Source organism: Cricetulus griseus, chromosome 4 (assembly GCF_003668045.3).
Source record: "Cricetulus griseus strain 17A/GY chromosome 4, alternate assembly CriGri-PICRH-1.0, whole genome shotgun sequence".
NCBI classification, from domain to species: Eukaryota; Metazoa; Chordata; class Mammalia; order Rodentia; family Cricetidae; genus Cricetulus; species Cricetulus griseus.
The window spans coordinates 214,780,220-214,850,954 of NC_048597.1; the positions used below are offsets into that span (position 1 = coordinate 214,780,220).

Genomic DNA, 70,735 nt, shown 5'->3' on the forward strand with positions numbered 1-70,735 from the left:
ACAATTTTTCACTGACCTTGAAAGAACATTTCTCAACTTTATATGGAGAAACAAAAGACCCAGGATACCCAAAACAACCCTGTACAATAGAAGAACTTCTGGAGGCATCACCATCCCTAACTTTAAGCTCTATTACAGAGCTATAGTCCTGAAAACAGCTTGGTATTGGCACAAAAATAGACAGGTAGACCAATGGGATAGAGTTGAAAATCCTGAAATTAACCCACACACCTATGAACACCTGATTTTTGACAAACAATCCAAATATATACGCTGGAACAAAGAGAACATCTTCAACAAATGGTGCTGGCATAACTGGATGCAAACATGTAGAAGACTACAGATAGACCCAAGCCTTTCACCCTGCACAAAACTTAAGTCAAAATGGATCAAAGACCTCAACATAAACCCAGCCACACTGAACCTACTAGAAGATAAAGTGGGAAATACCCTTGAATTAATCAGTACAGGAGACTGATTCCTGAACATAACACCAGTAGCACAGACACTGAGATCAACAATAATAAATGGGACTTCCTGAAATTGAGAAGCTTCTGTAAGGCAAAGGACACAGTCAGCAAGACAAAATGGCAGCCCACAAACTGGGAAAAGATATTCACCAACCCCACATCTGACAGAGGGCTGATCTCCAAAATATACAAAGAACTCAAGAAGCTATTCTCCAAAACACCAAACAATCCAATTTAAAAATGGGGTACAGAACTAAATAGATAATTCTCAATAGAGGAATCTAAAATGGCTGAAAGACACATAAGCAAGTGTTCAACATCCTTAGCCATCAGGGAAATGCAGATCAAAACAACTCTAAGATACCATCTTATTCCTGTCAGAATGGCTAAAATCAAAAATACCAATGACAGTTTATGCTGGAGAGGATGTGGAGAAAGAGGAACACTCCTCCACTGCTGGTGGGAGTGCCAACTTGTACAGCCACTTTGGAAATCAGTATGGTGACTCCTCAAAATGGGAATGAGTCTACCACAAGATCCAGCAATTCCACTCCTAGGCATATACCCAAAAGAAGCACATTCATGTAACAAGGACATCTGTTCAACGATGTTCATAGCAGCATTATTTGTAATAGCCAGAAACTGGAAGCAGCCTAGATGCCCCTCAACCGAAGAATGGATGGAGAAAATTTGGTACATTTACACAATGGAGTATTACTCAGCAGAAAAAAAACAATGGAATCTTGAAATTTGCAGGAAAATGGGTGAAACTTGAAGAAACCATTCTGAGTGAGGTAACCCAATCACAAAAAGACAAACATGGCATGTACTCACTCATATGTGGATTTTAGACATACAGTAAGGGATTGCCATCCTACAATCCACACTGCCAGAGAAACTAGTAAACAAGGAGGACCCTAAAAGAGACAAACTTTGTCCCCTGGAGAAGGGGAAAGGGTCACCACCCCCTGAGCAAATTGAGAACATGGGAAGAGGGGGGAGCGAGCTACGAGAGTGAGAAGGGAAGAAAAGGAAGGATGCAGAGTCGTGAGGAAGCAGAAAGGTTGAGTCAGGTGTAGATTAGAAGAAAGGACATATGATAGGTAGGATTTTAGTTGGGGGGGTGGTAGAGGAGGAAGGGAGAAGGGAACTGGGATTGTCATGTAATTCAATCTTGTTTGTAATTCAAACATATAAAAAATAAAAAACTAAAAAAAAATCTGCAAAAACAAAAAAAACCCCAAAAAACCCCAATAGATCAAAAGTGGAAACAGTCATTCTGCCTACCAGTATAGATGACTAGACAGGGAATTAGCTTAGTCTGTTACAATCCCCAAATAAGCCCCAGAAGTCACAATGGGCACACAGATACACTATAATATAGAACAGTCTCCAACTCTGCTAAAGGAAGATTACAAGTGTAAAAGATTATCTGCCCAGTGATTCCATTTGTATGAAATGACAACTCTAATCCACAGGCAAGAGAAATCAGACGAGCATTTACAGCTAAACTAAAGGATAAAAGGGCAGTGCCTGGAAATAGTACAAAGAAGAAATACCTTAGTGTATGGTTGTTAGAAAGGAGTTTGGCAACGAATCAGACCAAGGGCTTTGTGAAGCTGCAAAAAGAGCTTGTCTCTGTACTGCCCTGGGAGAGCACAGAGGAAACAAGTCAAATTTGAAGGACGGTGTGGTCCCTACTGTGTTTTTATTCATGAGTTACAAAATCTCTATAAGAGAGGAGACTAGGAATACACACACACACACACACACACACACACCAGTGGAGAACGGGGTAAGAAGCAGGCACATCTTTCACTGTGCGTCCCGGACTATCTATGGGGCTCCAGTATTATCAGCTTCCTCAGAAAGCAAGACATTTGCAAGCCTGGAAACCATTAGGCCCTACCTAAGGCACAAACACCTTTGGCTATTCTGTCTTTCTCTACCCTTGCAGGAGGCAGGTCAAGGGGAGAAGCAGAACCCCATCTCTGTCTGTTCCTGGCTCTGGAAACACCACCGGAAGATCAATTTGAGCAGAAAGACCTGTGAGTAAGACATCAGGCCCTGGTTCCCCTCAGAGAAGCTATCCAGGGGTAAACTGAGGGATGCACTTGGAGTTGGTATAGGATTATGGGGAATTGTGGGGAATGGCAGAGACCATTTCAGGGTGGGCCAATTGGCGTGAAGTTAAGGGGTTGAGTAGTTTTTAAGGAGGAGGACAGGAAAATTGGTGGGGAGAAGCACAGGGGACCTGGAATGTGCAAGAAGCATTTGTAGGGTCATAACAGGGTTGGACAACCTCAAATGGCAGATTGGAATCTGTATTTTCTTTCTTACTTTGGATCACAACCCAGAAATTTAAAAATAATTGCTGGGGTGATTGTTGTAATTTTTAAAACGTGGCATGAGAAAGACACCACGTAACAGGGTTCAAGCAGAGGTGGTTTCTATTAGGGGAAAAGGACCATGGAAAGGGGAGCGGGAGACGGGTCTCAGGGACAGGAGCAGCAGGAGAGAGGAAAGAGGAGGTGGGGGGGGAGGCGGGCAGGTCCCTTTGAAAAGGGAACATAATGAATAGGCACAGGTGGTGGACAGGGTATGCAGCTGAGGGCATATCCTGTTAGAACACCAAAGACAGGCCAGTACAAAGCCTAAAGATTAACAATGACAGTTCAGTTGGTGAAGTGTTTGCACTACAAGTTTTAGGACCCTATATCCGTCCCCACTACCTATGTGAAAAAAGCCAGGTGTGGGGCACTGTCTTGTAGTCCCCACACTGGGAAGGTGGAGACAGCAGATCCCTTTGGCCAGCCTAACCTACTTGGAGAGTTCCAGACAGTGAGAGACCCTGACTCAAACAAACAAGGCTGAAGAATTCCCAAGGATACCTGAAGTTCACCTCCAGCCTCCAAACATATGCACCCCGCCCCCACGAGCACTCTCGCATACTCGGGCTCGAACACACACACACACAGTGCACACACACACACACACACACACACATACACACACACACACAGTGCGCGCGCGCACACACATACACACACACACCACACACACACATACACCACACACACACAGTGCACACACACACACACAGTGCACACACACACACACAGTGCACACACACACAGTGCACACACACACACACAGTGCACACACACACAGTGCACACACACACACACACAGTGCACACACACACACCACACACAGTGCACACAGTGCACACACACACTGTGCACACACATACACACACAGTGCACACACACACACACACACACACACACACACACACCACACACACACACACACAGTGCACACACATTTTTCTCCTGTTCACTCATGAAGAAAATTTTCAAGCCATTTGATCAGGTCTCTCAGTTCGGGTTAGCAGGAGACACAGCCATCATTTTAGCACATTGCTATCAGAAATTCAAGTCTCTCCTTCCTGCATGTTTATCCTTTGCTTTATTTTTAGCTTGCTTTGTTAACAAAATACTTAAAATACTTGTATATTTAATCAGAGCAAGCAGCAAGGTCTTATCTATTTCTTCCTTTCTTTTCTTTTTTCTTTTTCTTTTTCTTTGTTTCTTTCTTTCTTTCTTTTTTTTTTTTTTTTGAGACAGGGTCTCTGTAGTCCAGGCTTCTCCAAGCCCAAGGTTTGTTTGTTTTGTTTTAAAATGTGGATCCTAGAGGTCAAACTCAGGTCCTCAAGCTTCCATAGAAAGTTCTTTTTAACTCTCTGTGCTAATTCCTAAGGCCCATAAGCTCTCTTTTAAAATCCAGTCTTCTAGTTAGTGTTTTTTGATTGGGGGAATTGAGAGCATTACTATTCAGGGTTATTAACAAAAAATGTGTATTAGTTCCTGCCATTTTGCTGGCTTTTGTAGAGTTTAGTTTTCTGTTCCTTGTTTGCTTAACTACTGTTCCGTATGGTTTATTCTTTCCTGCAGTCTCATGGATGTGTTTATCTTTCTCTTTGGTCTGGAGGATGTCTTCCAGTATCTTCTGGAGGACTGGCTTGCTGGTGATGGGTTTGTGTAGTCTGCTTTTATTACTCCTTCAAGTATGACAGTGTTGCTGGATATAATAGCCTAGGCTGGCTGCTGTGCCCTTTCACAACTTGAAATACATCATTCCAAACCCTCCTAGCTTTTACATTTTCTGTTGAAAATTCTGCTCTTACTCAGATGGGCCCACCTTTATATGTGGCTTAGTGGTTTTCTCTTATGTTTTCAATATACTTTATTTGTTCCTTGTGTTTAGCATTTTAACTATAATATGATGTGTGCTCTACTTTCCTGGTCTTTTGTGTACTAAATACCCTTGTACTGGAACAAGCATCTCTTTTCCTGCTTTGGGAGACTTCCCCTTACAGTTTAATTGAAAATGTTTTTTTTTTTTTTTTTGTTTTGTTTTGTTTTAACACTTCAGGCATTAAATTCTTCTTCTGGGTCCACCAGTCATGAACTTGGCCATAGTGTCCCATAGATCTTGCATGTTCCATTTGTATATTTTTATTTATCTTTGTCATTGACTGGAGATTGCAGTTCCTCTACCTTGTCTTCAAGTCCTGGTGCCCTGTCCTGCTTGGGACCCACTCTAGTGGTGAAACACTGATGAAGCTTTTCATTTGACTTATTGCAACATTCATTTCCAGCATTTCAGGTCCATTTTCTTCCTATTTCACTGTATTGAATTTTATCTTACGTTGACTTCCGTACTTCATTCATCTGTTTACTTTTTCCTCTATGACCCCAGTACTAATCACTAGTCTTACTGAGGGAAGAAATTGGGAAGGGAAGAAAACACAGTAAGACTAGTGATTAGTACTGTGGTCATAGAGGAAACAGCAGACAGCAGGGCATGAGTAGAGGGGCTTTATTAAGAGAGCGGAGACCCTTGTAAGAGTAGAATGAAAAGAAGTGACCACATAGCATAGAAGATTGCCAGCTCTTGGGAGCCTCGACACAAAGATCCTATCAACCAGGCCGGTCTATTTTCATTGGGACGTGTGGAAAATGAAAAAGGAGACAGGAGAGAGAAAAAGAGAAAAGAGGAGGGGGGAGGAGCGGGCTGGGAGAAGAGAGAGGGGGAGGAGGGAGGAGGAGACAGGAGAAAGGGGCAGGAGGAGGCAGTGATACAGGAACAGAATAGCACGGGCCTGGGCTGCTAAATTGCCACTGGGCATTAGAGGAGGAGTAAACGGGAAGGAGAGCTGAGTGGGGGTGCAGTGTGCGAATGCCGTCATGCCTGCTCCATTCAGTCTTGAGTCTCTTGGCATGCCTTTCCCTGACACCCAGAAGTCTGTTTTGCCTCGGGGCATTCATTTGTGAATATGTCAGTGCTCAGGGGACTATCAGTGTCCCTAAATTCCCAAATGATTGACACTCGAGCAGTGATTGATTTTTATATGGCTACTACTGTACTTTTTTTATCTTAATCTTTGATTAAATTTGTCCTCTTGGCAATTTCATACACATACACATTCCACTCTCCCGTCACTGTGTTCTCACTGTGCGTCTTCTTTGGAGGACCAGGTTAGAGATGCCGTCTGTGATGCTTCACAGGTGACATCTCAGGTCTGCACACTCCTTTCTGGAGTCCAGATGAGAATGCGAGCCCTGCTCTAAAGTCAGACTTTCTTTGTATTGCCAGCTCTCAAATAATGACACGGAGACTTCTTATTAAGTATGAAAGCTTGGCCTTAGCTTAGGCTTACTCCCAACTAGCTCTTATAATTTAAATCATTCTTTGTGTTTACTCTACATTCTGCCATGTGGTTCATTATCTTTCCTCCATACTGTATGCCCCCACTTCCTCCATGTCTGGCTAGAGAATCCCACCTCTCCTCTTCCCATAGTTCCTGTCTCTCCCTGGAAGTCCCGCCTATCCTCTCCTGCTTATTGGCTGTTCAGCTCTTCATTAAACCAATCAGAAGGTGCCTTGGCAGATGTGCATCTCACAGCACTGCTTCTGTGTAATCCTCCCCAAAATCTGGCCGCTTGGAGCCTGGGTGAGTTTCCTTCCAGACCCTGGCTCTGACCAGGTTTCCAGCTCACTAAATTCTTTGTAGTTCTCATTCAAAGTTTCTTTTCTATAATCTCACAGTTCTATTGGCAAGGCTTCAGCATACAGTCCCATGACACTTACTGTAAGTTCCCCAAGACTGGTCTGGGTCTACTGGGCCACTGACACAGAAAGGATCTACTTAATCTACATATATGACAACTTCATATATAAGCACTGTACCTAAATAACTCCAGTCCCTCCCTCTCTGCACCTCCTCCTGTGCCCCTCTCCTGCTCTCAAAGTCATGACCTCTATGGAAGGGGTCTTTTCCAAGTGACATCTTGCCACTACTCCACTGAATGCTGGGTTTTGAACCCAAAGTGCTGGACATCCAGTGCCAAGAAATCCCCCCTATTTTTCTATTCCTTAAAATTCCCAATACAGAAGCGTAGCACAGCTGGGCAGTGTGGCGCACACGTTCAATCCCGGCCCTCAAAGTTACAGGAAGATCTCTGAGTTCAAGGCCAGCCTGGTGTGCAGACTTGAGTTCCAAGACAGCCAGAGCTACCCAGAGAAACCCTGTTTCCAAATCAAAATTCAAGTCAGACAAAAAAGCAGAGCACAGGTTTTCTGAACCTTCCTGTGTTAAGTTGTGGCTCCTGTGTCTGCTCTTGGAAGTTTCCAGGAGGGTGTAGGGAGCATGTCACTTTAAGCCAATCCCTCTGGGACAGGCTCTGGACTTGCCCTCCTGCAGTATTAAGTTTATGGTTTCCTGTATCAGCTAAAGTATTCAGGGACCACACACCTGAATAGCTGTTCTCCAGATTTCTCCAGTCTATTACCTGGGGACAGTGTCTGTATTGTCTGCCAGCCTCCTAACCAGAATTCTTTCTGTTTCTGTGGTCTACAGCATTCCAACACTTAATGAGTTATGATTGATAACATGTTGGGACATCTCAGGTTTCTAGAGCAGTCATCTCAATGTCATGCACATCCAATGTAATTTAAAGAAGGTTTAGTATCACTTATTTGGCAATGATTCTCACGGACTGTACCATCAAGCCTCATTAGTTCAATTCTTTCCAAATATTTCCTATACTTATTCTTAAAAAATTATGCATATGAATGTTTGCCTGCATGTACATGCAAACATTATATGTATACCGTGCCTCATAGACAAGAAGAGGGTATCAGGTCCCCCAGAATGGAGCTAACAGGTAATTGTGAACTACCATATAGGTAACTGGGAATCAAACCCAGGTCCTCTGCAAGAGCAGCAAGTGCTCCTGTAGGCCAGGCTGGCCTTGAACTCAGAGATCCACCTACCTCTGCCTTCTGAGTGCTGGGACTAAAGGTGTGCACCAGCATGCCCAGCTTCATTGCTACTTTATAAATGTAATTTTGCTACTGTTATGAATCATAATCTAAATATCTGATATGTGACCCCCCCCCCAAAAGGGGTTGAGACCCACAGGTTAAGAACCACTGCCCTAGGGGACCAGAAGACAAGGCCCAACTTCTGAATGGGAACAAGGTTGGCATGCTCTGCTTGAGCTACTTCAGGACTGGCAGCGTGTCCAAGAGGACATCGGAGAGTTTGAAGGATATGGAGAGGGCTGTCAACTTGTTCTAATAGATGGGGAGACCTTAGAGAATGGCATATTGAACAACTAAGGGGAGCGGGCATCTAACAGTGTTCCTGATGACTTTATCCCTGTTCTCCAGGCATGCAGGCATTGCTAATCAGACACAGGCACTGTTGAGGTCCAGGGCTCTCACATCCTCTGCCCCTGGGAGTCCAGACACATGCTGCTGCTGTCACAGAGCAAGCTTGTGTGGTGCTTTGTATCTGCAGTCATTGTGCAGACTTGCTGCTGGTTGGGGACACCAAGTGTTTTGTATTACAAAGACCCAGTGACATCTGTTAGAGGACCTGATCAGTTCTTTATTGGCAAGGCTATGCAGTCTAATATACGGCACACCTGTGATCCCAGGAAGATGTCAAGATGAAGTCTTAGTTGGTTCCCTATAATCTCATAGCTACCCCAAAAAAAGCCACGGGTGTGGCAATTATACCAGCGCCATGACACCTGGATGGTGTGGGTAGCACAACGCAGACGCCAATATTGATGGTGGATTTTCAGCATTCGAAACCAGGACTGAATAGTGACACAGGCCCTTGTTTCTTGTGCCATCCAGCGCAGAGCCTGTATGCGTCTCTTCTCCAGCCTTCTGGCCAGTGTCTTTCTCCACCAGCATTGAATGATCCAAGCGCTGAGGGCGGCCTTCAGCAGGACACGTCGCACTAGTGTGCCTCGCCACCAGGCCTGTATCTTTCTGGCCGTTAGTTCTTTGTCAGTTGGAGGCTGTGGAGATGGATGTTGTGGGGTGTAAAGTGAAGAATGCTTTCAATTTTCAGGGGTGTAGCTATTGGTAAGTTATCCCGAACTAAGTAAACAAACCCCTCCTCATGCAGAGATTTCACACACACACACACACACACACACACACGTTAGGGTGAGGGATAAAAGAGAAAATGTGATCAAAGTACATTATATATATTTGCTTGAAGAAAGAATAAAGATATAATAAGAGGAAGGTTATAGAGAACACATTCTCCATGGTATTCTCAGAAGATGCTCTGATCCTGTCACTAACCATGGATGCCTCTCAAGTTCTTCAGCATGTGGCAGGGCAACATAATGAATGAGTCATGAAAGCAGGAAGGCATACTACATACATCTTGTCTCCTTTGTGTACAAGCCTTATCGGGTCATGAACATTCACTCTTGTAAGTTTTTTTTTTAATTTTTATGCATGAATGTTGTGCCTACATGTATGTTTGCACCATGTGTATACCTAGTGTCCTCAGATGGAGTTACAGACAAGTGTGAGCTGCCATGGGGGTGCTGGAAACTGAACCCAGCTGCTCTGGAAGAGCAGCCAGTTCTCTTAACTACTGAGCCATCTCTCCAGCCCCTCACGTAGGTGTCTATGAACCTGGTTGGCCAGGTTAGAGCAAAAGCCTTGTAATTTATAGGCTCTTTCTGCACAGGACTACATTCCGAGGCTGAGGCTTCCTAGCAGGAACTTGGAGCAAATTGGCATTCTTTACTCACTCTGCCCTCTCCTTCTCTACTGCAGTTCACAACCTGCCCCTTCCCCCCATTAGGTTCTAATATTAAACTCATCTCCTCACACAGCTGTTTCTCATTTTTCCTTCCCAAACCTTAAACTTTAGTTAACACAATCACACACACATGTGTGTACACTTAACCACAGTCTTACACAACCCTGGATGTATAAGTTCTTCTGTTTAGATATGTTCCTTAAACACAGATCTCACACCCCATTCCCAAGTTCACAGGACATTGTTCTCACTGTCTAGGGCTCCCCTCTTCATACACCACCAGTCATCATGTCTCAGGCAGATAAGAAGAGAGTCAAAGAAGAAACCCATCCAACCCAGCTTCCAATAGGGAAACTGGCTTCTTGGTTTCTGATGGCTGCTGAGTGACAGTCAGCTTCCCAACCTCTTGCTCACACAGATCTGCATGGAGCATAAATTCCATGACCATCCTGTGTTGTGGGACATGGAGAAGACCACCATAAGTCTGGGTGACATAACTCACAGATGTGGCAGAGATCAGGGGTACCTCTAACCTTGTGAAATGGAAGGGCTGGAAGAACTGACTGTTTTTTCTTTTTTGGTTTCTTTGTTGTTTCTGGTTGTAGTGGTAGTTCACGGATTATGTAGATTCTTTCAATTTCGATTTCACAGCAACCACTCCCATTCTATAACCATAGTTAAAGCATAAATCTATGAGTGGGTTATTATTTGAATGATTACATAACCACTTAAACCAGTTTCCTCAGTTTCTCCAGCATCCCTAGACACAGGACTTATTTCCTGATTAACTAGAAATCCACCTTCTATAGCCTACAACTTACACTACATAGACAGCCCATGTTTGGAGATGGTTCAGATCGCTCAAGTCTGCAGTCCCTTAAACCCCCATGGCTGGAGTTATGATGGAGCCATCATCTCAGGTCTTGTCTTCTCCAGCCATGAGGCTGGCAAGAAGAGTGAAGGAAGGGAGCCCGTGATGATGTCATAAGGGAGCCTGTGATATAGGAATCAGAATGGCTTCTAAGAATTGGGTAGGATCCCATTCATTCCTACAGAAATTCCCAAAGTTGGGCTACAAGATCAGGTTGTAAGCAGCACTGGCTCATTGAATAAAGAGGGAAAAATCTTAGTTATTTTTATCCAGTTGAAATTATTAAAATTAGTACAAACTGACATACCAACAGGGGTTTCAATACATGGATTTCAGCTCAATCATGCAGTGAATCTAAATAATGAGCTCATGACAAAGTACATAGCAAATGCTTTGCAGAAGAAGATTCATGAATGGCTCCTAAAAATATGTCCATCCTGGAGAAATGAGGTAAGTAACATGGGCAGCCTTAAATGGGGCAGAGACAGAAAGTAATAGCAGTCTTCCATTCTGGTGGCAGAAGCATGACCCAAACCACTACTGCTGAAGATGGTTTGGCAGTTTCCAATAATGCCAAATATGCATCCACCCTATAACTCAAGGTTCCACTCCTGGAAACAGATGAAAAATAAAACTGTCTTCACAATATGCATGTGCAGTCTGAGGTTTGTAGTATGGATGGTCCAGTGCTTGCCTAGCAAACAGGAAGCCCTGGGTTCAATCCCCAGCAGTCTAGAAACTTAGTGTGGGTGTGCATACTTATAATTTCAGCACTCAGGAGGCAGGGGCAGGGTCAGAAGTTCAAGGTCAACCATGCTCAACAACACATACCAAGTTTGAGGCTCTCTTGGTTATAGCAGTCAGTATTTTTTGTTTGTTTGTTTTTTGAGACAGGGTTTCTCTGTGTAGCTTTGGAGCCTATTCTGGCACTTGCTCTGGAGACAAGGCTGGCCTCGAACTCACAGAGATCCGACTGCCTCTGCCTCCCGAGTGCTGGGATTAAAGGCGTGCGCCACCAATGCCTGGCAGCAGTCAGTATCTTAAAATCACACACACACACACACACACACACACACACACACACACACACACACACGTGCACGTGCGCGCGCGCTGGCAAGATGTCTCAGTGAGCCAAGTGCTTGTCATACAAGTCCAAGGACCTGAGTTCAATCCTCAGACCCCTTGAAAAGGTGGAAGGTGAGAACTGAGTCCATGGGATTGTCCTGTGACATCAACACAGGTACCATAGCATGCTCTTCCCCGAAGCACAATGAAAAAACATTGTGTGCACAGATGTCATGGCAGCTATATTTTTGATCAGATCAAAAGAGAAACAACCTAACTGTCCACCAGTATAGATGGCTAGAGAATTTTTTTCTGCAGATATTTTTATTTGAGTTAGAAACAAGATTGTTTTACATGACAATCCCAGTTCCCTCTCCCTCCCCTCCTCCCCTACCATGCCCTCCCCAACTAAAACCCTACCTATCACATATCCTTTCTGCTCCCCCTGGATGGTGAGGCCTTCCATAGGGTGGATGACTAGAGAATTAATTGTATTTGTATAACCAAATAATGTCTAGCAGTGACAACAAGCACATGGACACACAGTAATACAGCACGCTAAATGAACCCAGTGTGAAAGATTACCTACCAAGTGGCTCCCTGGATATAAGATGATGAATGTAATCCAGTGGCAGGAGAACTCTCACTACCATTTACAGCTCAAATAAGGATATAAAGGGAGTGCCTGCAAATATCACAAGGAAGCACAGAGCAGTAGACTGTATGTTTGTGGTGGTTTGACAGTTTGAGAACTCATCAGATCAAATTTTTCATGAAGCTGCAAAGAATGCTTCACTCTGTATTACTGTGAGAGCGCACAGGCCAAACACGTCACATGAGAGGACAATATGTGTTCATATGTATGTATCATAAATCACTATAAAGGAGGGGACGGAGATTAGGGCAGAGAGAAGTGTCACTCGCCTTTAATCCTAGCATTCAGGAGGTAGAGGCAGGCAGGTGTCTGTGAGTTCCAGGCCAGTCATGGTTACATAGTGAGATTTTGTCTCAAAAAACAATGAAGGACTCTTGAGGACATCCAAGGCTGATTTTAGCTCTTTGAAGGTCTGGACACTCAATCAATCTAGGCCTGTTCATTAAATATTTTTACGTTTCTGTGTGTGTATGATGTGTATATGCATGTGAGTGTTTGTGCACGTGTGTGACATGGTATGCATATAGCAGGCACCAGTTCTGTCGTCCTTGTGTGGGTACCGGGATTGGCCTCATGTCCCCAGATTTGGTAGGAAATGCCTTTACCCATGGAGGTAACTTGCCAGCCAGAGGCCTTTTCTTCTTTCAGTGATTTAGCTTTTGTATGATTGTTGTGTGTCTGTGTGAGGGTGTCAGATCCCCTGGAACTGGACTTACAGACAATTGAGAGCGGCCATATGGGGATTGAACCTGGGTCCTCTGGAAGAGACTCCAGTGCGCTCAACCACTGAGCCATCTCTCCAGCCTCCTCGTTCTTATTTTTATTTTATTTTTTTTATGTAACTATGGATGGCCTGGGTGAAGCTGGGCTTAACAAATCTCAGAGCTCCACCTGCCTCCGAAATCCTGGGAGTCTAAAGGTGTGCTCCACCAAGCCAGCAGCTGGGATTGTTGGGAGATTTTTAATTACTGCTTTGTTGTATTGCTTATTGTTTGTTTAAATTGTTTATTTAATCCTGGTTTAATTTTGGTATGTCATATGCACCTAGAAATTCATTCTTTTTTTTTTTTTATGTCTTCCAGTTTAGTGGGATGTAAGTTTTTAAGGCAGGTCTTCATATATTTCCAAATTCCATCATTATCTATTGTAATTTCTCTCTTTATATTTATTTCTATTAACATGGGTGTTCTCTTTCTTTTTGTTACTTTGGCTAAATGTTTGACGATCTTGTATCTTAAAGGATCCACTCTTCATTTCATTGATGGTATTTTTTGTTCCTACTTCACCAATTTCTATGCAATTTCATTAATTTTCTATCTTTGTTATTTTTCCTCATCTTCTGCTTTGGGGTTTGGTTTGTTCTTATTTTAGCAGTACATTAAAGTGTATGATTAACTTATTTATTTGATATCACTCTGATTTTTTAAAAATGTAGGCACTTAGAACTATAAACCTCATTTATTTATTTATTTATTTATTTATTTATTTATTTATTGGTTTTTCGAGACAAGGTTTCTCTGTATAACAGTCCTGGATGTTCTGGAACTCGATTTGTAGACCAGGCTGGCCTTGAATTCACAGAGGTCCTCCTGCCTCTGCTTCCTGAGTGGCTGGGGTTAAAGGCATGCACCACCACTGCCCAGCATAAACCTCCTTTTTAAGACTGCTTTAAATTCTTTAAATTGTATCCCACTGGTTTGGGTATGTTACAATTTCATTTTCATTCAATTCTAGGAATTTAAAATGCCTTCTTCATTTCTTCATAACCCACTTATTTAGTAGAGTTGTTTAGTCACTATGGGTTTCTATAATTTCTTTTAATTTTTTAATTGATCATATTTGTTTGACAATTTCATATATGTGTTTAATGTGTTTTGATTGCTCTCTTCTCCATCTTCTACCCTCTCTCCTCACTTGTGTTTTTTTAATTGACCATGGCTATCTGTCAGGCCTTGGGATTGAAACCACCCACTGGAGTCTGGTGGGTTCATCAGTGGATAACGGGGGATGGTGGCCTCTCTTCCAGTCTTTAGTAGCTTATAGTTTAGAAGTAAGAGGTAAGGTTCCATGATCCCCTCCCACATCCATGGCTGACTGCTGAGAAGGTCTTCTGTGGAACCAGTGTATGCAATCACAGCTTGTACCTGGGGCTGTGTGGGTCAGTCTGCCCACCCACTACCATGGAGTGCGTGGAATTCTGTGGATCTATGTGCATCCCCGGTCTACCAGTCCATGCTGACTTTTCCCTTTAGTGTGTGTGTTTGTGTGTCTGTGTATACATGAGCACACACACAGGGCATGAGAGCATGCACACTTCTGTATGGATAGGTTAGAGAATAACTTCTGGGAGTCAGTTGTTTCCTTGCACTGTGGGAGTCCTGGGACTAGATCTCAGGTGTCAGGATCAAGAGCCATTACTCACTAGAGTAATCTTACTGGGCCCCTGGTGTTCTGAGACAGAATCTCACTAAGTAGTTCATTTTGACTCGGAACTCAGTATGGAAACCAGGTGTGGTGGTTTGAATGAGAATAGCTCTATTTGAAATTTTGTTCTCCAGTTGGTGGGCTGTTTAGGAAGAATTAGGAGGTGTGGCCTTGTTGGAGAATGTCTTACTGAGAGTGGGATCTGAGGTTTCAAAAGCCCTACCAGGCCAGTCTTGCTTACTGCCTCTGGCTGGTGGATCGGATGTGAGCTCTCAACCACTGCTCCAGCACCCTGCCTGCCTGCCTGCCACCACGCTCCCATGAGAGTCATGGCATTGCCCTCTGAGACTGTAAGCAACTCTCCAACAAGATACTTTCTCTTCTGAGGTGCCTTAGTCACTGTGTCTCTTTACAGCAAGAGAGCAGTAACTCAGACAGCAGGTCTTTCTTCCTGATGCTAATACTGGGCTCCCTTGTGTGCACCATCATATCTGACTGATACTAAAACTGTTTTTAAAAATCTATTTAACATTTTAAAAAAGTTTTTGTTTTATGCCCATTAGTGTCTTGCCATGGGAAGTTTCAAGTTCCCTGAAATTACAGATAGTTGTGAGCAGCCGTATGGGTGCTGGGAGTTGAACCCGGGTCTTCCGGAAGAACAATCAGTGCTCTTAACTTCTGAGCCTATCTTTCCAGCCCAATATTAATTTTTTTTTACAGTGAGGCTGGTTGAAATTTGAAAAATTCCCTGAAATTTTATCTCCATTCCAACAGTATTAAAAAATAGGTCCCAGGCCAGGTGGTGGTGGCGCATACCTTTAATCCCAGCACTCAGGAGGCAAGGGCAGGAGGATCTCTGTGAGTTCGAAGCCAGCCAAGGCTATCCAGAGAAACTCTGTCTTGAAAAACAAAAAAAAGAGATAGGTCCCATAAGAGCTAATAATTATGCATATGTGTGTGTGTATTTGTGTGTGCATTTGTGAGTGTTTGTGTGAGTGTGTGTATGTGAGTGTGTGTGAGTGTGTGTGTGTGAGTGTGTGTGAGTGTGTGTGTGAGTGTGTGTGTATGTGAGAGTGTGTGTGTGTGTGTGTGTGTGTACATGCATGTTTGACGGACAGAAGACAACCTTAGGTGTCATTCCTCAGCAACTTTGAAACAGCCTCTCTCGTTGGCCTAAAGAAACTTTTCAGCCTTCTTAATGCTTTTAATACAGTTCTTCATGTTGTGATGATTTTGACCCCAAATCATAAAATTATTTCCATCACTACTTCATAACTCTAATTTTGCTGCTGTTATGAATTATAATGTAATATTTTTGGAGACAGTGGTTTGCCAAAGGGGTCACAACCCACAGGTTGAGAACTGCAGAACTAGAGTTTATTGATGGGGCTTGTCTAGCTGGCTCGTGAGCCGCAGGAACCCACTGTGTCCATTCCCCTAGTGTTGGTATTGCAAGTCATGTCAGTTGACCCAGCTTTAAAAATAAATTACTCTTTGATAATTGTATACAGTGTATCTTGAGCATGTTTACCTCCCACTCCTAACTCCTCCAAGACCCACCCTTCCTTCCTAGCCTCTCAACTTGATATCCTCTTTTGTGCGTGTGTATGCTCAGCTTTTTAACATGGGTTATGGGAATTGAACTCAGGTCCTTGAGCACATAATGCAAGCACTTCATTTACAGAGTGATTTCCCAGCTTCAAGAACAGACAGTTTTTATAAGATTCTTTGAGCCGGGCATTGGTGGCTCATGCCTTTAATCCCAGCACTTGGGAGGCAGAGACAGGCAGATCTCTGTAAGTTTGAAGCCAGCCTGGTCTACAGAGTGAGTTCCAGGACAGGCTCCAAAGAAATACAGAGAAATCCTGTCTTGAAAAACAGGAAAAAAATTCCTTGTGTGATTTCTCTATAGTAGCACAAATGGCTGCTTCTTGTGTCCTTTTCCCTGAGGCTGTCATCACTTTGGAGCCCATTGCCCAGTGATTATCTGGAGGCCATATTGGATACTTGCTGGGTCTTTGCAAATAAAACACAGTCCTTCATTTTCTCTTTACAATGGATAACATTTGGGGTGCATTTATAATTCTTGCTTAAGAAGAGATTTCTTACTGGGCTATGGTGGTGCACACCTTTAATCCCAGCACTCAGAAGGTAGAGGCAGGAGGATCTGGTCTACAGAGTGAATTCCAGGACAGCCAGGGCAACACAGAGAAATCCTGTCTCAAAAAACCAAAACCAGAGAGAGAGAGAAGGGGGGGGAGGAGACAGGAGAGAGAGAGAGATTTCTCCAAGAAGTTGGGTGCTGGTTCTCTCTCTGTTCTGCTGCTGATGCCAAGAGTCTGACTTACCCCCAGGAGGCAGCAATTGGCTTTCTTTCTTCTTCACAGGCACAGTGTCTCATCGCATGTCTGGCTCCATCTGGATCCAGTCATTTAGGCTCAGCTGGCTGGCTAACACTGGTTTTCCTAAAGACTCTCTTTCAGACTCTCCTCATCAATGGCAGGAAATCCTCTCTACAGTGCTTCCATTCTGAGGAGCACACGTTTGACGGGCACTGGAACTCCTGGTTCTTCCATTTCTATGGAGCGAGTTGTCAGGAATATATGGTCTCCTGGGCAGGGGCATTCCTGAGCCAAGTTCTCACTCCGTGACACCTGTCACCAGGCCCTTCCATGCTTCCCAAAACCTGCACATCTCCCTAGATAGAGTAACTGTATTAGTTACTGAAGGTGGGTTTAAATGAGTCCACAAATACCACCCCACCCCACCCCCGGGGCGGTTGCTATGCTCTGTACTCCACTGTTACCGTAAAGTACATCCAGAACCAGCTGGCTAACTTTTGATTGGTTCCTTGCCACATGGAGGGTATCTGGCTTCCTAGTGGCTGGGGCAAGGTCAGGCAAGGTCAGAAGCTCAGCACATGTTGCTGAGTCAGAGGCCTACATCTTACTGGGTCTTTTTTTCAGCCTGTCATGACTGCCAAAGCAGGGAGCAGGGTGAGGGTCTGGCCCCTTCATATATAAGCAGGGTCTAAATTAAACTCCAGGGCTGTCTGGTGTGCTGAAAGGCATTGATCGGACAGTCCTCCTGAATCTACTCTGTGTTTCTGTCTCTATTTTTTTTCCATCTGCCTTTTCTCAATCCTTATGCCCCTACTCAGGTAACCCAGTTGACTCTCTGGAGCAGGCTCCAACAGAACCTCAAACAGCAAGCAGAGAAAACACATTAGGAATGGCACAGGGCTTTGAAACCTTAAAGCACCACCCCCAGTGATCTATGCAAGCCACACCTAAATCTCCCAAACAGTGCCACCAGCTAGCAAACAAGTATTCAAAGAGTTAATTAAGCCTTTGGTGGGGGGAGGGGTCACATTCTCATTCAAACCATCACACTCGACTTCCTGGCTCTCAGGTGCTCATGGTCATATCATACACAAAGTGCATTTAGTCCAGTTTCAAAAGTCTCCATAATCCTTCAGTCTCAGCACAGTTTAGAGTCCAGAGAGCCAAGGCAATCTCTTAATTGCAAGCTCTTGCAAGATAAAACAAAACAACACCAGTGACATACTTTCAACATATAATGGCACTGGAAATGCCTTACCATTCCAAAAGAACAAGGCATAGCGAGGATATACTGGACCATGAGAGACAAGGAGGATGACTGTTCCTAAGGGTTAAGATTTTTATTATAGACATGAGGGAGAATACAGCTAGAGGCAGAGGTGGAGACATATGAAAGAATTCTAAGAGGACATGGCTGACAAATCAAGCTGGCAATGTGAGGAGAGGGGGGAGGGGAGAAGGGAGAGCCAGAAAGACCTAGTGTTACGATTCTGCTGCAGCTATTGGTGAAGAAATAGGAAATTAGGAATGAACAACCCATGTGTGAAAGGTTCAGGCTTTGACGCTGATCGGCTCTCCCTCTTTAAAAGAGACAGACCCTGCCCCCTGACAACCGTCAGGGCACACACAAGAAAACATGCTACATCATCACACGTCACCGGCTACCATGAGGACTCTGGGCATGCGTGGAACCTCAGTGCATATGCGCAGTCTTCCCTCTAAAAGCTCCAACTTTCCTGCTCCACTCTCTCTGCTTCCTGTCTTTACACTGCTTCCCTACTCTCTCTGTGTTTCTTCTTGGCTCTCTCTCACCTACGCGCGCTCTCTGTCTCTCTATGGTGACCAGCCATGGCGGTCAGCCATTACCCCTGTTCCTCTTCTCTCTTAGTCTCCCTACTCTGCCGGGCCATATAATAAAGTAGTCAACATGTCTCATCTTGCAGCTTTCTCTTTTCCTCTTTTTAAATAAAAACATAACGTGGAGCTTTATTGACAAGAAAGGGTTGGGGAGATGGGGTTGGATTGTCAGCCAACCCAAGGAGAGGTGGGGGGGGAGGGGGGACCTGGATGTTTTAAAGGGAAGACCTCGAATGTGCACTGAGGTTTCACGCATGCACAGAGTCCTCTCGCAGGCTGTAATGCGTGACGGGTGACGTGGTGATGATGTAGCACATTCCCTGTGCGTGCCCGCCTGTGGTTAGGGGACGGCGTCAGCCAGGTGTATGTCCTAACAATCCCGGCTCTTGTTTTTCATAAAAAGGTGGGGAATTGGGCACGGCAGGTTAGGGAAGCAGTGTCAGAGAGTTCTCAAGGCTGCTTCCTGCTGACCTGGGGGGCGTTGACCATCTTTGGGGGACCTGAGAAGGTTGGGGTGCTGCCACGTCCTGGGGTAGCTGGTTGTTTCATCACAGTCCACTCTGTACGGAACTCTGGCACCTCTTTAGACCTGGCAAGATGTTAGCAGAGTAGAGGACAAGGTTAAGTTTAGAAAAAATTGTTTTTCTTAGGTCCTGGTATTTGAGGGGAAGATTGTAAGATGAGGGAGGGGTCCCAAGATGAGGGAAGGGAATTTGGGACCTGGGAAAAGTTGAATAATACCTGGAGTGAATCTGACCTGTTTGTTTGGATTTGATTCGGCTCCCTGGAACTTACAAGAATCCTTAAAGCTTGTAAAAACATAAACATTAGACACTTAGATCATATCTAGGCTGTATGGAATCTTTCTGGTTACCTTTACCCAGAAGGCGCAAATATTTGCTGGTTCTTGCATCTTTAGATCCACGGCTTTTAGGCTGGCATTCCTGTAACAACAGCTAATCAGTTGGATTGAGAGTTTTAAGTGAGTTATTGTGGGCTACCTAGGAAATTGATGAGCGGGGTGTAGTTAGAAGCAGGAGAGTTTAAATCAGCCTTGTAGGAGTGGAACCTTATTCTTGTGAAATGGGAGGCAAAGTAGTTACCTCAGTGTCCTCCGGAGCTGAAGGGAACAGGGTCCTGTTGCAGGAACTGTGGATGAGGGGCGAGTCTCAGGTGGAGAGTAATGGGCTTGAGGTGGGAGAAGTGAATCCAGTGGGGAAGGCCCTCAAGTTTAGCAGCTGTTAGAGTAACAAGAATCACCTTGAAGGGGCCCTGCCATTTAGGAGACGGGGTGAGGGACGCTGGTCTGGAGGAGATAGAAGTACTTGATCCCCGATATTAATTGGGGAGGTACAGGGGGTGGCACATGGTTGAGGTAGAGAGTGGTCAGCAAATTCCCATAGGAGGGAACAGAGATGATGAAGGTAAGGTGTAAGCAGGTGGTCAGGGAGAGGTGAGAGTTTAGGCGAGAGGCCCAGTGTTAGAGCCCACCGCCCATACATGAGTTCAAAGGGTGAGATGAAAAGATGTTGTTTGGGGGTGAGCCCTAAGCCTGAAGAGGGCCAGAGGCAAGAGCTTCACCCAGTCAAGGTGAAGTTCCTGTGACATTTTAACAAGAACATTCTTTAAAGAACGGTTAGTTCAGCTGGGTGGTGGTGGTTCACGCCTTTAATCCCAGCACTTGGGAGGCAGAGGCAGGCGGATCTCTGTGAGTTCGAGGCCAGCCTGGTCTACAAGAGCTAGTTCCAGGACAGTCTCCAAAGCCACAGAGAAACCCTGTCTCAAAAAAAAAAAAAAAAAAAAAAAAAGGAAAGTTTAGTTCTTTCTATCTTCCCTGAGGACTGGGGGTGATAACGGAATGAAAACAACCAAGGAATGTTGAGAGCTTTAGACAGGGTTTGAGAGATCTGAGAGGTGAACTCAGGACCATTATCTGACTGAAGAGAGGCTGGAAATCCCAAACCAGGGAATAATTTCCCTGAGAAGGATGTCTGAGACTGTCTGAGCTTTCTTGTTAGTGATAGGAAACGCCTTTACCCACCCCGAGAAAGTATCCACTAGTACCAGGAGATATTTAACTTGCCTGACTGTGGGTATGTGGGTGAAGTCAAGTTGCCAGTCAGTCCCTGGGAGAGAGCCCCTAGCCTGGTGGGTGAGAAAAGGGGGGCTACAATACCCAGAGTTAGGGTCTGACATCTGACAGGTTTTACAAGAGGTAGTGATAGTTTTTAAGAAATTTAAGTCCTCAGAAGTAGGTTGAAGGTGAGCCTTGACAAACAGAGAAAGAACCTTACTGTTAGGGTGGAAGAGCTGGTGTAAGTAAGACAGAATTTGTCGAACGTCAGGAGGTGGCTGTGAGGATGTGGGTTGTAGTGCATGAACTCCCTGTGGTGGGTGAGGTAGATCTGGGCCTTGGAGGGCTATAGCCCTAGCTGCTTCATCAGCCTGGTTGTTGCCCCTAAAGATAATGGAGCTGTCAGTCTGATGAGACCGGCATTGAATCACTATAGCTTTGGGTAGATGGGAGGCCTTTAGCATGGCCATAATATGACCTGAGTCATAGATCCTCCTTTTGTAGTAAGTAGCCCAAGCTCTTTCCAGATAGCTGCATGGGACAGGAGGATATGAAAAGCATATTTAGAGTCTGTGTAAACATTTAAAGAATGTCCCTGTGCCAATTGGAAGGCATGGGTGAGGGCTATTAATTCAGCCTGTTAGTAGTGTGGGCAGGGAGTGCCCGTGCTTCCACCACCCTGGTATCTGACACTGTGCCATAGCCTGCTTTACGGGTCCCCTCATGTAAAAAAGAGCTGCCATCTGTGTACCAGGTATAGGTGGCCTGAGGTGGTGTGCCCTCCTGTATGTGTGAAGGATGGGGCAATAGTTCCTCCAAAGTTTCAATGCAGGAATGAGCTGGAGAACAGTTAGTATTGGGTTGAGGTAGAAGATTTGAGATATTAAGGGGTGGGCAAGATTGGAAAGTAAGTGTGGCATCTTCTACCAGTGCCACCTGGAGGGAAAGAACTCGGGAAGGAGGTAGAGTTTGTAAGCCTTTGTAGGTTAGGAGATGGGACAGGTTGTGGTGGGAGAAGACAGTGGTGGGTGACCCAAAGGTTAATTTCTTTGACTCATGGATAAGTAGCTCATCAGCTGCTAAAGCATGTATGCAGGATGCTCATTCTTGGGTAGTTAGGTCTAGTTTCTTCGACAGATAAGCTACACGTGCAAAGGAAGATCCTAGCTGGTGACCTAGAACTCCAAGGGCAAATCCTTCTTTTTCTGTTATGTAGAGGGAGAAAGGATGAATTACGTCTGGAAGATGAAGGGCTGGGGCTTGGAGAAGGGCCTGTTTAAGTCTCTGAAAGGGCTTAGTAACAGGGTTAAGAAGAGGTTGATGTGGAGAGCCAAGAGCTGGTTCAAACAAGGGACGAGCAAGGAGAGAGTAAGAGGGGATCCAGGAGCATAAGAAGCCAGCTATTCCTAGAAAAGATAAAATCTCCTCTTTAGTAGAACAAACTGCAAGAGACTTGAATAGATTTTTTCTGTCTACAGTAACAGCTTTGTGGGTTGGGGTAATGGTTAGTCCCAAGTAGGTGACTTGAGGAGTGGACAATTGAACCTTAGAAGGTGAGACTCTGTAACTCCTGCTCGACAGGAAATTCAGAAGAGTGGAGATGTCAGTCCGGCTAACTTCCAAGGAGGGGCTGCAAAGTAAAATATCATCTACATATTGTATGAGCTTAAATTTGGGGAGAGACAGAGCAGGTCAGAAGCCAGGGCCTGGCCAAAAAGGTGTGGGCTGTCCCGGAAGCCCTGAGGTAGGATAGTCTAGGTGAGCTGAGTGGAGGCCTGAGTATCAGGATCAGTCCAGGTGAAAGCAAAGATGTTTTGAGACTGGGTGTGGAGGGGTATAGAGAAAAAGGCATCCTTAAGATCTAAAACTGAAGCCGGGCATTGATGGCGCATGTCTTTAATCCCAGCACTCGGGAGGCAGAGGCAGGCAGATCTCTGTGAGTTCGAGGCCAGCCTGGTCTCCAGAGCGAGTGCCAGGATAGGCTCCAAGGCTACACAGAGAAACTCTGTCTCGAAAAACCAAAAAAAAAAAAAAAAAAAAAAAAAAAAAAAGATCTAAAACTGAGAAGTGAGATGTCCCTGGGGGAATAGTGGGGAGGAGTGTGTAAGGGTTAGGAACCATAGGATGGAGGGGGACCACCACAGAGTTAATGAGCCGGAGGTCGTGAACCAGACGATAAGTTCCATTAGGTTTTTTAACTGCCGATATAGAGGCGTTGAAGGGGGAGTGAAAGACCCCAACTCAAACCCAGCCTGATACCCTCCAGCATGTATTTGAAAATCACTCTGGCCACACACAGCTCTGGGAAAAAGAACACATGAAATGGTGGGTCATGCTGACCAGTCTCTGGAAATTGTTATTATTACTAGTTTCCAAGGAATGTTACTATCCTCAACAACTGTCTGGTTTCTAAAAATTGTTATGGGTTACCCTGCTCCAGAGCACCCACGTTTTGAAAATAAGTATAAGTCACTCTGTTCCATGGCCCTAGCTGTCCCATGGCCTTGTAGGTGTAAAAACCAAAATAACATTCCAAACCCCTAGTGGGCAAAATTGTAAGTTCAGTTCCCAACCAATCGGTAAATGACTCATGTGTGTTATAGCCAATCAATATGTTGTCACACTCCTGCCTAGTGACGAAAAAGACATAAAAACTGCTTGCTTTGGAAACCCCGGGGTTGATCTCTTCTCAGAGAAAGACCCCAACCTGTTGGAATAAAATCCTTTTGCTTTTGCAGGAGGAGGTAGGACGAAGTAACTTTTTCCTTAGGAGGCCAGAGATAATAGGTTTAACAAGTCCCTTAAGACTCTGGAGTGGGAGTGGCTACTGGACTTGAGCAATGTACCTCGAGGGGTCCTGTAACTGAATGACAATGGGGGGATGGTGTCTAGTGACAGAGGGTTCTGGGTGTCCCAGACCTTGGGGTCCACCTAAGAGTCTGGTAAAGGAAACGACATACTGGAACCTACAAGGTGAGTAGCTAGGAGGAGGAGGAGGGGAGTCACTGGCGAGTGTGGAGTCAGGCGAATATGGGGAGCAAAAGAAATAGAAGCTCCTACCTTGGCTAAAAGATCCCTCCCTAGTAAAGGCACAGGACAAGTTGGTATAACCAAAAACGAGTAAGTAAGGGGAATTCCCCTGAAAATGCAACTAAGTGGTGGAGTCTGCTGAGGTAAGTAAGGCTGTCCTCCTACCCCGACAATAGGGAGACGAGAAGGAGAGGTGGGCCCCCAAAACTCCTTTAGGACTGAGTATGTGGCATCAGTGTCCAAAAGGAAGGAGATGGGTCGCCCTGATACTTTAATGTCTACTAGGGACTCCCTTTCAGAGATAACGGTAGTCGGGTGATGAGATCCTGGGCCCGGTCATTCACCGTCCTCGTCAATAGCCAGGGCTAGGAAGTCAGCTGGAAGGTGGTCTGTGTTTGATGTCCTCTTGTCACATGGGACATGGGGACAGTCCACTGACCAATGGCCCTCTTCCCAGCATCTTGAAATGGCTTGCATGGTGAGTGGGTATTAGGACAACCCCAGGCCCAATGCCCTTCCTGACCACACTTGAAGCATGGACGCTGTGGTCCTCTGGCCCAGGGAGGGCAAGGGACCCCGGGCAGACGCCGAGACCTGTCGGACGGCTTCGGCTAGTATTTGTTCTTAAGGGCCTTGTTGTCTCTCCCATGGTACACCTTAAACGCCACTCTCAGAGCCTCATCCTGTGGAGTTAGGGGTCCCCTCTCCAGATTCTTAAGTTTAGCTCTAATGTCGGGGCAGCTCTGAGAAAAAAAAAAATGTATGTCATAAGGAGTTGTCTCCCCTCCGGTGCCTCAGGGTCTAAGTTAGTATACTGCAAAAAGGCCTGTTTACGGCGCTGCAGGAACTGAGAGGGATTCTCCATTTTGTCCTGAACTATATCTGGAAGCTTATCATAATTTATCAGCTTCAGGGCAGCCTTATGAAGACCAGCCATAAGGCAGGTTATAAACTGATCTCTAGCCAAAATCCCACCAACCCGGTGTGCTGTAATCCCAATGCGGCTCCTGTTTTGGAACAGCGTCAATCATCAATCAGTCCCGGTAGGGTGAGCTGGGTGGGTTTGATGTACCTCATCTGCATACGCCTTCCCATGGTCCCAAACTCACCGGTGTTCCTCGTGTAGTAGATTGTTGCTTAAAATCATGAAGATATAATGGAAAGTAAGACTATAAGACTGTGCGATATATTGAAATTCCTTTATAAAGGCAGTGGGGTTAGCAGGGTAGGATCCTTATCTGTGCTGAATCTGAGAGAGTTCCCACAGTGGGAAAGGAAAGTGGACCCTAACAACCCATCCACCCTGGCCACCTCCCGCTAGGGGAGGGCAATGGCTGGATCGGCTTTGGCAGGTCAGGATCCGGTTCAAGGGGGGGAGGGGGGTTAAACGCGGGTGTGAGAGGTGGGGGTTTGGAGGAGTCCGAGTCGGAGGAAGCTGTAACAGGAGCGGGTAAAGCAGAAGACGAGATAGAAGAGACTGGGGTGTTAGCAGAGGCTTCAGAGGGCTTGGTTGGAGGCTGGAGATGAATTGGTGGAGGTTCAGATGAATTGGTGGAGGTTCTTCGGCAGGATCCAAGCCAGTAAAGTTTTCATCAGGCTTAGATTCCACAGCCAGAAGGATTGGGGATGGGGAGAGAGGGAGGGAGTGTTTAGCAGAGAGACAGAAAAAAGCCTGAACATAGGGTAACTCCTTCCATCTTCCAGTTTGCTGACAGAAGTTAGATAAATCCCTCAAAACTTCAGGGACTAGAGTCCCGTTTGGGAGCCAGTGAGACTGGTTCTCTAAGGAATACCTAGGCCATTTTTTTCATACTGAGATAAATGAGTCTGGATGCCTTAATGAATGGCATTAATATGTAGGAATTTTAAATTTTCTAGAAGACATCCCAGTGGAGTGGATGGGCTTATCTCCTTTGTTGGTTTATTTTCCATGGGTGAAACAAGTCAAAAAACTGGCAAAAGCCCCTCTCCGAATGCTGGTCAGCTTGTGTGGGTGCCAGGGGGGCCAGCAGGATAGACCCAGGGTCTGAATAAGGACTCTGCTGTGGCGAAAAGAAAAAAGAAAAAGAACCCAGCAGTACCACAGCAGCTAGCCACCAAGGGAGCAAATAGCTACTGATGAGACCACCCGTAGGAAATAAACCGGGAGCGATTGTCAGCGAATGGGGTCGACTGTGACGGTGAAGATCGTGGTCAGGTGCTCCCCCACCTCCAAGAACACCAGAAGGGTGCCGGATGCTCAACGGTCAATCCTTCGGGTTCAGGGAGATGTTTACAGTGACTGAGAGAGGGTAGCCTTACTGAATAGGTGCCGGTGTTGTATGCAGAGTCCCAGCAAACCGGTGAGATGGAGTGTGAGTTGTTGATCCATGTGTTAGGGCGGCTGGGAAAAGGTCATGGGGAGAGCCTATCCACATTCTGGGCGCCAATTGTTACGATTCTGCTGCAGCTATTGGTGAAGAAATAGGAAACTACGAATGAACAACTCACATGGAGCTTTATTGACAAGAAATGGGGGGGAGATGAGGTTGGATCTGTAAGACCCCCGGAAGCTCAGGCCTCCAGGATCTCAGCCCAGGACTGAGGTCACCCCAATCACCATGCGGAGGCAGAAACTTGATGCAAACTGCACGAGGCTTTATTGTTGTTTAACGAGCTAACCCCATGTTAGCTCAGGCCTTTCATCCATCCACCATGGTGGATGGCTAAGAAAGACAGCTCGAACCATCTGCATAGAGATCTTATAGGGCAGCGTAACGGGAGTGTCTAGGGGTACGCACAGGCTCAGTATTGGTGTGCCTCCAGGCTTGGAGGGTTTGCCCTGTGTTGATTGGCAACTGGTTGTTATGGCCCATAGGCCCTCCCAGGGTAGTTGCTATGCTCAGTACGTCATTGCTGTGTGCTTGTCCATAAAGCACACCCAGAGTCGTAAAGCATAGCGCCACCAGCTAACTTCTGATTGGTTCCTTGCCACAAGGCAGGCATCTGATCTCCTAGTGACCAAGGCAAGGTCATGACAAGCACATGTTGGCTGTTATGGCTGCCGAAATGGGGAGCTGGTCCCTTCAGATTGTCAGTCAACCCCAGGAGAGGCAGAGGGCGGGGGGAAGCTGAACCTTTTAAAGGGAAGACCGTGCATGCACACTGAGGTTTCACGCGTGCACAGAGTCCTCACGCAGGCTGTAATGCATGGCAGGTGATGTGGTGATGATGTAGCACGTTCCATGTGCATGCCCACCCGTGGTTAGGGGGCAGGGTCAGCCCGGTGTCCATCCTAACATCTAGAGCAGTGGCCAAGAGGCCAAGAGGCAAAAAGATCAAAGGGCCAGCGTAACTAAAATGGCTGGATTATATAGGGAAGAACAGAGAGGGAGGAGAGGAGGGCAGCCCAGTCCCTGGGCTGGAGAGTTCAGGGTAGGGGGTGGAGTATGCCAGCCATACCCTGTGCTAGGTACTGGCTGAGGGATGCTGGGAGAACCTGGTATCTAGAGTCCGCTTTGATATGCCTACAGGAATCTCAGTTAACCATTCATTAGTTTGTCTTGGGTTTGAGACTTAACACAAAGCAAGACCAAACCCAAGCAGGGAAAAGGCCAAATCACAGCTCTGCCTTTGATATCAGTGGGTTAAGAAGGCTCTACACTTGCAACTTTGTTGCCTGCAAAAATACATTTCCTTTTTCTTGGTGTGATTCCACTAGTTATGTGTAGCTCTCTTTGGCAGCTATCCCATGCCAGGCACATGTCTGATGTCTTGGGGTCTCCAATTCAACTCGGGCTTCACTTCCACAGCCTCACACAGTGACCTCTCAGGGCCTCTTGCCCACTTAGGGCCGTCATGAAGACACTGTCCTGCCATGTGTAGCCTGGCCTTGCTTGTGCTCTGAAACTGCATCAGATTCCATGACCCCTTTAATCTTGACTCCTGGCCACATGGGCAACATTGCCAAGTTGGGCTGCCAACCTGGGATGGAGCCTGGGCCCTTGAATCACATCTGCAACAGCTTTTGTTTGTTGTTTCTAGGAGCATAGAATTCCTTAGGCTCTGTCAGTTTCAGGAGTGGGAGGGGTCCTGCCCTCAGGCGCCCTTCCCTTTTAAAGAAGAATGGGGCTCTGCTTATTCTAATCTCTTCAGCACAAATCTTGGCTGCAACATTAAGTTTTTAAAGTTTTAATTTCATTTCTTTAAAAGATATATTTTTATAAAATTTAATTTTCAGGTGTGTGTGTGTGTGTGTGTGTGTGTGTGTGTATACATGCCCGAATATGTGGATGTGGACAAGGAAGCCAAAGGTGTTGAATCCCCTGGAGCTAGTTTTATAAACAGTTGTCAGCTGCCTGATATGGGTGCTGGAAACTGAACACTGGTCCTCTGTAAGAACAACAAATGCTCTTAACCATGAGCCAACTCTTTTTAGTTTCCAAAGGTAATTTTGTATTTCCATCCCCCCTTGTCCTTTTTATTGTAGTCCTGTCTAAGGATGAATACCAAAAACTACATAACAGAGTCAATATTATATATTCTTCTCCAATAAAGAAATCAGTCAATTAAAAAAAATTCACCTCAGGCAAGTTCTTAGGAGCCACATTTATGTTTTTGTCAAGATGTCACAGGAATAGTCTCTAGCCTATTACTAACATAGCTGTCTCTGAATCCCTTTGAGCTGGGCCTACACAGTCTACATTGCTCTCAGCACTGTTTTCCAAGCTTCTACTAGGATGGCCCATGAAGCTCTGCTTAGAAGCAGCTCAAGCACTTTTCGAGTACAAAGTTTTTCAGAGCCTCCCACTTTCCTCAAAAGGACAGCATGGTCAGGTCTCTTGCAGAAACATCCCACCCCTGGTACCAATCTCCATGGTAGATTGAGTGTCTATTGCCATGACAAAACACCATAACCAAAAGCACTTTAGAGAAAAGGATTTATTTCACTTTCACCTTTCAGATCCTGCATTATCACAGAGGGAAGCCAGGGCAGGAACCTGGAGCAGAATCTAAAGCAGAGAGAAGCTATGGAGGGATGGCTGTTGAGCTGCTTGTACTCCATGACTTGCTCCTCCTGGTGTCTTATACAACCCAGGGCCACCTGCACCGGGTGGCCTGGGCCCTCCTGTATCAGTCATTAGTAAAGACAATACCCCACAGGCTTCCCTACAGGCTAAGGCATTATTTCACTTAAGAGTTCCTCTTCACAGATGTGTACGAGTTTGTGTCAACTTGATATAACTCAAACAGCACATTAGCAGCACTTATTTTTTTTTTCTTTTGGGTGTGTGGTAGAAATAATGAAGCAGATTTTACTGAGTACTGAGAATTTTCTTCTACAGAAGACAGAGATGGCAAGATTTATGTTGAGCTGGCACTCCTAAGGAAAGAACTGATAGGAAGCCAAATTATGTGCTAAGGAGTTTCTGGAAGGCTTTAAAGCCTGAGGAGCAGTTGACAGAAGACACCCGTGACAGAAGAGTACAAGTGAAGGTTATCAAGCCTGTCTCAGGGGTGGGAAATTATACCCGTAGACTAAGGGGTGCACATCTCCCTCCAGCAAAAGGCTATGCTAGAGGTGGCCCTGGTTTGCCCAGTCAGGAACTCCCCCCAACATCCAGGTCTGGTGGATGGGGAGGCAACAGCTACAGCTGTATCCACAGTGCCAACTCAGGGCCAGTCTGACGAAGGGAGTCTGAGCAGATTAAGTCACACCCACTGAGTCTATCAGGTTTGGAGAAATGCAGGGAAGCTCCTAGAAGAGCTCCAGGGTATGTAAATGTAATGCCTCAGAGAGAAGAGTTGAGGATTTCAGAAAACTACGTTAGAGCCTCCTTCCTCTTCATGCCTTCTTCCCAACCTTGATCTGTGGAGAAAGTAATTGGTACAAATGGATGGAACCTTTCCATGCTGTTAGATGCTGCTTATGGTCTACTTTAATTGTGAACCTCTGGTCACCCAACACTTGCTCAGAACAGATGACAAAGGACTTTGATGGTACTTCACCAAGGTTATCTTTGTGACCCCACTATTTGTTATGGGATGTCTTGTCTATCCTCTGGATAGTGAATAATGCCAAGGGTGGACTGCTTCCCTGTGAGTTGTCGGCCTTAGAAGTGCCCGAGGTCCCACAAACCAAAAGTCTATTGCTACTATTGGTTGCATTCTAGAACTAGGTGGTAAAACCCTATGGCTGAAGATACCACATGCTTTGACTTTAGAAATGGAGAAATTAAGCTAAGATTGAACTGGAAACTCCCACCCTGCTGACTGGCTTTCACAGTGCCAGAAGAGGCCACGAAGACTAAAAGTCAAAGGTTAGGAAAAGATTTTCCTAACCTAAATAGAAACCGAAAGTGAGAGGGAGTAGTTATATCAGACAGAGAACTATGCAAAGAGACAAAGAAGGAGGTTATGTAATGTAAGCAAAAGGAAATAACAATTACAATTTTTTAAAGTAACAAATGTACTTTTAATTGATTTCAGGTAAAAACTACAAGGAGAAGAGCCTAATTTATCAGAGCCAGTACCATCTACATTAGAAAAAAAACAAGACATTATGTCCTCACGGCTCACATGTGTGGCTGGCCATCAAATCTGCTCTTTTATATCCCATGTTTCTTTTTTAGCTCTTCCCCCTTTTCCATATAGGTTTTCAGGGCACTATTCCATGAAGCCCATTTGGCCTTGCCTTTGAGATCCAGCAGCCCGGGCAGATCTGTGTTTACGTTGCCCACAGTGGCTCGTTTGAAGAGGCTGTGAATGAACAGCATCTCTTTATCACTTGGCTGAGTCTTGAGGCCCTTCACCTCCTCAGGAGCTTTGTCAGATTCAGCCTTCACAGGCTAGCAGGCCACAGTACCTCAGACATACTAACAATTATTATTTATAAGGCAAAATGCTGATGGACCTAAAGACAGAGAAACTTCAATACAATAAAAGTTTGAGAGTTCAACATAACTCTGAAGTCTCTAAGACCTATGGGACATCATCAAGGAAATGCCTAATTCTGGAGCTGGAGAGATGGCTCAGCAGTTAAGAGCACTGGCTGCTCTTCCAGAGGACCTGGGTTCAATTCCCAGCACCAACATGACAGCTCACAACTGTCTGTAATTCTAGTTCCAGAGGATCGAACACCCTCATACAGACATACAAGCAGGCAAAACACCAATGCACCTAAAATAAATAAGAATTAAAAAAAAAAAGAAATGGCTAATTCTGATTCTGTTGCAGAAAAGAATAGGATAAGATTGTGACATGTTTTGCTGTCAACAACAAAGATGGGTCAAAAAGCCAGGCCTTGGTGGCACACGCCTTTAATCCCAGAACTCGGAAGGCAGAGGCAGGAGGAGCTCTGTGAGTTCGAGGCCAGCCTAGTCTACAGAGTGAGTGCCAGGATAGGCTCCAAAGCTACACAGAGAAACCCTGTCTTGAAAAACAAAAACAAACAAACAAACAAAAAAAAATGTGTCAAAAGAGTACAGAGGTCAGGCTGAAGGAACTTTTGCTGAGCACATCTGGGGACATTTTGAGTACTAAAATGCAAAGATACTAATAATTCATTACATAAATTATAATGTAGAAAATCAATGACTCATACTATCTAATAAAAAGTTAGGTGAGATAAAGCTATTTTTAATAAATCTGTTTTTTTTTTCCCAAAGAGAGAGGAATTAAGTGAGGACTCTGGAAGACGCCAACTTAACCAGGTGACCAATGTAAACCTACGACTAAAGGTACAAACTGAAACCATGTCCCTGAAGGAGCTGTGGGGAGTCAGTGTCACCTCCACTCTCTTCCTTTGGATCACGTGTGGCATGTGTCTAAATAGCCATATATCCAAGGGGATTTCCGGGGCGATAACGTGTGAATATATAACATCAGAATTTGTACAAGGTTGTTAAAGCTGTGGTGAGAGGGGAATTTTACAATACGTTTAAGTCAATATTCTGAGCTCTCATATTGAGAGGTGGGAGAGGAAGGGCAGAATAAATAGAATAAAGGAAATTGTGCAGATAAGATGAGAACAGAAATCCATAAAATTATACATCAAAACATGGTAGAACTGATGAAACAAAGGGTTGGTTCTAGGCAAGGACCGATGTTGTTAAGGAAAGTTGACATACCTTAAAGAGGAAGAAAAAAAGGAGATATGATGGCTATCCCTACTAACCCTATAAATACTGAAAAGATAACACGGGATTCCCAGAAACTACTCTACTCACATAAATGTGACAACTTAGATCAAATGGACAAATATTTCAAAATACAAACCATTTTAATTTGCTCCATATGAAATAGATAAATGAACAGTGCTGCACTGTGACAGAAATTAAATCTACAAATCTACAATTTAAAAACTCCACCCCCAATTTTAACAGCCCCTTAAATGGTTAAAACTGATTTCTACGACCTCTTCTAGGAAATGGAAGAGGAGAGAACTCTCCCTACGTTTTCAATGCAATTGATGTTGGCCCGATACCAAAACAAAAAAATTTAACAAAACGAAAATGATGTCTTCATCCACATAAATGCAAAAGTCCTTAGAAATATTAAATATAACCCAGAACACAAAAATAACTGTAGGGGAACTTGTAGCCACACCTGCTTAGGGGCTGGCTACAGGTCTGCCTGACCATGCCCTTGCAGGCCTGGTCAGGGTGATGTAAAGTGAGAGGTTCAGGGGCTGGGTTTCACTTTCGTTTTTCCTTTTCAGCTTGCTGTACAGACTGCTGCTGCACCGGCTGGCTGGGTCACTCTGTAAGTAAGGCTTTTCCCTATTATTTTCCCTTATATTTCTACTTGGCTCCGTATTGGTAATTTCCCATTTTAAATAACTACATAATGTAACAAGCATATCTTATTCTACACAGGTTCAGCATTCAAAATCCAACTAATAACCATCCACTATAGTAACAGGCCAAAGAAGATATGATCATATTAATTGATGCATAAAAACATATGAGGTGCTGAGGAGGTGGTGCAGTTTGAGTACAAGCAGGAGGACCTGAGTGTGGATCCCTGGCAATGACACAATCACAGCACTGAGGAGGAAATGAGATGAAAGCTAATCTCTGGAACTCGCTATGCAACCAGCCTAGTTGAGTCATTGAACCAGGGAGAGAGAAAGATGTAAGATTTGAGATAGTGCAAGATCCTGTCTCAAAAAAAAAAAACAAAAAAAACAAAAAACAAACCAAAGGTAGACAGCGACTAAAGTATACACCCATAGATCTCTGGCATCCATGCACATGTACACATACGTGCATTTGCACATGAAAAACTATATATATATATATATATATATATATATATATATTTACACAAAAGCATTTGACAAGATCAGTAGCCTTTTACTTATCACCTGTTCTCAGTCTTATTCAGCAGAGGGCTACAAGTAGCCAGTGTAATAAGCAAGAAAAGTAAATTAAAGAGCATGCCTACCATAATGTAAAAAAGAAAACCATCTTTTCATGATGTAATTTCATATGCAGAAAATCCCATGTGATATACAGAAATAAAACAAAAACTTCTAGAACTAGTAAGTGGATTCATTAAAGTCAAGGATGCAAGACAAACAAAAAGTCAATTTTATTTTTACATCGAATGAGCAAATGGTTCCCCCAAATTTTAATGCCATTCATATCTTTAGTACAGTGAAAAACATACACAGAGCTTGTACGGTAAAAACTACCAAACACAGATGGAAGTAATTGGAGATCTAAATAAGTAGAGACAAGGCATGCCAGTTGGAAGACTCAACATAGTAAATATGTTAATTTTCTTGCATTTAAAAAGTTTCTATCCACAGGTGCCTACTGAATCACCTTTGAGACCACCCCAGCAGGTCTGGAGAATCTTATTGCAGTCTGGGGAAGGGAGGAGTCTATGCTGCCCACTCTGCCTTGGATGGTATGCTGTTGGGCATTCGATTGGAGTAGAGGGGTTATACCTAGCGAGAGATTGTATCTTGGTCTGCATTTTTCTGTTGTTTTGGCTAAAGAGGGCTTTGGGGGTGGCTCCTGTCCTTGATCATTCGTGTTTCTGGCTTCTTCAGCTCGGTTCTAAACTGAGAGTAAGGTAAGAAGGTTGACCCTCATGTTACTCAACAGAATGCTACCCGTTACCGAAAGAAAAGTAAATAAGGGGGCTGAAGAGATGGCTCAGTGGTTAAGAGCACTGACTGCTCTTTCAGAGGTCCTGGATTCAATTCCCAGCACCCACATGGCAACTCACAATTGTCTGTAATTCTAGTTCCAGAGGACCTGACACCCTTGGCCTCTAGGTCCTTAGCCATTTTAATTTATTCTCTCAACCTTGCAATCTCTCTCTCTCTCTCTCTCTCTCTCTCTCTCTCTCTCTCTCTCTCTCTGTGTGTGTGTGTGTGTGTGTGTGTGTGTGTGTGTGTGTGTGTGTGTGTGTGTGTCTGTGTTTGTGTAAACAATGTCCAGGGCTTTAATCAGACACTGTGAACTTTGAAGAACTAGACACAAGAAGCTAGACAGACTCTTCATTGGATTAGGGTTATACCCTCTTGCCTCTTCTTCAGGGACTTAGCCTCAGTCATGGCTGCATGAACATGTTAAGGGCTGCAGAGTTGGTGAAATGCTGAAGTGAGGGCAAAGAGAGCTCTGAAGAGCTCATGAGAATGGGAGGGGAGCAGCTGACCCCAGTGTGAGAACAGAATCTCTCTCCTGAGGTGCATCGTCTGCCTCAGCTCAGGTCCAGTTCCCAGGCTGACTACTGACAAACAGTATCCAACCTCAGGCACAGGCCTGGGGATTTCTTTAAATGCATATGCCAGCTAAATGGTAAGGTATCAGAAATTTCCTGCCTTTCTTCCTGATACATTGTGTGACTCCAATAGCAGGTGCCACCTACCTGGGAGACAGTTTCACCAGGTGGAGCCTTCTCTTCAGCCCTGCCCCCATCAGGCTCCAAATCCTAGTTAACAGATGTTGCAAAGGTTATACTCCCCCCAACTTAGATTCTAATTTCATTTCAAATTTGTATTTGGATCATTTGTAGAGCAGAAAGAATGAGTCACTTGAGCTCACTGAGTCTGCCCTTCAGAGCCAATTTTAAATAATTTTAAACAACCCCCCTCCCCACACACCAGTGAACTCTTCAGGGACTTGTCTTGTGGAATTCCAGGCACAGTGACCTTAGCTATTCAGTGAGAGTAGGCACAGTTCTCACAATGATGACACAGGGTTGCTTTGAGTAAAAAAGGTGGAAGCTATCCTAAAATGCCCAAAGAGAGAGACCCTCAGACATAAATTGGTCAAGACTGTAGGCCTAAGCTGGGCATGATGAAAAGTGCCTGTAATCACAACACTTAGGAGACAGAGGCAGGAAGGTCATGAGTTTGAGGCCAGCTCAGAGCCTGTCTTATAAGAGATGCTGAGTGCTTTAGAGTGTGTACTGCTCTTCCAGGAGACCCAAGTTCAGTTCCGAGCATCCTCATCAGGATACACTCTGCCTATAACTCCACCTTTGGGAGATACAGGACCCTCTGCTGGCTTTCATGGGTACTTCACTTGTGCACACACACACACACACACACACACACACACACACACACACACACACACACGGAGACACACATTATTACACGTAAATCAATCTAAAAACAAAACTCAAAGGCCTTGGGCTAAATCTTTGAAGAATGGTGTTGAACATCATACTGAACCCTGAACCCCAAAACATGCCCCAGCTGTCCTGGAGACCACCACCACCCTCACACACAGAAGAGGCTTGGGGTTCAGAGAAGCTATCCTCAGTTGCAGAGCCTGGGAAGGCCTGTCTTTCATTGCACAGCTCGCAGCTGGTCCGGCCCTTCTCCAGGGTCCAATTACTTGAAACCCCCCGGGGAGAGAAGAACCTCAGACACCCGAGGGAGTCAGGTGAAAATGAAGGATCTCAGGCCTAGATAATGAGACAGAGCTCTGAGAGGCAACTGAGAAGAGAGTGAACCACAGATGCCAAGACCCAGAAGGCTGAGTTCCGGCAGCAGCCACTGAAGCTGGCCCAGCAGAGGGAGGCAGTCCGAGGAGGGATCAGCACAGCTGCTTTTGAGGACAGTGGGATTTGAAGGCTGTGAGCCCAAACCCATGGCCTCCAGGCCTACCCTGCTCCTGTGGCCACCCCAGCTGCCCCTCTCCGCTCCCAAGCCATGCCTGCTTCTCCCAGGGAGTGGCCAGCAGAGGGAGAGAAGCCTTGGTGCTCAGCCTCAGGGGACAGAGGCAGCAGTCACAGCTGCTGTGCCTCCACTCAGCTCTGGCCTTCTTCAGGGGCTGCCTCTGGAGCACTGCCTCCCCCACAAACCCATGGGACCCGAGTGTCCTGCTGCTGCTCTGCTGAGGTGTGCTATCCTCCTGGCTCCCTGCCAAAGTCCCGTGCTGGCCCGCAGGGCCCTGTGGTTCAGGATATGGAATCCCTGTTTTCCCAGTTGGCCCTGCTGCAGTCAGACTCACTTAAGCTGGTCTCTGAATGGAAATATCTAGGCAGGAGCTGCTGAAGAGCAAACCCCAAGGTTGGTATTCCCTGGGGAGGGGGTGGGGGGTTACAATAGGCTCCTTCTTGTCTCTTTTGGCATTGGGCCTTAGTTCCAGGATCAGTTTCAGACATGAACGTTGCCAATCTGCCATTGGGAGCAACAGCCTAGGGTGGCCTCAGCTTGGCCAAGTTTGCTGATTAGCTGGATTTTCTTCCAGTCAGGCCTCTGTGCCAAAGGTGTCTCTATTTCAAGTGCATCTGGCTTGCTGTCACTGCAGACTGAGCAGATGTGACAGGAGGGGTTGGGAACATTGTCTGGGGCTCTGAATCCAACTGCCTCTAAGGCTGTATTTGACAGCTTAAAAATAGGCCTTGTGGTAGGCTAAAAAAACTGGCCTTCAGAAATCTATCCCTGTCAACTCCCTGGAATCTGTGAATGTGTTTAAGTTATGGGTCTTGTGAAGAAATGGAGTTTATCCTTGATTGTCTGAGTGTGACCTAAATATAGTCACATACTTTCTTATGTGAAGGAGGCAGAGGGAGGCCTGGGGAGATGACTTAGTGGGAAAGAACCTTGCTGCCCAAGCATGGAGACTGGAGTCCAAATACCTGGAAGCTACATAAAAATCCAGATGTGGTCACATATACCTGCAATCCCCAGTGCTGGGGAGTAGAAACAGGAGGATTGCTGGTTTGCTGGCTGCTAACCTAACTCCAGGTTCAGTGAGAGACCCCGTCTCAAGAGAATAAGGCAGTGTTGATAAAGTAGGGTCCTCAATATTCCAATGTCGTCCTCCAGCCTCTGTGCATATGTGGGCATGTGCACCCCCATAGATATGCACATATGTCACACACAGAGAGAGAGAGAGAGAGAGAGAGAGAGAGAGAGAGAGAGAGAGAGAGAGGAGAAGGAGGAGGAGGAGGCAGAGGGAGTCCTGAGAGAGACAAGGAAGAGAAGGTGATATGAAGATAGTTGCAGAACTGGAGAGCGTGACATCCAGTCAAAGAATGCTGGTGACCCCCAGAAGCCAGATATGGCAAGACAAGCTCTTCCCCTAGAGCTTTAGGTTCGTCAAGGCTCACAGACCCCTTATTTTCAGACTCTAGTCTACAGAACCATAACAACATCTTTCTGTTGCTTTAGTCACCAAGTGTGTGATTTGTCACGATGCTCACATAAATCAACATATTCCTTATGCTGTGTGAAGGGACCAGCTCCCCATTTCAGCAGCCATAACAGCCTAGCATGTGCTTTCCTAACCCTGCCTTGGTCACTAGGAGGTCAGATGCCTGCCTTGTGGCAAGGAACCAATCAGAAGTTAGCTGGTGGCGCTATGCTTTATGGCTCTGGGTGTGCTTTACAGACAATCGCACAGCAATGACCTGCAGAGCATAGCAACCACCCTGGGAGGGCCTATGGGCCATAACAACCAGTTGGCCAATCAACACAGGGCAAGCCCTCCAAGCCTGGAGGCACACCAATCCTGAGCCTGTGCGTACCCCTAGACACTCCCCTTACGCCGCCCTATAAGATCTCTATGCCGTGGCTTTGCTGTGTCTTTCCTAGCCATCTGCCATGGTGGATGGATGAAAGGCCTGAGCTAACATGGGGTTAGCTCCTTAATCAACTGCAATAAAACCTCTTGCTGTTTGCATCAAGTTTCAGCCTCCGCCTGGTGATTGGGGTGTCCAAGGTCCTGGGACAAGATCCTGGGGGCCTGGGCCTCCGGAGGTCTTTCATGTGTAGTGTGGCAATATTCAGACAGCCAATAGTGGTGATTTATTATTATTTGTCTCCCTCTACAGGTGGGGTGTTCAATAATAAAAGGTCCAGCTGCCGGGACAATACTCAGCCATGATCAGGACTGCCCAGCTTCTGGCCTAGACGAAGGTAAGCCAAGGTAGGCAGACGAGACAAGCAGAAGGGGCAGCCTCATTTTACTGTTCACTTTTCTCCTACCAACTCCCTGCCAAATGGTGGATATGGTTACAAACCCTGTACAATGGTAAATTCCTTTAGCTTGCTTCTGGATGGTTGAGCCACCTGGCATGAGAATGAAGAGAAAAGGGGACGTTATGAGATCAAGAGTGACCACAGTCCAGGAGTTAAGAAACTGGTCACAGTTGAATCTTCAGGAAGAGACTTATGAAGAGGATGTAACAATTGTCCATTTTCTTGTTGGGGAGCCAGGAAAATTCCATTAGGGAATTTGCAGCGGTTCCAGTAACCTGGAGCATCTTCTGCATTGAATTGCAGATGCTAGCTGATTTGCTATTGAATAGCATGGCCTCAGTGGGGAATGTCCCCTAGTTTGCATTTCTACAGAACTAAATATTTGAATAGGCCTGCTCCAGCGCAGAGGGTCGGGTGTGTAAGTAACAAGTGAGGACAGAGAGAGTTAGGAGGGATCAAACAGAGGGGTCTAACAGAGAGAGAAATGGCCTCATGGTCAGGGAAGCATGGTTAGGAAACAGCCAGTGAAGGGACCAGCTCCCCTTTCGGCAGCCGTAACGGCTGAACACGTGCTCTATGGCCTTGTCCTAGACACTAGAAAGTCAGATGCCTGCCTCGTGACAAGGAACCAATCAGAAGTTAGCTGGTGGTACTCTGGGTGTACTTTACAGACAAGCACACAGCAATGACGCAGAGCATAGCAACCACCCTGGGAGGGCCTATGGGCCATAACAACCAGTTGGCCAATCAACACAGGGCAAACCCTCCAAGCCTGGAGGCACACCAATAGTGAGCCTGTGCGTACCCCTAGACACTCCCCTTACGCTGCCCTATAAGATCTCAGTCCTGTGGCTTCTCAGAGTCTTTGCGAGCCATCCGCCATGGTGGGTGGGTGAAAGACCCGAGCTAACATGGGGTTAGCTTGTTAAATTACAATAAAGCCTCATGCAGTTTGCAGCAAGCTCTCGAATCCACCTGGTGATTGGGGCGACCACAGTCATGGCTTGGGACCCCGGATACCTGAGTTTCTCGAGGGTCTAACACCAGGAAGATGCTGAATAAACAAGAGACTCCAGTTTTGCAGCATGGAACTGAGAGCTCTCTAAAGACAAGATGCCTATGTCTGGTCTTTATCGCCATTGGGTTACTAGGAATTCCCAAGTCCACGCTCCCCCGCTCAGGCTGAATCTCATGGCTACTGTGGCTTGGGGCTGAGACATGCCAGGCCACAACATTTTCTGCCTGTCAAAAAGAACACACATGCCTGTAATCCCAGTACTCAGGAGGCAGAGGCAAGGAGATGCAACTGGGCTATGTAGTGAATTCAAAGCTAGCCTGAGCTACAATATTGAAACAAAACAAAGTAGGCACTTACAAGAACAACAGAAATAAATTAAGAGGTGTAAGTATAAATAATGTGCCTCATTTTATTGCTCCCATGTGGTCCCCAGAGAGCCCTGTCCTTGTATAGTGATAAAGAAAACCAGGAGGGTTAGGACGGAAAGGTTCAGGCTTTGACGCTGATCAGCTCTCCATCTTTAAGAGACAGACCCTGCCCCCTGACAACAGTCAGGACATGCGAAAGAAAACATGCTACGTCATCACAATGTCACCCGCCACGCATGAGGACTCTGGGCATGCATGGAACCTCAGTGCGCATGTGCAGTCTTCCCTTTAAAAGCTCCAACTTTACTGCTTCCTCTCTACTCCCTCTCTGCTTCCTCTCTTTACGCCGCTCTCTCTCTGCTCACTCCTTCTCTGCTCTTGTCTTCTCCCACCTACGCGCTCTCTCTGCCTCTCTATGGCGGCTGGCCGTGGCGGTCAGCCATTACCCCTGTTCCTCTTCTCTCTTAGTCTTCTTACTCTGCCGGGCCATATAATAAACTAGTTAACATGTCTCATCTTGCAGCTTTCTCTTTTCCTCTTTTTAAATAAAAACATAACAAGGACCACATTGCCCCTTGTCAGGCACGCTGCTCCTAGCTGATCTTACACATGTCTCTCGGTCCCAACCCTCATCTTTCTCTCTTCTATAGGCTTTCAAGCGCCTTCCTCATAGACAAATACAGATTTTCAAGATTTCATACACAAAGAAGTGTGGGTGCTGTGAGAAAGTTGGTCATTTCTACAGGGTCCATCCTCAAGCCCCTGCTCCTTACCCGTGTGAGCTATGCAAGGGGCCACCGCTTGCTGTGCTCATCCCTCAGAGCTCAACTCTTCAGAGGAGCAGAGATAACTCCAGGACTGCCAGTGATAGCCAGTGTCAGGTGGGAGGGCAAGTTGCAGAACTTCCTGGCTTAGCAGGTTCTCCTAGACATTAGCCACACCACCACCTGTATTCCTCAGTGTTTTCTAGAACAACACAACCAACAGCATGAAAGTCTATTTGAAGGGAAATTAATAAATTGACTTACATGATACAGCCAGAGTAGCCCAAATATGCTGCCTTACGCTACAAAGGCTGAGAACCCTCAGTCTTCAAGGCTGAGTACCTCCGCAGTCCCGATCCAGTACCAAAGGCCTGAAAGATTTCTGGAGAGTTGCTGAAGTCTTGGGAGTTCAAGGTCATCTCCCACAAAAAGTGAACAGAAATAAAACAGGTGGGGGGGGGTTGGTTGTTCAGCACTTTGCCAACTCCTCCTGTAAAATATTCCTCATATTCATAGCATTTAAACTTTTTGTTATAAAAGTTAATTTTGCTTAGATTTGTCAGACATATCTTCTCCCATCCTTGTCTTCCATATTTTTATTATTTCATGTATAGGGGTGTTTTGCCTACGCACATGTCTGTGCACCACATGTGTGCCTGGTACCCACATAGGCCAGAAGGGGCCATCAGATCCCCTGGGACTAGAGTTAGAGATGGTTGTGAGCTGCCCTGTGGGTGCTGGGAATCAAACTCCAGTCACCTGGAAGGTCAGCCAGTGCTCTTAACTGAGAAGACATTTCTCCAGCCCCTCTCCCTGATGTTTTTCAGCTTTTGGTGTTATCTTGTTTTGTTTTGACCTCTCAAAACATTATATAAATCTGTCTGGCGTGTTTAATTAAATCTACCAATCCCCTTCTTAATCACTACATTTTGCCTATTGCATACATGGCAATTATTAATCTCTTTGGGACTATTTCCGTCTTCAACCTTAGAACCAGATCTGGCCCATTACCAGCAGGCTGGGCTGGCAATCAGAACCCATGACTACAGTAGAATGAGCGCTGGGTTCCTCAGCCTGATAGAAGAAATGCCAATTTGCATAGCAGCTTTCACCTCCTCAGAGTCCCAGCGTCTCCTCGTCCCATACGGAATCATGTTCCTCCTCTTTCTGGGAACACAAACAACTGATGGAGACAAGATCAAGGCGTGAACTGTTCTGTTTCTTACTGGCCTTTTATGTCCTAGGCACCAGGTGTGTGGCAGCCTTACAACTATAGCTCTCTTAGCCTAGAGGATTCATAGTGATCAGGAACGGTAATTGTTCTATGGTGCACTGTTCTCCAAAAAGCACACACGGGCACATAACAGGAGAAAATCAAGGCCAACGACTGATTGATCTTTAGATTCAGATGATCCAGTGGTTCTCAGCTCAGACGACAGAGAGGCTCAATGACTATTCCTTATACTGTGGGATGCCTCACTGCTGGGAAGCCAGTTCTAGACAGCTGCTAAGAGGTATAGATTCTGCCTCAGTATGGGGGGGAGGCATTCAGAAAGCCCCATGTCCCCACCATGACCTGAGTGGAGATGGGAATTTGTCCTGAGAGCCTTCTAGCCTCTCCTTAGAGAGGCCAGGAAGATCCTTAGCATTCTGCCAAGGCACACATACACATTGCCACAGCAAAACCATTCTTTAGCAACTCCATCCCTGATTCTCACATATCCAGCTAAGAATTCTCAGGACCCTCTGCCGCTCCATCGGAGGACTCTAGTTAGTTGTACAGCTTGGGACTTGACAGGCCCATTTTGTATGCTTGGGGCAACATTGAGAGTTACTGTGATTCCTGTCTGAGAGCCTGCGAGCAAGTCAATAAATACACCAGTCCAGATGTGGCCAGAGATGTTGGTTACTGTATCCCTCCACCCCCCCAACACACACACACACACACACACACACACACACACACACACACACACACACACACCTCCCAGCCGGCAGAAAGCCCAGGGCAGTGCCATCTTGCACCTCACATGAGAAAGTTTAAGATAACGAGTAATCTGACAACCATACAAAGGGGTTAAACTAAACCATGGCAGAAGGAGGCTAAACAGAATCATATCAGCGTCCCCAAAGTTGCTCTTATCCTATCCTGTCAAATGCACCTGTTTTTTGCTGACTATTGGGTGTTTTGAGAGCTTTTAGATTGGAATGTTTCACTGGCATATGGCTGCAGTGTTCCTCACACAGGCTGGACAGGGTTAGATGTGGTGGTCTCCCAGTTAGCTGCTCAATGCTTTCCCTCCCCCTTCACCTCTCACTGGGGCTTCCTTAACCACATGAATAAACCTGAGGCCTCCTCTCCACCCTAGCATACCGTTCCTCTCCTCTCTGCTCCATTCTTCTGTGTGCCCAGCACTATTTGCAGCTGCTAGAATCTCTCCTGTGTCATCACTGCTGTGACCCCAGCCCCTACAATGGTGTCTGTCACATAGTAGGTGCTCACTAAGTAACTATTGAGTTGAATGAATTCCATCTAGGCCAGTTAAATAAGTTGACCTTTACATCCTTAGCCTAGGCCACTCAGCCACAGGTCTGTCCTTGGTCAGAGAGCACAGTCATAGTTTCCAAGCACACTAAGTTCAGAACTTGTGTTTTGTGCATTTGTTCAGAAAGTTTGAAACTCCGTTGTAGGCAAATTTCATAGACAAATAGCTACCCTAACTTCAACCAAGGTCACCTTCCTGTGAGTGACAGGCCAATGTGTATATGCTTCTTAAGTGTTCTGGTTCCATTTCTGTTGCTGTGGTAAAATATTCTTTCCAAAAACAACTTAAGGGAGAAAGGTTTGTTTTAGGCCACGACCCCAGACCATAATTCATCACTGAGGGAAGTCAAGGCAGGAACTCAAGGCAGGCACTTGAAGGTGGACCTGCTTGCTATTCTACATGGCATTACCACCAGCCAAGGAACTCCTTTCACAGCAGTGAGGCAGGGACCATGGAGACGACTACTTGTTGGTTCAGATAGGCTTATTCTCAGCCAGCTTTTTAGACACTTCAGGACCCCTGTCCAGGGAATGGTGCCACCCAGGGTAAACTGGCCCCTCCTACATCAATTAACAATTGAGACAATCTTCCCACCCACACCCGCCAGACATCTCTGCAGGCCAATCTGATCTAGGCAATTCTCAACTGAGGTTCTCCTCTCTGATGATTCTGTGCTAAGTTGACATTTAAAGCTAACCAGGATCCCATGCATTGGGGAGATGGCGGTTTGTGTTTGCCTTGAATGACAAAGAGCACATCACATAACCTAGTCTGAACAATGTTAACACTTACCAGCATGGGACCATTGTCTCAAAGGATTGCAACAAAATCCCAGTCCTGAAACATTTATTACAAACCAGCACCGGCAAACAAATCCTACGGCTGCTGCTGCTGCTGTTTTTGCCTCCCCTAGAGGGCGCTCCTCTCCAGCCAACTCAAGACGAGCTGAGAAACGCTTGTTCTGAATGCTTTCCTTCTTGATGTGGTTTTGTCAAAAGGAACATTGTTTATTCACTAAAATTCAGAGTTGATGGTAAAAAATATATTGTATGACATTTTTAAAGAGTAAATAGAAACATAATTAAAAAGAAAAACACAAACCCTCTTAGTCGAATGCTCAAAATTTTGGAAAAATAATTTCCCCCAAAAGCTGTGTTGATATATTTGTTTAAATATTTATTTTTAGCCAGGCAGTGGTGGAGCACACCTTTAATACCAGCACTTGGGAGGCAGAAGCAAGCGAGTTTGAGGTCAGCCTGGTCCAGCACAGCCAGGGCTTCTCAGAGAAACCCTGTCTCAAAATACATGTATGTATGTATGTATGTATGTATGTATGTATGTATGTATGTTTGTATGTATGTATGTATGTACGTATGTACCTACGTATGTATGTATGTATGTATGTATATATGTATGTGGCCAAGCCGCTACCTCCAGTAGCTTCACAAGGGCTCTACTTGGCCCACAGAGGGATGGACATAGGGGTGATTGGACAAGAGGGTCTGGCTAAGAGGTGGGCCAGACCCAGCAGCACTGAATGTGGGCTGTGGGCGTGGGTGTGCCCAGTGCCCTTCCCTTTCTCCTCAACCTCATGGTTGCACTTTATGTATTCAGTTCTTGCTTTGGAGCCTGGGTGGGCCTGGACTGGTCCGAAGGATGTGTGCAGTGTTTCACCCTACCCCCTTTACACACACCCCTTACACCCACAGTCTGCCCTCTGCCCCCTAGCCTGGGGCCAGAATAGCCTCTTAGTTCAAAACAGAAGTCCATCTGGTTATCTCCTTACCACCCCATACACACTGACAGAGACAGCAATACCCCCACCCCATATTAAATGTGTAAAAAAAAAAATGGGCCAAGCATGGTGGTACACATCTTTAATCCCAGCACTCAGGAAACAGAGGCAGGTGGATGGATGTCTGTGAGTTCAAAGTCTGCCTGGTATGCATCCAAGCTAGCAAGGGCTATATACTAAGACTCTGTGTCTGTCTGTGTGTCTCTCTGTGTCTGTGCTTGTCTGTCTGTCCGTGCCCCCCCCCCCCGCCACACACACATATGGTTAAAGTTAATATTCTAAAAGAAATTGGAACTGAGATTATAAATATTGAAATTTAGGGAGCAGATTTCTAATTATTTGCACATGATATGAGAATCTAGCCTACTCATAATCTACTGAAAATCATTAAAATACTAACAGACATCTATGCAACACGTTCTTACCGGTTTTCAGAACAGTCGATGATTAGTAGGAAACATGGAATCTTCTAGGCAGACTTCACTGAAAGCCTTTCTGGAATCGGTGGATGCAGCTAGAAAGCAAATATCTTGAATTAGGAAGCAGAACCACATGATCCTGGGCTCCCTTCCTTGGTGGGGGACATTCGATCACATGATAAACCCTGAGTTTGCCTTAATTAAATAAAATTAACCTTGAGTCAGGAGGCTGAGTTAACAGCTACTTGACAGAAAGTAATCAGAGAGTGTCAGAGGGCATTGGAAGAGAGAGGCACAGGAAGTGGTAGAGAGGGATTTGGAATGTTGCAGGTCTTTTTATTTGGTGGAGCACAAGGACTTTTTGGGGGGCGAGTGGGGGAGATGCCAGCAAGGAGGGATTAGCTATTTGCTACTCCGCCTCTCTGAGCTAGCAGGTTTTCACCCCAGTCTTTGAGTCTTGAGTTTTAATTATAAATACAAAGATAGAAATTTAGCTAAAGCTACCTTTAGCAGCAGCAACAGGGCTGGTGCCTACGGGAACAGAATCCCAGCCAGGCTGCAGCCTGAACAAGCAAGCCAGTAACTTTGGAGTTGCAATTACTGGCTGAAATTGCGTTAGATTAAGGCACAGCCACTGTGCCAAAGTTAAAAAAACACTTCCTCCCCCTGAGGTCTGAATGAAGGGCTACTCTAGATCCAGCAGCCATTACAATTAATATAGAAGGCAGCTGAGTCTAAACTCCAGTCCATCAGATCCCGGTAGGTCAGAGGTTAAACCAAGATATGCCAAATTAAAAGAAGAGAAACCAACCACCTAGTCCAAAACATGAACAGACAGTTCCACAGAAAAAGAAAGGGCTGGAGAAAAATATCCCAAACATATGTGAAGACGCTTAATTCATCTATAAAAAAATTAAAGGAACATATTGGTGACAGGTCCTCTGCGTTGGCAGGGGTAGAGAGAAATAGGCAGCATTATATATTTTGTTGCTCAGAATGTAAATCAGCAAAAAGTCTTTGGATAACAATTTGACACTACCAAGAGTGAAGATGTACAGACCCTTTGCTGCAGATCTTACCACTGGGTTTTCCTACAGAAATATTCTTGGCAGGGCATGGTGACACATGCCAGCTCTTGGGGAGGTTGAAGAGGTGGATCTTAAGTTCAATAAGATGAAAAGCACATATTTGGCACTAAAATCAGATTAGGAGCTTCAAACATAGGAAACTATCAGAATGACTTTATACACATGGTACCTGAATCCATGGTGGTTTCAAATGATAAATGAGTGAATATGGCTTATCTCACAATGCATGTAGATTGGCCATTGTTTGTAATCATAACATCCTGGTTCATATTCATTTAAGCGGGAACATACACATACTGAAGCAATATTCAGTCTCCCACCAATTTTTAGGAAGCCTGGTGATCAGGCCCAGAAAATAGGCAAATCAACAAAAGTCGTATATCCATGAGGACAGATAACATTGTCACTGCAGCAACTGTTGAGGATGCCACCACCAGCCCAGAGCATGTGATCCTGGTGTTCTGGATCTCAAGCTCAGACCAGAAACCCCTCACAGGTACATGTGATTGGTCAAACCTGGTCTCATGTCTGCTGAAGTATAAGAACAGCTGGGAATTATTATTAAAAAATAATTAAGTAAAACCATTCATTTTATATTTTTAATTGAATCTATGGGTATCTTACATCTCATTCTTCTTCCAGTTCTTCCGTATCTGCCCCTCCACCCTGGTAACTGTCCCCCAACAAAAGTTAATGAAAAATAATAAAACATCTTACCAACCCCTCTGGGCAACAGCCTGCTCTTTTATCAGCTGCAGTCTTCTGTGTTTGCATCCTGTCTTTCCTGCATCTCCATCACACACTCATTCGCCATAGTGGCACTGGAAGTTGCAGAGTGTCACATGGTGTACCCTTCTGCCCAAGCAACTTTACTTGAGAATATTCATTGCAATGAGTCATTAAGCTAGTTCAAGACCTCTGGCTTCTGCTGCAAAGTCAATACTGGACCGTCATAGAGACTCTCAAATATCCTGCCGTTGCCCTGATCCGTGAGGGATCTTGGCAGCTATGGAGCCACATGCGTGGCCCCTTCATGCCTTCCCGAAATCGGGAAGATGTTGGAGTGGGCCAACCCAAAGCCCTGGATCTGGGCCTGGGTGGTAGTTGAGTTGGTCAGCTTGCCAGCTTTCCCTCATCCACACCACCAGAGATGGCTTGCCCTCTGTCCAGGTGAGGGGCGGGGCCAGCTCTCCTGAAGCAGCCAGAGAGGGGTGGGGACAGCTCTGCCATACCCAAGGCTTCAGGCCGGCTTGCCCGTACCTTGCCACCAGGGCCAGTTCTCCCATGCTGCTCTGGTAGTGCCAGCTCTCCCACAAGCAGCATCATGAGCGCTCCTGGGCTCACATCAGGGTCAGCTCTCCTGCTTCCACATCAGGGCCTGCTCTCCCACACAGCCCAGGTGAGGAGTAGGACCAGCTCACCCATGCCCACACCATCAATGCCAGTTCTCCTGCACTTCCCCCGTGCAGTGCAAGGCTGGCTCTCCCATACTCAGGGCACCAGGGCCAGGTCTCCTGTGCCACCCCAGTGAGGGCTCTCCCACACTATTGGTGCCAACTCTCCCAAGCTCATGTCACCACTGGTCCCGCCCTCCTGGCTTCTGGCTGCATTGCATACCCCGGGCATCCTCAGCCTTTGGTGTTAGTACAGGTCACTGACATCAACACAGACCCCAGCTGCATAAGGACCATGGACCCAGACATGGCCCTTGGTTGCAGCAGGGGCCCAGACATCACACGGTCTCAGGTGGCTGTGCAGGGCTCTCATGTCAGAGTGTTCCTCACTGCCATTGCTCCTTGAGTTCTGCCTTTCTTCATAGCTCACAGAATTCTCAGTTCCTCTTTCTCTCCCATCTCTTTACCATATATTCCTCCTTCCTTCTACTGTGATGGCCCAGCAAGGAATGGGCACTGTAAAAAAAAAAAGGTCACATGAGCAGTAGGCTAGACTTGACCCATGGGTGGTATTTTTGGTGACCTTGGCAATAGGACAACCTTATTATTGATTATAGAACCAAAAATCTGAAACAATACATTGCAAAGTAGAATCCAGCAATGTGTCCAAAGAACCAGACATCCAGAATGAAAATAGAGAGCGGAGTGTAGCAGTAACATCCCTGCACTTGAGAAACTAAGCTGGGGGATTGCTATTAATTCAAGGCCAGACTAGGCTGCCCAGTGAGTTCCTGGCCAGCCTGGGCTACCAGAGACGGTCTCAAAACCCTCCAAAATAAATAATAATAACAGGTAAGTTTTGTTCCAAGAATGGCTCAGCATTTAACACAGGACAACATCATCACCTCTACTGGTTGTTCTGTCCAAGTTTTCATCTTTTTCCTAGTTGATTTTGGTGCTGTGCTTTTTGCTAGGAGGCCACCCACTTCCTCACTATTTTCAACCTTGGCTCACCATTTATTTGCCTTCGGTATTGTATTTGTTCTTGGGTAATTTCACACACATGCACAATGCACACTGGTCACTCTTACCCTCACCTCCTTGTATCTCACCGCCACCCCGACCATCCTCGCCATTCCACTTTGGCCTAAAAATCTCTCATGTTCATGTCTATTCCTTTTGTTATGTGGTTCACTGGGCTTAATCAGAGCCCTCTGTGTGACCATGAGTTTGGAGCTATCTGTAGGAGCCTGGTGGGCTCAGCGGTGTGTACACAACTAGAAATGGAACCACTCACCAGCTAACACTTCAGCAGCAAAAGGTATGACCCTATGAGCACCCCCTTCCAAGACGGTTGACAGGGCCAGTCTTGTGTGGGTCCAGAGCAGGTAGCCACATGTGTGAGTTAAGTGCAATGGTTCTACCAAGTCCCGAGAAAGGCAGCTTGCAGTTTCCCAGCTCTTACACATACTTCCTGCCTCTCTCTACACCCTTAAAGCTCCATGAACATCACAGGAGGGAGTGTAAATGTCTTGTTTAGGGCTGTTATTCTCAGCTTCTTGGGCTTCCAGAAATCTCTGCATTCACTGCCATTCATTGTAAGAAGTGTTTCTGATTAAAGTTAGGAGTAGCTTTGACTATAGGCATAAGCATAGCTGTTTAGAAGGCAGTTTGACGCTATGTTGATTTAGTTAAACAACAGTAATAATTCCCCAACTATGACCTCTCAAAGCCCGAGTTGTTGGTCAGGCTTACAGTACCAGCCATTGTCCCCTCATCCCACCACGGAATAAGCCTCAAATTCAAACAGGCCAATTGGTTATCCCCCAAACAGTTAAGCCACTACTGTACAGGTGGACACATCTTGCCTTATGGTTGGCCCGTGGTTCACAGCAGAGCAAGACTGACAACAGCTTCCCCAGCAGCCCACACAGTGCCCTTCCGCACTTTAAAGGCCAGCCAGCAGGGAGGAAGAGCTTTGCTGGTTCTGGCTAACTTTCTCTATCTACTGTCGAAGGCAGTGGTTCCTAACTGCGACCCTTTAACACAGTTCCTCATGTTGTGGTGACCCCCAACCACAAAATTGTTTTTGTTGCTATTTGATAACTGCAATTTTGCTACTGTTATGAATTGTAAATATCTGTGTTTTCCAGTGACCTTAGCCAACCCCTGTGAAAGGGCTGTTCAAGCCCCCAAAGGGCTCATGACCCACAGTTTGAGAAGCACTGGTCTAAGGTATGTGTTATTTTCTGAAATAGTCTTCTCTAGTTCTGGCGAGCAAACATGATGCTACTATTTTGGCAGGGTGTGGGGGAGCTTTGGAGTCCCCCTGACCAGCTCCTGTGGCATCATCTCAACTCCTGACACTGGGGACTGTAGTCAGCAAACCACCGCTTTTAGGAACTGCTTCCATGCAGCCATGCAGAGTAACTCCCTCCCACTCCTCATATATGTTTTTTTTTTTTTGGGGGGGGGTTATAGAACCGCAGCTTTCCACATGGCTACTCCATTCCTACCCCACCCTCTCATCTGCTCAAGGACAGTCTAGACCCTTCTTGAGGGTGCTGAGAGATTCTTCCAGTTCCTGGGGTTTCTGACTTGGATAAAGAGCAGCATTAGGCTCCAGCCAGGGGCAGCCAGGAGCCACCAGCAAGGCTCTAGCATGTTCCTTCACACTCAGGAAGTACAGTCTATCTGACATCTTCCCACATGTACCCAGCCAGGGTTCACCTGATAGCCCTTCTTGCTAATGGTATCCCCGTGTTCTCATTGCCATTCTATGATCAGGGGGGCTAGAGAGCTGGTGCCGGAGAGGAGCTTGCAACAGGACAGCTTCAGCTGTAGCCTTTATTGGGACCTTGACTACCTTAGTATTGTGATTGTGAAAGACGAAGTTTCTTAGACACTGCCTGCCCACAGCAGGTCCCCTCTCCCAGTGATCTACTAGAGGAGATCGAACCTGGGGATCTCATGGATGCTAGGCAAGCATCTATCACTGAGTGACATCCTAGTTGCCATTCCCGCTGAGGGAGACTCTGAGTCTCTCAGGTTGACCTTGATCTTGTAAACCTGACTTAGTTTTCTAAATACAAGGAATTACAGGGCCATGGCACCAGGCCCAGAACCTTTTAGTTTTTAAGTTTGGAAAAACTTTCTAGTCCAGGTAGAAACCTAGAAACTAAGAAAAATATAGCTATAGCCATGCATGGTGGTTCATGATAGTAAAAATCTCAATTTTTGGAGTGTAGATACAGGAGTTCAAGGTCAACCTGAGCTACATAGCAAAACCTTGTCCCCCCCCCACCAAATAAAAACAATACAAAAGAAAAGATAAAAATTTTGACTTCATCAAAATTTAAAGGCTTCATTGAAACAGATATATCAAAGGGGAAAAAATCCAGATGGAGTGAATTAAAAGGAGTTGATAGATGAAAAGCTTTCATGTCTAGAGCTAGAGAGCTGTCACAGACTAAAACCATAACCAAATAGGAGATCAGCCAAAAAGATTTGAATAGAGGAGTAAATATTTTATCAATCAACCTAGGAAAATGTGCTCAATCTGTTCTGAGAATGCAAAGTGGTGTGACTGTAGGGAATCCTTTCCACCCTTTGGATAGAGAGGAATCTTGCAGAAGTGTGATAATAAGTACTGTTGGCAGAGATGTGTGTTCTCAGACATGGATGGCAGAGGAATGGGAGTTAGCACAGCTTTAAAAAGAGCAATTTGAGCCCGGTGTTGTAGTGCACGTCTGTAATCCCATCATTTGGGAGGCTGAGGCAGAAGGATAGAAAGTTTGAAGCCAGCTTGGGCTACATAGTCTAGAAAACAAACTAATAATCTGGCATCGTCTAATGAAGTTTAATAAGACTGGGAGCCAAGGGAAGCCTAGGAGTCTGGAATTCTCAGTGCAGACCATGGGGAAGAAGAAAGCCGCAGAGAGAGAGGTTTGTAGGTCTCTAGATGATCTCTCCTTGAGTATTCGACAGAACGCCATCCGGACCTGTCTGAAACCTGAGGCCAGGTGAAAAGAACAGTTACTGAGACAGTGTCTTATGCCCACACAGTCAAGTACAGCATCCAGAACAGATGTATGGGACGCTGGACAAAGCAGGGTTTCTTTCTTCTTTCTTTCTTTCTTTACAGATTTTTAAATTTTGAATTAGAAACAAGATTGTTTTACATGACAATCCCAGTTTCCTTCTCCCTCCCATCCTCCCCTACCCCCCCCAACTAAAACCCTACCTATCACATATCCTTTCCAAAGCAGGATTTCTTAAACTCTTCTGATCATAACCCTTTTCACCCCAGAAACTTTTAGGTGATCCTGGATATTAGGTATTTAAAAATAGATATATGAAGCAATTATTTATCAATAGTAAATCATAAAGGAATTTAAGTAAATGTAGATGCATATACATATTTTATCATGTATTAAAGATGAATCAGATTTGTATGCTAGCAAGATGGGTGTTCTTATTTAGTTTTGCGTAAAGAATTAAATCTTGGCAGAATATTTGATACTGTGGAATGAAGAGCATTATCAATGCTCCCCAGAGTTGGTCAATATTTTGATCTTATAATCATCATTTTAAGTGAATAGCATTGCATAAATGCATAGCACAAACCAGCAAAAGCATGTTTAGGGATCTTTCAGAAATTATTGGAAATTCTGCCTTCATCTCAAGCCAAAATTCATCTGATGATTTAAAAAAAAAAATGAAAATCAAGTCAGCCCCTGAAATGGCAACTCCCCAAATTAAACATTCTAACATAATATAGTTCAAAGATATATTAAATTGATACACGCTGAAGAAAGACTGTAGGATAGTATTCAGTATTTGGCTTTAAAACTCCGCGTGTACAGTAAAGCCGCTGCAGCTCAGAGCACACCAGTCTGCACTCCTGAGCCTAGGTGTCTTGGGCTGTGTTTGTGGCTGTTTTCTGGTGATGCTGCTGGTGACTGGATTTGGGAACACATATTTCCAGGTTCTTGGTGACTGATCCAAAGAATTGAAAATCACAGAATTGTGAAAGAAGCAAGATAATTTCACTTGGAGCAAAATAGCAGTGCAGGTTATGGAGAGAAATGCTGTCAAGATTGACAGTGGGCATGTGAGTGAGGACACTCAAGGGCCTTGGTTATTATTCGGGGCTTCCTTTCATGGGGTTCAAGAGGAGGGGCTGGTTTGATAAATCACAATGGTTTCTCTACTGAACATGTCCCTTCCCTTAATACATCTGACTTTAATTACATACATGCCCAATTGTACATAGGCATAAGATGGTAAGGCAGTTCAGGCCAGACTGGTGCTGCTATTCTTTATACCTAGACACTTTGGGAATGTATTTAACGTATAACATTGAGCAAAGATGGGAGTGTATATATAGTCTAATACAGGTGGGGATTCTGAGATCACTAGGTGCATTGTTTGGAGATGGGTATGCATACATAATTTATACAGGTGAAGGAACTGGGCTGTCAAGTGCATTACTACAAGAGAGGGGTGTAAACACAAGCCCACACTAAGTAGGGGATCCCATGGTACTAACTATTTCCTATGCTCGCCTGCCACAAAGGTACGGTAAATGCAGTGAAAAGCACACAATGTTGCATGTTCAGAACCAAAGATATAGTGAAGTTGTGCAATGCACCATGGGTAAGCTCTGGCAAAATACCTTGGAATTTGAACTAGGTTTTGGTCATTGCTCCTTTCTCTCTTGCTAAAAGTTTCACAATCCCCACATTCAATTCCACGAGGTCATGACCTACAGTTTAGGAAGCCCCATACAGTGCTCAGAATGGCCTCTCAAAGCTGTGAGGAATAAGGAAGACTAAACATGACTCTCTTGTTTCCTAAAGAAGTTTAGAAGCCAAATCTAAGAGGAGAAAACTGTTTCCAAGTATCTTAATTGTATCTCAGGGGAAGAAAATCCAAGAGTATTTATAGGGACACAAAAATATCTAGCATCCAACAAAGTATAAGTCTCATTGACTGGCATCCAGTCAAAAAATTACTGGGCAAAGAAACAGGGAAATACCACCCATATTTGGGGGGTGGGGTAGCAGTCAATCAAAACTGACCCAAATACCAGACTTAGAAAGCAAGGACATTAAAGCAGTTACTGTAACTGCACTCCATATGGTCAAAAGCTTAAATATAGAGACATGGGAGATATTTTAAAACATCCATATTGAACTAGAGATGAAAATGGCAGTGTCTGAGATGAAAAATATAACTGGCAGATTAACAAATTACAAAGGACAAAAAGAGAAAGAAAAAGAGAGGAGAAAAGAAAGGAGGGAGGGAAAGAGGGGGAGAGTCGATCCAGCTTTCTGATTCGATATCAAACACAGAGAAAGAGTTTATTTTGGCTCATGCGTTCAGAGGTTTCAGTCTAAGATCTGTTGGCCCATTGCTGACAGGCCTGTGACAGGCAGTCATGCTGGGATTGCATGCAGAGAAGACAACCACCCATGTTATGATGGGAGATGAAAGACAAAGGTCAGGAGACCATGGCCTCACATGCTTGAAGCCATGTCCCCAGTGACTTAAACCCCCTTACTAGGTTTCACCTTGTGAAGCCACCATCACAAGGTGGTGGACCAAGCCTTGATCAGAGACCACCATCTGGGGGGCATTTAGCCATGCCATACCAAAAGGAATCAGAAAAACCATTGGCTGAAAACTATGTCTGAAACATTTTCAATTGATTTTTTTTTGCTATTTAAATTTTTCATTTAATTAAAATATAATTATATCATTCTCAACTCCATCTCCTCTTTCTTACCCCTTCAATGTCTGCCCCCTCCCAAATCCAAGGCAACGTAAGCATATAATAAATAACATAAAAATACAAACTGCTGAATATATTCAGTGTGGCCTGCATGTATGTTCCTAGGGCTGACCACTTGGTATTGGAAAACCACTTAAGGGTCTCACCCTGCTGGAAAAAACTAATCCCCCTTTCTCGGCAGTTGTTAATTGCTTGGAGCTCTTCCTCTAGGGATGGGACCCTATGAGACTTCCCCCATCTGCCTTGGGCTGTCAACTGTTGTTAGAATTGTTCAAGTCTTGTTTAGGCAGCCATGATGTTGAGATTCATGAATGTAGCTTCCCTGTCATAGCTAGAAGGCACATTCTCCTAGAAGACTTGCAAGTCCTCTGGCCCTTACAATCTCTCTGCCCCCTCTTCCCAGATGGTCCCTGAGTCTTAAGCGTAGACGTTGTATTGCAGATGCATCCTTTGGGGCTGGGAACTGCATGGTCAGTTGTTCTCTGCATTTTGACTAGCCAGGGCTTTCTGTGGTGGTCTCCTTCTGCTACAAAAGAAGGTTTTTTTGATGAGGGCTTGATTAAAAATTTTAATTCACAGAGTCAAGAAGTCTAGTGAAAATCAAGCCCAAAAAACAAGAACACCAATGTTCGCTAAAGCCTTCTGCCACCAGACATGTGCATGAGCTTCAGGCATGTGCATGAGCTTCAGGCATGTGCATGAGCTTCAGGCATGTGCAGGAACTTCAGGCATGTGCACGAGCTTCAGGCATGTGCATGAGCTTGGATGGGGTTCTCCAGTTCCAGTGCAGACTTCAGATGACAACAATCCAGCCATCGTGTAGATGGCAGCCTCAAGGTTAAAAACACTCCTGCATTCCCGACTCATGGAAACTGTTAGGTAGCAGTTGTTAGTACACACACACACACACACACACACACACACACACACACACACACACACACAGTTTTTAAAAAGTCATTTCTGTCCTGACATACTTGGAAAGACAAAAATAAAAAAGCAATTCCATGGTTAAAAACCATGTTAAAAACATAACACTGGGGATACAGCTCAGAGAAGGGCACTTTTTCAGTATTCATGAGGCCCTGGGTTTGATCTCTAGTACTTGAAACAAAAAGTCCCTCTACTAGAGCAGTAAACACTGCCCAATGTTCTTGAATTCTGGAAACCAGTCAAAAGATCAAAACATCAGGGTGAGAGCTTAATGAAGAAAAACCAAGCAAGGCAAACACTGGATCTCCACCACACAGCTTGGTGTCGATTTAACTTACCAGTCTCAGTGGCAGCAGAGCAGAGCTTCAGCAACACCAGCATGGACCTTACTCTGGGAATTGTGGTCACTTAGTTTATCCTGTCTGTTGTCTCCCTGCAGTACTGAACTAAAAGGCTTGCCTTTATTTAGCCAGATTCCACTGAGCAGCTGCCCAGGGGTGTTTGTGGATAACACTGAAAGCAAATCCATTAGCCACTACCCCATGGCGCAAGCGGTAACAGTAGAACAAACAAAACAAACTGAAACCACTGGGTGGAAGAGCCCAGGGAATGGAACAGGCTCTGAACATTCCTGTCATTCTAGAAGATACATGCAGAGGAGATACGAGGATCCTTACAGTGGGAACGACGTAACAGAGATTGCTGATGGGGATTAGAACACATGCCCAGAATCCATAAGAGTATAAAGGAAGATCTCAGTGCCGGGGCAGGCTACCTTTCTGTGAGCTGCTGGCCAGAGAGTACACTGAGGCCCTCCAAACAGCATCAGCTATTGATACTGTTACTCTCGTTCTCCAGAACAAGATGGTAAGACAGGATTGTTGAAGGCACTGCATGCTTTGATTGCAGAACACAATGAAATTAAGCGGGAACTGAGCTGGAAACTTCCCCCTGCTGGCTAATATTCCTGTCATCATCAGTTTTATCCAGCTGTGAACCCTGCATGCCAAACTACTGACCTGCCAGGCAAATGTGCTCAAGAGCACACAGTGGCCTGACTGTTAGGTGGTTAACCAACCACTTTCTGCTTGGGTTTGAGGCGTGCTTCATGGAACGGGGTTTGCATCTGGTGCTGTTGACCTGGTGCTATGGGCACGGCCTATGCCTGGGAGGTCCTAGATCCTAGGTCCTAGGAGGGAAAGCTATTACTGTTGTTTTGTTAAATGGACATGATGGTCTGCAAATTAGGTTAAGTTTATGCCCTTAGATCAGGGCTGCTGCAGGCTTTGTTTTTTTAGTGGGCCCCCACGACTCAAGGCTGGTAATCAGTCATAGTGCTGAGACAAAGAGGCTGCTGAATTCACAGCCCAAAGTGAGACAGCTACACCGACCTCTCTAAGGCACAGGGGACATCATGGTATAAGGGGCAGGCAGAATGCAGGAGGCAGAGGAAGGGGTTCAATGATGTGGAATACTGTTTTCCAGGCATGATATACTGTAAGGCAGTTTTTTGGCCTAGCAAACTGGGCTCACTGCATCCTGTCTTTCTATTATGTGGGCCATTTGAATGGCCATTCAAGCATTGAACTTAAAATGATCCATATCCTATTCCATAGTTTGTGTGTTCACTTCCCCCTCTCCCCCTCTCCCCCTCCCCCTTCACCCACCTACCCACAAGCTTTTGACTATTTATTTAGTGACCTAGAATAGACTCTTTTCCCAACTCCCTGATCCCTCCCTGACCAGGGTCTATAAGTAACAAGCTTTTTAACTAGCCTATGTGGTGATATGTGTCTAATCTATGCCTTCCACCTGAAGAACCAACAGCTACCCCAGGCCAGATCTTCACCAGTCCTCCAGGAGACAAGAGCAGGCTTCCAGCACCAGATTGATGGCTGATGAGGACAGACACAGGACATCTATCAGACAAGAGCTACAAAGGCATCTATCTGCCAGTCCAAACAGCTCAGTGTGAAGGACTCCCAGTCATTGTCCAACAACCAGGTGATAGGCCTGGCTGCCAGGCAAGTGCAGTGTCTGTGAAAGGCACACTATAAGCAACTGAACGTAGATCTTTTTCCTTGCCCTTAGGGCAGAGTGCTGGCTGCCCTGGTGCTCCAAGTCAATCAATGACAAAGATCTCCACAGTGTTTATTAGCTGCATCTTCTAAATCCCCTCCCCTTTGGGAAGGCATCTTTGCTGGCAGTCTGTAGCATCACTTTGTGCAAACTTCTGCTGCCAGGCCGTGGTCCCACCTTTCCACTGAAACTCAGAACAAATTCCCCTGCCACGACGATGACCGCCTTGTGGCTGTAGATGCAGTCCTTTGGGCCACGCAGAACATTATGGCTTACAGAAGGTCCTCCATCCATGCTTTTACTGACTCTTGGAGAGTCACAAACGAATTATGTGTTTGATCAACCCAGTAGCATGGAGAGAGAGAAATCCTTACCCAGGCCCATCTTTGTGGGATGCCTCCATCTGAAAAGAGGTGGCCAAATGGCCAATCATAATGACTAGATGGAGTGAAGAAAAGTTACATGGTCGCAACTGGGAGCTGGAAAGTGCCGCAGACGTGGGTGGACCAGAGCATAGTGCAATGGATATCCCTGGAGAGTCAGCCTTGCAGGTAAACGTTTGTCTTCAGAGTGGCAATGTTAGTGCGAGCCAAGGCTTATAGCCTTTATGATACTCCAGGAGACAAGTGCTTCTTTATACAGGTGGACAATTCCCTCTGCCCATAGGCTTCTGCCTCCGAGACTGCTAAAATCCTTGTTTAATAAATGCCCTTTAACTCTAAGACATTAACTATACCAAACTCCAGGCCATATTGTCACCATTCTTTTCACTGTAATTGGGTACATACAGTCACATAGCCCATATTGGTAATTCAGGGATAATTAGTATTATCTTTATATTCTCCAAAACTCCCCCTATGAATTTAAAGTATCAGTTGTTTTGCTTTATGCTAACCATTGATCACCAAACTGGAGACAGATAGGAACCCTTTCCTGAAAGCAACCCTATAATTTTGCTGCGCAATTATATCCATCTACCCACTGAAATCCCTGTGTACAGTGGCTTTCATAGTGCTTTATCTATATCTGTCTTTTCCAAGAGTTAAAAAGAATCACAGCACAGTGCACAGAAAGCACAGCATGAACCCAGTGTCTTTTGACGTCTCTTTATAGTCAGCTAGTCAAGCCCCCCTTACCTCAGTCCCTCATTAAGACATGCCCATCCCAACAAAGGTAAGCTGTTTTTATTCCCATAAGCAGGCTGCTTTTACTTGCAGGTGGTGAAATGAGCATTACAGCGCTATCCATTCAAGTTATCAGGATGATGCAAACTTAACAAAGACACAAATCTATTGTAGTGTAGCCTTGTATTGATGAGACATTTGCATGAACTTCTGGTCCAGATGGTTGGTGTCAGATGGTTGACTTGTGCTGTGTGTTCTTGTGTCTGCGTACCTATGTCTCTATGTTGGGCACCTAGATTATAGGGAAGGGGTCCATGCCATCGAAGAACAACATTCTACGGGTATAAATAATTCTGGCCAAGCACAAGCTAATCTAACAGCTGTGACTCAGAAAGTACAGATATTAATAACACCATTCCTACCCTGGCTCTGAGTAAAGAATGTGACCTGTTCTCTTGGCTCAACCCTACATAATGGGGTGAATGGCTGTGAACAACATTGCAGCTCATAACAAGTGTCTTCATACTGTTTGTTGAAATATGCTATTCCCATAGCCGTAATGTCTCCATTATCCATACAGTATCCACCACAATGGACAAGGTCTAATGCCTAAGCATCATGGTGTCACCTCGTTCTCTTGCTTCTGGTTAACCTTCAGACTCTGCACAAGCGGAAAGTGAAGGCTAATATAAGCTCTTCACAGTTGCAAACTGGCAGAAAGCCAGAGAATACCCCCAAATCCACAGAGAGCACTCTGAAAACCCTGGGAGTTGGAGTGTTTCTTTGCCTTTAAGAAAATCTCTGTTGAATCACAAAAATGACCACTAAGATAACAGCACAAAGATATCATTAGCTATACACAACAAAACATACAGATTTTATAAAATTATTTCAGAAAATTTACTAAAAAAAATCAACATATTCTGGGTAAGGAGAATGGTCTTTTAGAATTCTCTCTTTTCCTCTCATACACATAGACAGCAAATGAGAAACTGGTAGATAAATGTATATTAAAAAGAGATAAAGAATAGCTAAGAATTTGGGGCATGGTACACACACACACACACACACACACACACACACACACACACACACACACCTATATAATCCCAAATATTCCATATGCCTGCCTGGGCTAAATAGTAAGTTCTAGGCTAGCTGGGGCTCTATAGTGACACCCTGCTTCAAAAAGCAGGGGCTTCTGGGTAGATGACTCAGGTAACAAGCATGGGGGTTTGAGTTCATACACCCAGCACCCATGTAAAAACTAGCATGGTGACACACATCTGCAATCCCAGCACTGAGACTCAGAGATGGAAGGCTCTCTGGAGACTCACTAGACAGCCGGTCTAGCCAATGTTCAGAAAAGAATCAGGTGGGTATGTCTTCTTTGCTCACAGCTGATCAACAATGTCCTGGAAACTCTAGCCAGAGAATTAAGCAAGGTAGCACACTAAGACTCTAAGACAGACCCAATCTCATTTGCAGATGAAAGGGCCTTGAGGACAGAAAATCCAGGAGGAGCTGAGGAAGTCCTGGGACAGAATACACTAGCTAACAAAGCTGCAAGCTGTAAATCCAACATGTAAAACTCATTACATTTCTACGTACCAGCAACAAATGATTCAAAAAGGAGATTAAGAAAACAACTCTATAAACAAGAGCACCAAAAAAGAATAAAATTGTTAAGAATAAATTTAACCAAGCAGGTGCAAAAGCCTGTACCCAGAAAACCATACCACTCTGTGGGAAGAAACTGAAGAGGATCTAAGTGAGTGCAAAGATATTCCAAGTTCACAGGTAGAAAAATAATCTATAGATTCAATGTATCCTTATTAAAATTCCTACTGTCTTTTAAAAAATCACTTGAAAAGCTAATCATTAAGGTTATATATAATACAAAGGACTCAGCCGGGCATTGGTGGCGCATACCTTTAGTCCTAGCACTCGGGAGGCAGAGGCAGGCAGATCTCTGTAAGTTCAAGGCCAGCCTGGTAGCCAAAATAAATAATAATAATAATAATAATAATAATAATAATAATAATAATAATACAAAGGACTCAAGAGCCAAAACTATCTTGAAAACAAAACAAAACTGGAGAACTTATGCTTCTCAATTGCCAATTTTATTTAATTTATTTGTTTATTTATTTTTGGCTTTTTCGAGATAGGGTCTTCCTGTGTAGCCAGTCCTGGAACTAGTTCTTGTAGACCAGGCTGGTCTTGAACTTACAGAGATCCACCTGCCTCTGCCTCCCAAATGCTGGGATTAAAGGCATGCGCCATCAAAGCCCGGCTTTCAATTGCCAATTTTAACACTTATTATAAGACTTCAGTAATCAAAACAGTATGGTACTGGCCTAAGGGTAGATATATACATTGCTGGAATGAAATCAAAAGACTGGAAATAAGCCTATGCACCTATGTTTGGCTGATTTTTGGGGGGTAGGGTGGGACAGGGTCTCTCTATGTAGTCCTGTCTTGGAACTCACTATGTAGAACAGGCTGGCCTCAAACTCACAAAGATCTGCTTGACTCTGCCTCCCAAGTGCTGGATTAAAGATGTGCTCCACCAAGCATAGCCATGTTCAGTCGATTTTTAACAAGAGTACGATGATGGTGAGGTGTAGTAGTCTCTTTATGAAAAACATTATAACAAATGGGTAACACCATGAAGGTGAGTGGTTGGTTTCTAACAGGGCATCATTTACAAATATTAACTCAAAGTTAATTGAAGATGTTACTGTAAAAGAGAAAACTATAAAATTCCTTAAAAGAAAGCACTCAACTAATTCCTAGTGATTGTGGGTTTTGCAAAGGTCCTTGGTTATGACACCAAAGCACAAACAACAAAGGCAAAATAGATAATTGAATCTTTTGTTAGTTTCCTATTAATGTGGTGAAACACCGTGACCAAAACAACTTATAACAGAAAGCATTTAATTTGGAGCTTATGGTTCCAGAGAGCTAGCATCCTTGATGGTGGAACAAAGGCACGGTGGCAGAGACAGCAGAGAGCTCATATCTCAATCCTTAAGTAGGAGTGTGGGCTGCAGGGACTGGGAGTGACATTCATCTTTTGAAACCTCAAAGCCTGCTTCCAGTGACACACATCCTCCAACAAGGCCACATTTCCTAATCCTTCCCAAATATTTCTACTAACAGGGGATCAGGTATTCAAACATATGGACCTATGGGGGCCACTCTCATTCAAACCATCACAGATTTCATGAAAATTAAAAACTTTAATGTATCAGTATAAGGAAAGTGAAAGGATAACTTCACATTTTCCATCATTAAAACATAGGAGCCTTTGGCTGGACATGTATGTGGAAGAACTTTGGCAGACACTGCTTAAAAAGTTACCAAATGCCTTCAATCCCAGCACTTGAGAGGCAGAGGAAGGTAAATCTGTGAGTTCGAGGCCAGCCTGGTTGACAAAGTGAGTTCCAGGACAGCCAGGGCTACACAGAGCAATCCTGTCTTACAAAAGAAAAACGAAACCAAACAAGGAAAACCAGAGTCACAGTGAGACACCACTTCACACCCAAGGAGGCTATAATGTTTTAAGGAACTGTAAAAAGTGTGTATGAGAACCCAGAGATTGATGGCCATGGAAAATAGCTCAGTTGTGTAAAAACAAAAATCAGAGCCAAGGGGTGGTGGCGGTGGTGGCACACCTCTGTAATCCCAGGACTCAAGAGGCAGAGGTGGGGGCTGGAAGGATGGCTCAGAGGTTAAGAGCATTGGCTGCTCTTCCAGAGGTCCTGAGTTCAATTCCCAGCAACCATGTGGTGGGTGGCCCACAACCATCTGTAATGAGATCTGGTGCCCTCTTCTGGTGTTCATGCAGACAGAGCACTCATATGAGGGGAAAAAAAGAAAAAGGAAAAAAAAAAAAAAAAAAAGAGGCAAAGGCAAGCAGATGGATCTCTGAGTTCCAGGCCAGCCTGGTCTACAGAGTGAATTCCAGGACAGCCAAGGCTGTTACACAGTGAAACCCTGTCCTTGAACCTTTCTCCCTCCTACAAAAACAAAAACAAAAAAACAGTGTTCTGGTTTCTTGAAAAGTTAAATGCCAAATTACTATAGTTATATCTGAAAAGAAATAAAAAACAGGCTTGCATTTTTTATTCTTCTCTTACATATTACATCCTGACCACAGTCTCCCCTCCCTCCTCACCGCCCAGTCTCTCCCCGACCTCCCTTCTCCCTCATCCTTAAAAAATCCTTTATTTTTAGTTTTGTGTATGCATATACTTATGTGTGGGTATGTTCATGTGAGTGCAGGCATCTGTGGAAACCAGAAGAAGGTGTCAGAGTCCCTGTAGCTAGAGTTACAGGTAGTTGTGAGATACCTGATGTGGGCGTTAGGAACCAAACTCCAGTCTCCTGGAAGAGCAGTTTGTGCTCTTAACTGCCAAGCCATCTCCCCAGCATCTGAAGACTTGTACACAAGTGTTCATGGTAGCACCATTAACAGTCATCAAAACGCGGAAATAACTCAAATACCCACCATCTGATGACTATCCAAACAGAATGTGGCACGACCATGCAACGGGACGCTATGTGGTGGGTGGCCCAAAACCATCTGTAATGAGATCTGGTGCCCTCTTCTGGTGTTCTGTTTTATGGACAGCCATAAAAATAGATGAAATGCTGGCAGGTGTGGCAACATCTATGAAACATGAACTCACTCCTCTAACTGCATATCTCAGAGGCTTTCCTCAAGGAAAGCCTCTGAGATATGATTCCACTTAGAGGAAATCTCCAGAACAGGAAATGTGTAGACTGAAGAGCCGGGATGGCAGAGAGGCAATAGGGAATGGTCGTTCACTGGACACACAGTTCCCTTTTGAAATTAGGTGAAAATGGAGCTAGAAAGTAGAGGTGGTTTTTAAATACCAGTGAGTGTGCCAAAAGCCTCTTGAGGGCCAGTTTTAGGTGTTTTAATGCGTGATTTTATGAGATATCCTAAAACTTCAATTTAAAAAGACACAGAATACATCTATTATATGTTATTATATATTACAAATATAAATATGAGTTCTTTATAAATTTATATAAAGAACACACACACACACACACACACACACACACACACACACACACACACACACACGTTTCTTTAGGCCACAGATGCACTCTTTATAAATGTCCAGGAACCATCCAAGCCAGGAACAGCAGTAAAGGAGTAAACACTGATTGTCAAGGCAAAGTTTGGTTTGTACCCATTTTTTATATAAGTATGTTCACATTTTTAGCTTTTGTCTTTTCTTTATTTTTAGGTTAGCATAAAAAGTAGTGGATGTCATGTGGTATTGTCGTACATGTTCATGTTTTAAGTTATTTAAATTACTTTAATGGAAAATTAAGACAGTATATGCATGGCATAGAGGGATGTATTTGAGGGCGATTTCATAAGAAATTTACTTTCCACCTTTTATCAAAATTTTAGCAAAAGAATATATCATATGTTTAATCAGAAAAAAATTAAGCAAGCAGAGAACATGGGACCCGAGAAACAGCTCTGGAGTTAAGAGTGCTTACTGTACAATGAGGGCCTGAGTTCAGGAGCAAAAGCACCCACATGTCAAGCTGGGCTTGGTGGCATGTACACTTGTAATCCCAGAACTGCGGGGGACTTGATGGCTACCTAGCCTAGCTGCAGGTTCAGTGAGAGACCTCATCTCAAGGGAGATTGATACAGCCAGACACCCCATGTTATCCTCTGGCCTCAGTGTGTTTGTAAGGTGAGGGAGCTATAAGGAAACAGAGAGCAAACATCAAGGTCTATGACTACTTAGCAAGAATGAGGGAGCTCACCCCACCTCTTGCCCTAGTCCAAGTGACTTAACAAAGAAGGAAGTTCACTTTACTCATAGTTACTGAAATTCAAGGACCTGTCACAGTGTTTGGTTCCTGGTGGGTGGCTTCTGAATGGTGGAGTTATGGGGAAGCCAGAGGGTGGTTCTCAACAGCTTTGGGGGGTTTCTGGGCTCCTGAACCATTAATCCATTTGTAGAGAAGCACCCCAATAATAAGACCTCCCCCTAAGACCTCTCTCTTAGATGTCTTATCTCCCAGCATGGCCATCTTAGGGACCAAGTATACAGCACACAAACTTTCTAGAGAACAGAGCACACTGGAACTGGAGTCAGACCACAGCACTCCCCAGCACACCAGCTGCCACTGTGTAACTGAAAAACACGTGAGCATAAAGGGACAAATGTAGTTTTTTTCAAGTTCATCTGAAAAGGAGATGAAGCCAGGATACCATGGCAACCTCCCCCAAAGCCAGGATGGAGGGGGAGATGCATAAGGAAAAGTGGGGAGTGAAGTGACGTTTGGGCCACAGCAACCTAGTCCGACGGCTGGACTGGAAAGATGGGCGTGTCCACAGCCCCCTCTGTGTGGTCCCTCCTGCAGGAACAGACTTCTGCCGCCTGCACTGGAGTTCACCAAGAAGACAAATGCCTTCGGGGTGACTGACAACTGTGTGCTGCTCACCCAGCTAGAGAGCCATCAACAAAGGAACGGTGAATCCTTTTCAGGACTTTGAACTCTATGGGAAGAGTTTGCTCAGTTGGACCTGCCACACGTCCAGATGGACAGCTCCATGCTGATGTATGAGCAGCGGGAGCTTCAATTACACGTAAACAGGAACTGTGGATGGTGTATGGTCCCATAGCCATCCACATCCCAAAAACCTCCCTCGCAGAAAAAAAGAGCAATCAGCTGCACCCAGAATGGCCTCTCAAACCCCAAAGGGCTTGCATGTCTGTGTATTGCTCGTTCTTTTGTAACTGCATCATTGGGCTCCAATCCCAATGCTGAGTCTTGGAAACACAATACTTGGTGAGCTCCCAGGAGATCTGGCTACACAATGACATGCTCCCAGCGTGAAGGGACAGATTCAGGTTTTGTAGGGCCTGAAGCTTATAGCATTTAGAAGGGCAATCTTCAGCAAAGTACAAAGCACACAGAATTGCAGATACAAAGTTAAGTGAGCCTTTAGGACAGGAAATCACAGCCGATCGATCACCTGCTTTTGGAAGTTGGTTGGCAGCTCATGTTCATGAGGTTTCTTTGTATTAACTGCCCCACCTCTATAATACTGTCCTATACCTCAAGCTGTATGTTCTTTGAGTGCTCCTTCATGCGATGATTTTATATCGTTTTCTGAAAAAAATTATTGGCACTTGGGATGCTTAAATCATGAGTTATTTTTCGAGCAAATCTCCACATTATTGTTCTCCTGGGGTTGGCCCAATAATCACAGTTTCTGAGAAATCCTTGTAAAAATCCTGTGTGTGTGTGTGTGTGTGTGTGTGTGTGTGTGTGTGTGTGTGTGTGTCTGCGTGCGCGCGCGCGCGCGTGTGTGGGGGGAGTTGCTCACCTAAGTTTGCACACGTGGAAGGCAGAGGTCAACTTCTTCAGAAGCCTTCCTTAATTGCACCCTCCCCCTTTTATGACAGAGGCTCTCACTGAACCAGGAGCTCACCATTTTGGCTTCACTGGCTGCCCAGGGGTCCCGTCTTTATCCATTCTCCCAGGTATGTGGCTATGCTGCACACACCAATGCCAGCATTTTGCATGGGTGCAGAGGGCCACACTCAGGCACTTTGGTTCGCACAAGCCCTTTCTTTACCCACTAGCTAGATCTTCAGCCCCAATTCTGACAAATTCTACTTCACAAAACTTCCATCAATAAAAGAAAAAAAAAATGACTGGAGATAACGCTCAGTAGCAAAGAGCTTTCCTAGCATGTTAATGGCCCTGGGTTTAATTCCCAGTTCTACATTTAAAAAATGTAGGTGAAGAAAAAAAAAGTGATTATATATTTACACTTGTATCGTTGCATCGCCAAGTATAATTTCAGCAACAAAGAACTTGAGCTTTAGTCAAATGTTGATAAGAGGCTGGAGAAATGGCTCAGCAATTAAGAGCACTTACTGTTCTTGTAGAAGACGCAGGTTTGGTTCCCAGCATGACATGGAAGTTCACAACCTCAATAACCCTAGTTTCAGTGGATCTGATGCCCTCTTCTGGCCTACACAGGCCCTGCATGTACAAGGTGCACATACATTCCCTCAGGCACACATACGTAAAAATAAATAATTTTTAAAATATTGATGGAAATCGAATCTTCAGCTCGGGGAACCCTGCACCTGGCATCAGGAACAGTTTTCTCCAGTGGGTTTCTGGCTCCCTATTTCCCAAACCTTACTTTTCCTTTCCGATCCACATACTTTTGGTGTCAGGTTCTGAGGGACACGTGGATGTCACAGTAGCATAGCGGTACCTCTGTCCTCACATCGTCATGCTGTGACAAAGGGTGAATGAACACAGCAGCTGCAGAATGACAGGAATAGAAGTCCCTGCTCTCGCAGGCAACTGTGACTCACATAGGGCTATGCTGTTAATCTAAACCAGCCACATCCTAGCTCAGTTCGTTGCATCCCCAAAGAAGCTGTCTTTCCACATAAAGCCCCAGGAGACATGACTGAGGATTCTAGGGAAGAAAAGACAGAGGCCTCACTAATCAAAGCTAAGAAATGTGGACAAAAATACACACTTCTATTGCTTCACGTTGCCTGGCACCCCCACACCCCTAAGGAGCCCTGACACTAAGCCTCTCCAAACCCACAAATGGTTCTGAGCAGCCGTAACCAAAGACCTTCTTACTTGCAAGAAGGATGTATAGCTCTCCACTGATACCGGGAGGTGGCGATGAGTCTGAGAAGCAACTGGAAGCCCCAGAAAACCGGACACCCCACAAATGGGAGTACATGAATAAAGAGCTTGCCCAATCCAGAAGGAAGCAAGGCTGAGGTTAAAATGTAGGCAGACAGGGCCTGATGAGAAGGCTCCTGTGCAGATGGGCGGAGTCCAATGATGGGCATGTGACTAATAGTTGAGGGCGGGGCCTAAAACTAGGGTAGCCTAAATGACAGATGAGTGGACTCTAAAGATCAAGGCCATGGACATACAAACTGTGAGTACAGCCCTTTCAGAGGAGACCTGCCTGGTGGATAATGAGCAGTGCATAAATGTGAGTAAGGGTTGGAAATAAGATGAATGGCACCTAGAGACAAGAGGGCAGGACAGCCCAAGCCAAGCCCCCCTTCCCTCCCAAGTCCCAGAAGCAGGCATAGAAATGGCAGAGAGGCCCACTGAACATCTCCACATTCTTCCTTCCTCCTGCCCCCAATCAGTTAGAGAAGACAGCTATAAAGATTCAGTCATGGTGGCGTGGCATCATGGTCAGGCGGACACTCCTGCATGCAGCACTTGGAGCATGGGCCATCCAGTGCTGGTGGCGGTCAATGCAAAACAAGATGCAGGAGCAACGACGGAGCTTGGCCCTCAAACTCTACACCTGCCAGGAGTGGGCAGTGGTGAAGGTGCAGGCACATGTCCGCATGTGGCGGACCCGCAGACGATTCCTCCAGGCACGCCAAGCAGCCTGCATAATCCAGTCTCACTGGCGCTGGCATGCCAGCCAGAGCCGAGGCATGATCCGGGGCCGCTACGAGGTTAGAGCCAGCCAGCTGGAGCTTGACATCGAAATTCTTATGACCTAGGATGCTGGCAAAGCCATAGGGGGCTGGATCTCCCTCCCAATAAAGACACTTACTGATTACTGACCATAGCCTCCTCGCCCTGTAGGTATCGGACCCATAGAGAGAACTTAGCCCCTAACTTCCTTACCTTTCATTGGGAAATATTTCCTGGTGTGGTATAGGGCCCTTGTCCTGAGACCCATCCTAGGCCCCTGCTCCTTCTGTCATACTTAGCCAGTCCTGAACATAAGGGACTGCAGGGCTCAGGCCAGGTGTCCACACCTCCGTCAGTTGAATTGGGGTCCCTCCACCGTGGGAACAGGCCATGCATTTTGCTCTTCTGCAGCCCCTGCCTAAGCATCTCCATTCAGCTTAAAAGAGTCTGACTGCAGCAGGGCCAACTGGGAAAACAGGGATTCCATATCCTGAACCACAGGGCCCTGCGGGCCAGCACGGGACTTTGGCAGGGAGCCAGGAGGATAGCACACCTCAGCAGAGCAGCAGCAGGACACTCGGGTCCCATGGGTTTGTGGGGGAGGCAGTGCTCCAGAGGCAGCTCCTGAAGAAGGCCAGAGCTGAGTGGAGGCACAGCAGCTGTGACTGCTGCCTCTGTCCCCTGAGGCTGAGCACCAAGGCTTCCCTCCCTCTGCTGGCCACTCCCTGAGAGAAGCAGGCATGGCTTGGGAGTGGAGGGGGCAGCTGGGGTGGCCACAGGAGCAGGGTAGGCCTGGAGGCCATGGGTTTGGGCTCACAGCCCTCAAATCCCACTGTCCTCAAAAGCAGCTGTGCTGATCCCTCCTCGGACTGCCTCCCTCTGCTGGGCCAGCTTCGGTGGCTGCTGCCGGAACTCAGCCTTCTGGGTCTCTCACTGTCTTAGCTCATCTCTCATCATCTCTGCCTTGCTTCTAAGTTTGAAGTGCCTCTCACCTGGAGCTCTCAGGAGTCTGAAAACCTGAGGGACCCCAGATTTTCCTCTCCCTGGAATCTGGGGGTGGTTGGCCTAGCATGGAGGGTAGGAGTGGCAGCTAGTAGGTGTGCAAGAGTCAGGGGTCTTCATGGCATTGTTGCTGGAGATTTTCCCCATCCCCAACTCCCCTTGTGTGCATGCGTACGTGTGCAGGCATGTGCATGTGTGTGTGCGCGCGCGCATGCATGCGTGTATCCACGCATGTGTGGGAACGCTTGTGTGCCTGTGTGTGGTATGTGTGCATGCAGATTGTGTGTGTGTGTGTGTGTGTGTGTGTGTGTGTGTGTGTGTGTGTGTGTGTGTTTTATGTATGTGCAGTAAAGTAGCTTCCAGAGTAGCAGGGGCAGATGTGAGGGCTCAAGTTCAGTTTGCTCTCAGTAGTAACAGTAGTATCTCCTCTGTAGTATCTCATCTGCAGCTATCAGTAGGAGCTGCAGATGACAGTAATACATGTGGGCATCTGACTTTCTGAATGGATGTCGTTCTTCCAAGGGGACCCCCCCTACAAACTCTACATACAGCTCTCTTCCCGCTTTTCACAGCCGTGAGTGAGGTGAGATGGGTTAGACAGAAAGCTGAGCATGAGGGAAGTTCTCCCAGACGGGCCATGTTGTTGCCATCTCAACAGTGAGAAGTGTTTAAAGCCTGGGCTGGCAAGGGTTGAAGACTCTGGTCTTTCATCTGATAGAGCATTAGCCTCTCCTAAGCCATTGGAAAATATCATCCAGCCGGAGATTCTCTTTCTGATTATGTTGGTGTGGGGTCAGCATCAAGAGTCCAATGTGTGCCATGCAGTGGTGGCGCACGCCTTTAATCCCAGCACTTGGGAGGCAGAGGCAGGTGGAATTCTGTGAGTTCAAGGTCAGCTTGGTCTACAGAGTCAGTTCCAGGACAGGATCCAAAGCTATCCTGCCACAAAATAAATAAATAAAAGTAAAAAGTCAGGCTGGATAGATGGCTCAGAGGTTAAGAGCCCTGGCTGTTCTTCTAGAGGTCCTGAGTTCAATTCCCAGCAACTACATGGCGGCTCACAACCATCTATAATGAGATCTGGTGCCCTCTTCTGGCCTGCAGGCATACATGTAGGCAGACCACTGTATACGTGATAGATAAATAAATAAAACTTAAAAAAAAAAGTAAAAAGTCTAATGCAGGGTCACAATTGGAAACTCCTGAGTTAGATGCTTTTCAACGAACCTATGTAATCTCACTTTAAGACGGTCATGTAGAATTCCAACCTGAGCCAAGCACATTCAAGACCATCAAGGCTTTGTGCTCTCCAGTGACCTAAGAGTGCAAAGTGAAGTGAGGCTCAGAAAGACACAGCCCTTACTGGTCCCTGGGTGGTGGGTAGGAAGAGCATTGGAGAGCGGAAGTAGACAGGGTCTCTTGTCCCACCAGGTCTGTAGCAGGAAGATGAGACCATACAGGTTCCAACAATGGAGACTCAAAGCTAGACCCAGAAGGTTGAAGATCCAAGGTTTGGTGTCCTGCCAGTCAGTAGTCTG

The 70,735-nt window shown here is 45.5% G+C and overlaps 2 protein-coding genes and 1 long non-coding RNA gene across 4 annotated transcripts; 2 read left to right on the forward strand and 1 right to left on the reverse strand.

The window, feature by feature from the left end:
• Positions 1 to 30,523: 30,523 nt before the first annotated feature.
• LOC118238747 (acyl-CoA-binding protein-like) lies at positions 30,524 to 31,445 on the reverse strand. The gene is made up of 2 exons (XM_035444237.1): positions 31,401 to 31,445; positions 30,524 to 30,763 (listed from the first exon to the last, which is right to left on the reverse strand). Exons 1-2 carry the CDS (start codon positions 31,443 to 31,445, stop codon positions 30,524 to 30,526), a joined length of 285 nt encoding a protein of 94 aa, XP_035300128.1.
• A 1,095-nt stretch (positions 31,446 to 32,540) lies between these two features.
• LOC107978484 lies at positions 32,541 to 58,479 on the forward strand. 2 transcript variants are annotated; one of them, XR_003485119.2, is made up of 5 exons: positions 32,541 to 32,678; positions 33,730 to 33,830; positions 38,223 to 38,307; positions 49,916 to 49,997; positions 57,310 to 58,479. It is a non-coding gene; the product is annotated as an uncharacterized LOC107978484 (long non-coding RNA). The 2 variants fall into 2 exon arrangements; XR_003485120.2 differs by lacking the exons at positions 49,916 to 49,997; positions 57,310 to 58,479 and adding an exon at positions 39,322 to 39,363.
• A 9,198-nt stretch (positions 58,480 to 67,677) lies between these two features.
• Iqcf6 (IQ motif containing F6) lies at positions 67,678 to 68,281 on the forward strand. The gene is made up of 2 exons (XM_027414763.2): positions 67,678 to 67,749; positions 67,913 to 68,281. Exons 1-2 carry the CDS (start codon positions 67,678 to 67,680, stop codon positions 68,279 to 68,281), a joined length of 441 nt encoding a protein of 146 aa, XP_027270564.2.
• Positions 68,282 to 70,735: the final 2,454 nt, after the last annotated feature.

What these genes read in the sequence shown, in the direction of transcription:
- LOC118238747 (XM_035444237.1), bottom strand. Translation starts at nt 31,445, where the DNA reads ATGTCCCCAGATGTGCTCAGCAAAAGTTCCTTCAGCCTGACCTCT. An exon ending in GTTCCTTCAGCCTGACCTCT is followed by an intron (nt 30,764 to 31,400) that starts GTACTCTTTTGA and finishes GTGGCCTGCTAG; the next exon opens with CCTGTGAAGGCTGAATCTGA.
- Iqcf6 (XM_027414763.2), top strand. Translation starts at nt 67,678, where the DNA reads ATGGACATACAAACTGTGAGTACAGCCCTTTCAGAGGAGACCTGCCTG. An exon ending in ATAATGAGCAGTGCATAAAT is followed by an intron (nt 67,750 to 67,912) that starts GTGAGTAAGGGT and finishes GCCCCCAATCAG; the next exon opens with TTAGAGAAGACAGCTATAAA.